The 72,089-nt window shown below is 36.1% G+C and overlaps 6 protein-coding genes and 1 pseudogene across 9 annotated transcripts in view; 2 read left to right on the top strand and 5 right to left on the bottom strand.

The window, feature by feature from the left end:
- Positions 1 to 7,953, bottom strand: part of LOC113315132 — a 9,002-nt gene extending 1,049 nt beyond the window's left edge. The window contains exons 1-2 of one of the 4 annotated variants that reach the window (XM_026563441.1): positions 7,587 to 7,951; positions 263 to 515 (exon numbers count right to left, since the gene is read on the bottom strand). In XM_026563441.1, the coding sequence (XP_026419226.1) occupies positions 294 to 515; positions 7,587 to 7,931 (567 nt within the window). In that variant the 5' untranslated portion in view covers positions 7,932 to 7,951 and the 3' untranslated portion in view covers positions 263 to 293. Of the gene's footprint in view, positions 1 to 262; positions 623 to 6,578; positions 6,892 to 7,586 lie in introns of those variants that run through there. The other 3 variants (XM_026563443.1, XM_026563442.1, XM_026563444.1) reach the window with 3 other exon arrangements.
- A 30,279-nt stretch (positions 7,954 to 38,232) lies between these two features.
- Positions 38,233 to 40,009, top strand: LOC113315276. Its single transcript, XM_026563577.1, has 3 exons — positions 38,233 to 38,257; positions 39,021 to 39,317; positions 39,397 to 40,009. Exons 2-3 carry the CDS (start codon positions 39,033 to 39,035, stop codon positions 39,994 to 39,996), a joined length of 885 nt encoding a protein of 294 aa, XP_026419362.1. The 5' UTR covers positions 38,233 to 38,257; positions 39,021 to 39,032; the 3' UTR covers positions 39,997 to 40,009.
- Positions 40,010 to 40,164: 155 nt separating this feature from the next.
- On the bottom strand, positions 40,165 to 41,334 carry LOC113315900. The gene is made up of 2 exons (XM_026564141.1): positions 40,938 to 41,334; positions 40,165 to 40,832 (listed from the first exon to the last, which is right to left on the bottom strand). Exons 1-2 carry the CDS (start codon positions 41,332 to 41,334, stop codon positions 40,165 to 40,167), a joined length of 1,065 nt encoding a protein of 354 aa, XP_026419926.1.
- A 574-nt stretch (positions 41,335 to 41,908) lies between these two features.
- Positions 41,909 to 44,947, bottom strand: LOC113319699 (protein MAINTENANCE OF MERISTEMS-like). Its single transcript, XM_026567940.1, has 5 exons — positions 44,670 to 44,947; positions 43,097 to 44,053; positions 42,760 to 43,017; positions 42,328 to 42,657; positions 41,909 to 42,255 (listed from the first exon to the last, which is right to left on the bottom strand). Exons 2-5 carry the CDS (start codon positions 44,051 to 44,053, stop codon positions 41,914 to 41,916), a joined length of 1,887 nt encoding a protein of 628 aa, XP_026423725.1. The 5' UTR covers positions 44,670 to 44,947; the 3' UTR covers positions 41,909 to 41,913.
- An 883-nt stretch (positions 44,948 to 45,830) lies between these two features.
- LOC113319271 (histone H4) lies at positions 45,831 to 46,331 on the top strand. The gene has a single exon (XM_026567541.1). It carries the CDS (start codon positions 45,865 to 45,867, stop codon positions 46,174 to 46,176), a length of 312 nt encoding a protein of 103 aa, XP_026423326.1. The 5' UTR covers positions 45,831 to 45,864; the 3' UTR covers positions 46,177 to 46,331.
- A 4,069-nt stretch (positions 46,332 to 50,400) lies between these two features.
- On the bottom strand, positions 50,401 to 52,299 carry LOC113315899 (annotated as a pseudogene).
- Positions 52,300 to 53,203: 904 nt separating this feature from the next.
- LOC113315898 lies at positions 53,204 to 56,140 on the bottom strand. The gene is made up of 3 exons (XM_026564140.1): positions 56,040 to 56,140; positions 55,517 to 55,541; positions 53,204 to 53,604 (listed from the first exon to the last, which is right to left on the bottom strand). Exons 1-3 carry the CDS (start codon positions 56,079 to 56,081, stop codon positions 53,204 to 53,206), a joined length of 468 nt encoding a protein of 155 aa, XP_026419925.1. The 5' UTR covers positions 56,082 to 56,140.
- Positions 56,141 to 72,089: the final 15,949 nt, after the last annotated feature.

Below are 72,089 nucleotides of genomic sequence, written 5' to 3'. Positions count from 1 at the left end.
TTGCCTAGCGCCTAGGTGAGACTAATGCGCCCAAGGCGACGAAGAAAAGTTAAAAATAAAAACATTTGCTCACGTTTTTGCGCCTTAGGCGCTTTATTTAGTTAGGCGCCTCCCTGCACGACTTGTGCGCCTAGGTTAGTTATAACAGTGTCTACAAAGGGCACACAAATACTGTGGTCTTTCTCAAATGGTTACAAGAGGCAATTTATTTTTATTATGTTGTTTCTTAATGATTTTACCCAGATTTTCTTTATGGGACAAGATGTAAGTGGATTGTTATTTTTACAGGAGGATCATTTGCTTATATAAGGGTGGAACTGGGTGACTTCTTTGCTTTCATTGCCGCTGGTAACATACTCTTTGAGTATATTGTTGGAGGAGCAAGTGTTGCCCGCACTTGGACATCTTATTTCGCTACCCTTTGCAACCATAATCCAGACGATTTTCGTATATATATTCCAGCTCTTGCTGAAAACTTTAACCATCTTGACCCGCTGGATGTCGTCATCCCAATTCTGATAGGCAAATATCTTGATTTTTCATAAATTTCAGAGATATTTAGTTTCATATGTCATGTTATAAATGAGAGATAGATTAGTCGTGAGATGTTCTTCATATTGCCCTGCAAAGTGGTCAAAAAGAGTAATTTTTATAACTGCGACTTACACATGATATATGAATATGTAACTGCCGATTACATGTAGTACAGTTTGCTTGTGTATGAACTTTTTTCAGCTTTTTTTTAAATCTGTTTTTACTTCTTTTAACTGCTTTAGCATTCAAAATGTCATTTATTTATTTCATGATATTCATTGTTATTATCTACACAAATCAGAGATCTTTTTAGTAGCTTCGTGTAATACAGTGCACTATGACAGCAAAAAATGATTTCTTGTTTGAACGGGTAATTGCTGAATCCCATCATATATTTTGATTGTACTTTTTGGTGTTTGGGGTACTGTAATGTATCTCTTGTGATTATACAGTAATATTTCGAACTATTACGGGTGCATGTGTAACTCACAATTACACATGCCATATGCATATGTAACTCCGAGTTACACATGCCATATGCATGTATAACTCCCAATTACACATGCATTTTGTATAAATACCAGCTGATTACACATGTTTTTTTTTGGAGTGTTTAGACTACGGCATCTTAATATTTTTATGACAATAATTTCTGAATAGTTGTAGCCTTTTTTGGATCAATTGATGTCTATGCAGGTCTCAACGTGTTTTGTGCGCACTGACAAGACACTAGTCTTTTATTGGATCAATTGATGGTTGATTAGATTGGTTTTGTTACTAGGTTGTTGTCTTTGGTGAGGAGAATTATGATGAGGAGCCTGAGGGAGATGATATTGATGCAGAACATACAGTGGTTTCAACAGATGAAATTCTTTCTTTAGCGGGCAGGTAATTAAAGTTTGTGTTATTGTTGTATGCGTAGATTTCAAAACAAAATTATTGTATGATAGGTTGTTTAAACTCCTTGCGACAATATTTCATGGGTTTCCTGCATAACTTCAGTATTATGATAGCTGCATAATATTGACCAATTTGGTTATGCAAATTGATTGCAATTCTAGTTTTTGGTCGACTTGTCTGTTATGAAATCTAGTTTTGATTGACTATATGATATTTCAGTCACCAATCATATGCACGTGTAACTCCTAGTTACACTATTCATATGCATGTGTAACTTTCAGTTACACTATTATGTTACACAAGCCAGATGCATGTGTATCTTTTAATTACACGTTATATGCATGTGTAACTCTCAGTTACACAAGTCAGTTGGTGTGTAACTGCTGAGTACACATCATATTTTATTAGAAGATGCATGTTTAACTCCCAGTTACTCTACACAGAGTATGTGTAACTCCTAACTACACTTGCTTAGATAAGTCATCAAATGTCTTTCTATGATCTTTGTTATTCACCTTGTAATTGTTCTATAATTTTTCTTTTATGGATTTTCTTCATCCAACCTAACTCGTGGATGTTTATTTTGTTGCAGATACGTAAGCATTTTGGAATCGAGGAAGATAAGAAGGGAAGATGACATTTTTATTATAAGATCTCGTAGATTATTTCTAGGATTTCATTTTTCGTGTTTTAGCTCGTTTGTAATTGTGTTCAATAACAATTGATACATTGAGAAATTTTTGTAAATGAAATTATTGTTTCAATTACTGAATATAGGTGTGTAACTTCTAGATACACATTTATTATGGATGTGTAACTTCAAAATACACATGCCATATGCATGTGTAACTTTTCGTTACACATGCCATATGCCCATGTTAACAGTTTCATGACGTATGAATGCGTAAATTTTCCGTACACATGCCATACATATATGTAACTTCACGTTACATATGCCATACAGATGTGTAACTTCACGTTACATATGCCATACAGATGTGTTGGGTGGGGGCGGCGGCGGTGGGCGGCGGCGGCTGGTGGTGAGAGGCAGAGGTAGTGGTGGGGACATCATTTTACTATATTTTAATATTTGGGCCTAAATTTGAATTTTCTTTAATTAGGGGCTTGACAATATACATGAGGGTATGAACGTCTTTTAATAATTCGGGGCCTAGATTTAAACTTGTTTTAATTAGGGGCCTCATATTATGGGCAACCCATGGGTGGGGCCTTAGCCTAATTTTCCCATTGTGGAATCACAAACGATGAGACGAAGGTGTTTGTGACTACTTTTCTATCTTGCCTATCGGAGATATAAATCTCAAGCCAATCTTACGATTGCACTCAATCACGAAAGAAACAGCAAGATCAGACCACGCAACTACTGAGAAAATAGTTGGGTCTGGCTTCACAATCCCAATGAATTCTTTAAGTCGTTAACCTACACGGTTTCGTGAAAAACCTAAGGTTAAAGGATAATCGACTCTAGCTTATACAACTAGTATCACACATGAGGTGTGGGGATTAGGTTTCCCAGTTGCTAGAGTTCTCCTTTATATAGTCTTCAAATCAGGGTTTGCAGTCTAAGTTACCTTGGTAACAAATCATACAATACTCACCGTTAGATGAAAACCTGATTAGATTCAAGGTAATTAATATCTTTCAACCGTTAGATCGAACTTAGCTTTTTATACTCAAATGAAATGCACCTTCATTTAGGTTTGAGTAACCGTACCTAAACGTGTACACTTAGTTGGTTCAACAATAGTTAACCAATGGTTAGCCATATGAGCACTTTCATATCAACCTTATTCATCTTCACCATAACTAGTTCAAATGACTCAAATGAACTAGTTAGAGAGTTGTTCAATTGCTTAAATCTCATAGAAGATACAAGACACAATTGAAGCAAAATCGGTTTTGATTCACTCAAATCGATTCATGAACATTATAGCCACGGTTTGCAAAGATTGCATTCCTTATTATATACTCCCTTTGTTTCAAAAAGACAGTCTTCTTTGACTTTGTCAAGATATTAAGGAGACCATAGTAGTTTACATGCCTACCCTTAATTACTTGCCTAATTTATTTCAATAAAACTGTTAGTAATAAAAACTACCAAAAATTGTTATGGGATTGTAAATAGGAAATACAAAAAGGAATGAAGGATATATTTGTTTCCTGAATTACGCAAATTTCATTAATATTTTAGATTGGGTCCCATTAAAAAGATTTTATAAATATAAAAACTTAAAGGTATATTAGAGAGTTTATTGGAAAAATATGACTATAAACAGAAGCTGAACATAATTTTGAAACAGACCAAAATGGAATAGAGGACAGTCTTTTTGAAACAGAGAGAATAAATGTTTTAGTTCATGAAAAAACCGAGAAAGTAACCTACCTAAGTATGCAAACGGGTACGCGTACTTAAGTAACCGGATTGAGTTTGTTTTTCACTTTCAAACTCCAGCAGAAATTCACGGACGTAAACTTTCCACCAGTATGCGTACGGGTACGCATACTCACCCGGATTTCCAACAACCTCCAGTGTGCGTAGGGGTACGCATACTTTGGGTTCCCGGTTTTGGACTTACACAAAGGTGAGAACACACTATGTTTATATTCAAAGATGGTTACATGTTCTAAACTCTCATTTCAATCATTGAAACTTTCTTAGAGGATGTTATATAGTTGTTATTTACAAAATATTTTTCATCAAAGCGATTTTCAAGTTATTGAAATAATCAACATGACTTTCGTGAAGAGTAAAGATGAACTTGTCCAAAGCGAAAGCTTACCAACACATATTTCGAGAAATAGATAAGCGAGATAAACTCGGCTCGAAATAGCAAATGTGTATAAATGAAGTCTATATAGCTATACGAATTTTGTCTCAAAATAGGAGATAGAATGGATAGACTTTTGAGTGATAGATAAGTTCAAGTCTCCGCATACCTTTTGTTAATAAAGTTCCACAATTTCCCTTGAACAGTTATTCATCTTCAATCGATGAACGTCGTGGAGTCTAGAGCTCAACTACACTTACTATCCTAGTCCGAGACCTGGCTATAAGTAGACTAGAAATCAAGACTTATAGTTTTGGTAACTAAACTTGACAAAGAAGCTTGAGATAACAACGTTTGCGAGTTCGACCGAGCAGTACTCTAACAGATGTCATTATCCGTATTTGGGATGAAGGCTAGTCCAGACTTATCCAGGTTAGTGGATTGTCCAGAATTTACTAAAATTCTTGATAATGTTATCCAATTTTTTAACATCTTTGAATGTGGCTTTGGCAAAGATGAAACACTCATATGCGAAAAAACAGATGACTGGTTGGTGCACAAGTTTTTATAACCTTAATTCCCTGAATCACACTGTCATTTTCACCCTTAGTAAGCATTATAAAAAGACATTCCATACAAATTATAATCAAACAGGGAGATAAAGGCTCTCCCTGTCTAATACCCCTTGTAGGAAAGAATTGTTTACCTGGAGCACCATTTAGTAAAACAGAAGACGAGACAGTTGAAATACATTCATGTATCATGCTACACCACTCTTCGTGGAAGCCTAATTTCCTAAAGATAACAATTAGAAACTTTCATTCTATAATATCAAAGGATTTTGACATATCAAGTTTTATAGCCATTAGCCATTTTTTGGTTCTAGTTTTCCTCATAATATCGACTAACTCATGAGCAATGATTACATTATCGGTTATTTGTCTAGACGAAATAAAAGCACCTTGAAATGGGTTAACAGATTTATCCATTACCAATTTAAGTCTACTAGCTAGAAGCTTACTAATGATCTTATAAACTACATTACTAAGACTTGTCGGACTGAAGCCAGAAGCCTTTTTAGGAGAGGCATTCTTAGGAATCAAAGATACAAAATTATGGTTCATTTTGCTTCAAAAGATGCTTAGAATGGAAAAAAATCTTGCACCATTTTAATAGTGTACAGTAAAACATCTATAAAATAATAGGCTTGGGACCACCCAAATCCTATTATTTTAAAGAGATATTACTTAACCGATAAAATAATAACTTATTATTTTATACATATAATAATAATATAATAATTTAAAGAATAATTTTTAATTTATAAAATTTCTTTGGAAAAAGCGAGAATTTCTATATTCAAAAAGTAAAAATAAAGTATCTTAGGATGCATACCGAAATAGAAAATATAAAAAAAGATAAAAAAAAACATTAACGCAAATATTTATTAATTTCCATGAAAAAAGATTTTTATACAAAATTTTTTTGTATTTAACATACTATTTACAATTCAATTTAGTCATAAACAATACAAGCTTCTAAATCGCTAGGATGTCTTCTCATCTCAAAGGTGCATGAAAATTATTTTTTATTTTCTAATAAAATTATTATTTTATATTATATTTGGGACCTATTAATGTTTAAGGGAAATTTTTGAAAAGTATTATATTATGATTTTATCGAATTTATTATTTTAGCACTAAGGGCCCGAGTCGGGACTAGAAAATTTTATTATTTTAGAGAGACTATTATATTATCGAGTATTATTTTAAAAAAAGTTTTACTGTAATTTTCCACTACATCCGACATCTTTTGGTAAAATCCAGGAGGGTAACCATCTGGACCGGGGGATGTCCATGGTTGCACTTGAAAAACAACATTCCTTACTTCTTTAGATGTGACAGTTCTAATTAATTATATGTAACTCTCAGCATCAGTAATACAAGGTAACAAGTCACAAACAAATTCACTAGGGTGGGGAGGATTGGAAGACTTACTAATCTCATAAAAATGCGTATTGAGTTCATTAGCAATACATGTTTTATCAGTCAACCACACACCTATGTCAGGTTGAATGGATTCAAACTGAGTTCGTCTTTTCTTTCTATTTAACTTTATCATGCAAATACTTAGTGTTTCTATCGTCAAAAGTCAGAACATTCTCTTTGGTTCTCTGCATGTAAAACTCATGTTGCACATCATACCAAAAATTTAATTTACTTTCAAGCTCCCCAAGTATGCTCATATAGTTGCTAGAATTACTATTCTGTGACAAAGAAGAATTTTAGGCTTGTGTGTCTTTGGTTTGGGTCTGGAAGTTACCAACTTATATTCCAATATCTAAGGACAAATTTGACGTTATAAAGAGATTTAGCAAATTTAAAAACATAATACCCATTTATATCCACATTTTAACTATGTCTTACTAGATTAACACAAGCCAAATCAAGAAACCAACACTTATTGAATCTATAAGGTTTCATAGATTAACTAGACTCTCTATCGCTAACTAACAAGATAGGATAATGGTCACTGACATAAGGAATCAGATGGTAAATTGTGTTGTTTGTGAAGTTATCAAACCACCTACCATTGCCAAGTGCTCTAACTAGTCTTTCCAAAACCGGACTAGTAGTCGACCTTCTATTGGACCAAGTATACGGATTCCCTACAGAAGGCACATCGCTTAAGTTAAGATTTTCTAACTGATCATTAACCATATCAAAATCTGTCGAGATAGTGCATTACCTCATAATTTTTCTTCCTTGATAGTAATAAAGTTTAAATCTGCTATTACTACCTAAGAGCAATTAAAGGTCCTAGCTAGACCATACAGAAAGTCCCACTGACTCCTAACCTCATTTGTTTTCAAGGCACCATACAGATAATGAGAGTCCCGTCACTTTTAGGATTAATAGTATCACGACGAGTTATGAAATTCCTATTGGCATCAAAAATATCAAGTTGTATTCCATCCTTCAAGAGTAAGAAGATCCCACCATAATCTCCAACATGATTCACATAAAAATAATTCATAAAACATATGTTCTGGGTGGATCTAAGCATTTTTTTTATCCTGATTTTTAGTCTCAGAAATAAAACACCAAATCAGGGCCATTTGAATCAACCAGATCAGTAAGATGGTATCTAGTACTTGTTCCCAAATCCTTGGATATACCATGGCAGTATCTTCATGTTATAAATTGGATTTTCAGTGTAAGTTACTATACTTTAAAGATTTCAGATTAACAATATTTTTTGTTTCTAAGAAACCCAAATCCATAGAGACTGAGATAAGACAGATTTGCATAAACAAATAGTTAAAATTAAAATTAGGTTTAAAAATTGTGTTGTGAGAAAAACCTTTGTTTGATTAGCAGATGCTTCATGTTGATTCGCGACAATCAACTTTCCAGTTTGTGCTTCCATGTTATCAATAATTGCCTTTGTTTCCCTCTCGACATCATGATTTTGTTGGTATCTTGGCCCATTTTCAGCAAGATGATCAACACCTCCGACCGAACAAATATCCTCTAACATATTCTCATCCATATTGAAAATAAGATTATTACGGGTGTTGATAGGGGTATGATTTCTGTAACTACCATGAGAATCAGAACTTTCCTCCCTAGATCTCTTAGTATTCCTCATATCTTCTTCATCTAATTCAATTTGTTTCTCATCATCTACATCCTTGTCGACTATCATTAAAGCGGAATTGCTATCAACACCCTCATTAGTTATATAGGCATCCAGGAAGGCATGCCCTTCTTCAGTTTGACTATATGCGAGATATGTTTGCTCATCCATTTCTTCGACCTTCAACTCTTGTGCAATCCTCTTACATTTTAAGTCGACATGCTCAACCACCCAACAATCTTTGCAGATATTGTAGGGCTGCATTTAAAAGTGATAGATTACTCAAACTCGATCTCCTGCTGCAGTACCAAGCTTTCCCTTCTTAATATGGTTCATTGAGATTGATTTCCACATAGATTTTGTTTGTGACATGGCCTCTTGGAAGTCTTTTTTTCCTTTTTTGTTCTTTCCAATAAATTTACAGATATCATTCACCAGTTGCTCAACTTGACATACCAAGTTTGTTTGGTAAACTCCTGCTCCAAGATTGATATGTTTGGGATATATTTTTGAATGCAGAACAAGCATCCTAAAATAGACCAACGGGTTTTATGAAACACATTTTCATGGGACTCTTCAGTTCGAAACTTGATGACAAAAAGATTTTTTCCTTTAGATATGATCTCTAGTCTTCAAAGTTTCCCCAACGGAAAATTTTCTCTTTCTTAACATCATCGTGATCAAGTGATGGTTTGAATATGATTTTTTCAACCAAAATTCGAAACCATTATTTCGTCCATTCATTCATAACTCCATCACTTTTAACTGCTCTCCTTATTGGTCTAGATGAGCTAGATCCCTAACTGATTGATTTTATTTTTTATGATAGCTTTTCAACCTGATTTCCTTGTCCATCAGCCATCTTCCAACTAATTTTTCTAGACAAATTGTAAGACTCACAGTAAGGATTGAGGATTAAGGTTTCAATAATTTAGAGAATATCGTATGGGATTATAAAAGTGAAAAAGCGGGGGTACAACAACTACACCCAATAATTCGTTCGGAAATCTGTATGGAGTAAACTCCAATATATTTCCGAGAGCTCCAAGTTAACAGCGAGCTCTATCAAGAGATATATCAAATAGCTTTATCTCGATTTCTCAATGCAATCCACAAATCGAGAGGATAGAAATCCGTGAGCCTGATTGTTATGAGAAATAACTTGGACGGTACCAAAAACCAACGTCCAAGTGTCAATCAAGTTATATCTAACAAACAAGGTCGGATTTATCAACTGATTAAACTATGCACAACCTGTATATTTCAATTATATTAACAGATATAATGCGAAAAAGAAATAACACAGACACCATAAATTTTGTTAATGAGGAAACCGAAAATGCAGAAAAACCCTGGGACCTAGTATGGATTTGAATACCATACTGTATTAAGCCGCCGCAGACACTAGCCTACTACAAGTTAACTTCAGACTGGAATGTAGTTGAGATCTAACCAAGTCTCACACTGATTAAGGTACAATCGTGTTTCTTACGCCTCTAGAACCAAGCTGGATTCTGCGCACTTGATTCCCTTAGATAATCTCATCCATAACTAAAATTTGTTACGACCCAAATTCGAAGACTTATAAATAAATATGTCTCACACGGATAAGTTTATTCTGATAGATAAATATGTCTCCCACAGAAGTACCTATGAATTTTTGTTTCGTCTTATGATAAATCAGGTGAACAAGAACCAATTGACAATCTGATATTATACTCCCGAAGAGCATCCTAGAAATATCAATCACCTCACAATAACTTAACTATATGGTGGTAGAAGAAGTAACCGCGGAATCACAAAGTCTGAGACGAAGAACTTTGTGACTACTTTTTATATCTTATCTATCGAAGATATATCTCGAGAAAATCTTAGAGAAGATAGTACTCAACACGGTAGAAAAAGTAAGGTTAGAATACACAACTACAGAGAAAATAGTTGGATCTGGCTTCACGAATCCCAAATGAAGTCTTCAAGTCGTTAACTTAATATGGTTTTGGAAAAACCTAGGTTAAAGGAGAATCGAATCTAGTTTGCAACTAGGACACAGGAAAGTGTCGGGATTAGGTTTTCTAGTTGCTAGAGTTCTCCGTTATATAGTCTTTCAAATCAGGGTTGCTTACAATCAAAGCTAAGATAACTTAGTAACAAAGCATTCAATATTTACCGCTAAATGAAATCCTGATTTAAGATTCAAGCTAAGTCTGCTTAGAAATAAAGCAATTAATCTCCATCGTTAGATGGTCTTAGCTTGTTACACACAAATGAAATATAGAAATGGGTAACCGTACCTAAACGTGTATATTGAGTTGGCTCAATAAAAGTTAACCAAAGTTAGCCATGTGAACACTTTTGTCTTAACCATATTCATCAAACACTTCTAGATCAAATACGATGATCAATCAAACATGAAAGATAATCAAATGAATCTAATTGTGTTTCACATAGAGTTGTTTAATTATTCTCTATCTCATAGAAATATATATGAACAAATTGAAACAAAGTCGGATTGATTCGTAATCGACAAAGTACTTATATAAGAATCAATTCATGAACATTAAGCCACGGTTCGCAAAGATTGTATTCCTTAATTCATAAATGTTTTAGTTCAGGAGTATGAGAATCATACCTAACCGATTTTAGAACTTAACCTTTGTGTTCGCAAACCAGGTACGCGAACAGCAGCTCCGGACCTTGGCATGTCCAGCCGTTCGCAAATCAGGTACACGAACATATCACGGACGTTATATTCTGGGGTGCTTTGCTGCCGCCCCACGTCCGGCTTTTTCTTTCTGTTATCCTCTGATTTTTATCGCACATATCACACAGTTGTGTTTTTATTAATGAAAATTTATGTGTTCAATTTCTAAAAGGCGTAGTCATTGGTAGCGTGGGTGATAACGGTGTAGTTTTTTGGTATTAAATTGACTTCATTTTAGTCTTAAATTGTTTTCATTTCAAAAAACACATGTTACTGCCATCGTCATTCACAGCAAATGAAAGATTAGTACGAAGTTTCATTAAAACTTCAAATGATCAATCAAATTTTGATCTGCAATTGATCGAATCATTTTCTCATAGTGGAATTCAAGGTTGGATTTTTTATTTTTTTTGTTGTTATGGAGATAATCAAGTAAAGGGTAGAAAACAGTCAAGTTCAAGTTTTTGATGTGAGCAATATTGATTTGGGTGACACTTCAAGTTGATTATATTAAGTCAATATTGATTTTGGTATCTATTTAATGATAGTCTATGCTATGATTTTGTTTCTTCTATTTTTGAATGTGAGTTAATCAATGAAACCATAGTTTTCTCACACCCTGTTTGTGAAATCGGATGTATAATTTATTTGCATGTTGATTTTATTTTTGTGAAATCAGTTAATGGGTACCATTGACGATTTGCACCTGTAACTTAGCATTCTCTAAAAGTTTGATTTCTTCTTTATGTTTTGTTTACATAAAAAAAAACTTGAAAAGGGCGTAGGTGCTGGGCCTGGCGCCTCAATACAACATTACAGAGAAACTACATACTGAGTCTCAATCCATTGACGTTCTGCTTGAAACTACATTTAGAACTCAATGAAAAGAAAACGATTATTCCCCCACCAAGCTTTGCCTTGATTTCTTAGATTTGATAAAGAGGGATAAGTGATAGTACAGATACAAACCGACATAAGCTCAACTCCTTCTCTAAATGACCTGATAGGACAACATGATATATGAACACATAACTCTTAAAAAGCCCCTATGGGAATTTTTTTACAACATCTTTCAAAACAGACAGAAGCTCAAAAACATTCTTCTTACTCATGTGATCGTCAGTGATCATCAGATTGCATAGAAAACTAAAAAAAAGAGAGGTATTATCATATCTTTGCACGCGGCTAAACAGAGCACCCATGAATGAATATATCCTTCTATGGCATGATGAAGCTTGAACACAGTTGTTGCTGCTCCATTACTTGTAGGGTACTTGAATATGAGAATCTCCCATAATGGTATACTCTTGTTCAGTTCCAACCTGCAAAATAATTTGCAGCTGTATTTTGAGTTTTTAATTAGATTATGGTACATCACATAAAAATGATAGAGTACAGGTGAGAGGTCGTTCCACCTGTTAAAGCTACATTAAGTTCCTGGATATGTTTAATGTAAAAATCCATTCTCACAACATAAATGTTGAACTGAATGTATGTCATACATCACATAATAATTTGCAGTTGGAAGAGTTGTTAATTGGATTATGGTACATCACATAAAAAATGATTGAAGTACTGTACAGGTAAGAGGTCTTTCCTTACCTGTTAAAGCTAGTTTAACGTAAAAATCCATTCCCACAACACAAATGCCGAGCTGGATGTATGTCATACTTTTCTGGCTTTGCCAAAAATATGAAAAAATTTACTGCAGTTAATAGAGCAAACTGTGGATAAATTAGTTGTACATATATTATGGAAGCCCTGCAATAACTTCTCTCTATCACATTTAACTGAGCTTAGAATTTTTTTCACTTTATAATAACTTACCAAAACAGATCACAACGGAACCCATTAAACGAATCTCTTCCCTAATTTGCATGGGTTTGTTTAAGGTTGTCAAGAATTCAATACTTTACACACACCTTAAAACTCTTGGGGGCTATCGAACTGATGACCATGTAAGTGGATACACACACCTATATACACATTTTCAGTGCCAACTAAGTTACAAAGACCATTCAGTAACAAAAATAGCATGAAAGGGAACCAAAAGATAACCAAGAAGCAGGTCCATAAAGTTTGTTGAAACACCATTCCAACCTGATTCTGCCATTACGAATTCACTGCTGGTAGTTTGAACCACAAAACCTTATCCGCATACTCCAGGATTACCTATTGATGCCAATCACAACAAATCAAATTAGCTAGGCTGTCTAAAATAGCATTCTAACACTCTGACATATTTCACCTTCTTGCCAGAAGCAAGCTATGCTAAAGTCTTTTAAAATGTGTAAATTATAGACTGAATTGTGCATAACCACTTTTAATCTTCCTTCACAGTCATGAGTGACAGACAACACTCTTTGTATGGCTCTAGTACTGTCAGGCCATAGTCATCAAAGCACAATTTGTTTCTGGTGATCCATAAAAGCAGCAATAGTTCAAAGTATTCATAGATCATATAACTTTTATGCTTACCAAGAGATAGTAATTTATCAAAAGAAGTATGGTATCTCCTAAGTCCCAGCCATTTCCATAGTATTTGACAATAGTCACAATGCCAAGCTGATCTATCGAGATTCGCAAAATACATCTTCCTACTTCTGCTTCCATGAGCCTGAAAATATATGAAAACAAATTATTATGAATTTTCTTTCGAACTTCTGAATATCATCAGCATATATATTTTACTTGATTTTTCATGCAAAAATGATAACTGTTTTTTCCACGAAATTGAATCTATATATTTAACAAATAAAAATTAAGATCAAACTGTGATAGATGTGTAGAATTTCGACTCCATCATGCAATCAAGGAACCAAAAGCAAAAGAAACTACCATCATGCATCAGAATCCCCAAACCAAGAACCGCAACATCTGAGCATAAAGGTCATTCAACCTCGTTCTGATATAATGGTTTCTTCTTTTGGCTCACCAAACATCCTGGAAACATGATTATCTACTCCGATTTATATTATAGAAAAGAAATAAAAAAGAAAAACACAACTAAATTAGCGAAAACCTTAGAAACCAAAATCAAAAAATGTAATCAGAAGAAAACCAATCTTGCAGACTTGGATATTTATAAGCATCCTGAATAATATCTTGAGAGACAGCAAACCAAACTTCATGCGCAAAAGGACAATGTAACAGCAAATGATCCTTAGTTTCTAACTGTTAGATTTTGTAAAACACATATATCAAAATAGTTTCGTGTTTTATTCCTTCATTCAATCTGCCTCTTATACAAGATATACAACCCTAGAGTTCGACCTTACAATGGACTGTCCATAACAGTTGAATCATTGGACTGTCCATCACAGTGGAATCATTGGACTGTCCATAACAGTGGTGATAACTGTGAACTAAGACTATGAAGATGGGTCTCAATCCAAGAGTCTCGAGCCCATAAATATAACTCTCCTAATACCCTCCCTCAAGACGGAGCATGGAGGTCACACATGCCCATCTTGGACATAAGAAACTGAAACTGAGCTTTCCCTAAAGATTTAGTAAAAATGTCCGCCAATTGCACTGTTGTAGGAGTGTAAGAAGGCGTAATAAGCTTCTGCACGATAGCATCTCTAACCAGATGACAATCAACTTCAATATGCTTTGTTCGTTCATGAAAAACTGGATTCTGAGCAATATACAAAGCCGATTGACTATCACAGAGAAGACGCATTCCATGTGGATGATGAACTCCCAAATCACCCAGTAATTTTTTCAACCATTTTAATTCACACGTCGCCGCTGCCATAGATCTATATTCCGCTTCAGCTGACGAACGAGAAACAATATGTTGCTTCTTAGTTTTCTAGGATATTGGAGAATACCCAAGAAGAACAAACCAACCCGTCAACGAGCGTATAGTTAAGGGACAACCAGCCCAATCAGATTCACACCATCCTTTCAAATTAAGACCACTATCAGAGCGCAATAGAATTCCTTGCCCAGGATTCTTCTTCAAATATCGAACCACACGAAGAGCCGCTTCCCAATGTGCTATTCTCGGCAGTTGCATGAATTGAGACAAAATATGAACAGAATATGCTAGGTATGGCCGAGTCACGGACAAATAGATTAAACGCCCAATCAATCTTCGATATTTTTCCACATCCGTGAACAAATCTCCTTTGTCCAAAGAAAGACGGTGACTAGTTTCCATTGGAAATTCTGCAGGTTTTGCACCTAATAAACCTTCTTCCATGATGATATCCAACGCATATTTGCGTTGACACATATAAAAACCTTGTGCACTCCGTGCCACCTCCAAACCCAGAAAATACTTCAACTTTCCCAAATCTTTCATCTTGAAGCATTGTCCCAAGTAACGTTTGAATTGATCAAGCGCAACCAAATCATTACCCGCAACAATCAAATCATCCACATAGACCAAAACATTAAGTTGGGTTTTTCCCTTAGTCATGATAAAAAGAGAATAATCAGAATATGATTGCCGAAACCCATAATTCTTCAAAGCTGCAGACAATTTTGCAAACCAACACCGAGGAGCCTGCTTTAAACCATATAAAGATTTTTTCATCCTACACACCATATTAGACTTACCTTGAGAGAATCCAGGTGGTATTTTCATATACACTTCTTCTTCCAAGTCTCCATGAAGAAATGCATTATGTACATCCATCTGATGTACTTCCCAATTCTTAATTGCTGCCACAGCTAGGAAAGTCCGCACTGTCGTCATTTTCGCCACTGGTGCAAATGTCTCATTGTAATCCAACCCTTCTACTTGATGATTCCCAAAGATCACCAGTCTAGCTTTGAGCCGCACCAACTGTCCATTCTCATCATACTTCTCTGTGTAAATCCATTTACTACCAAGAGCTTTCTTTCCCGGCGGTAATTCTTCTAATTCCCATGTTCCTTGTTCTTCCAAAGCTCGTATTTCTTCTGCCATTTCCTTACGCCATCCTGGATACTTCATGGCTTCTTTGAAATTTTTAGGCGCAGACCCAGCAGTAATTGCTGCAAGAAACTTTTTATGAACTGTAGAGAATTTATCACAACTAACATAATATGTCAAAGGATACGGCGTACCTGAGGATGACGATTGTGGAGAGTGAGCATGAGATGGACTATTTTGTCGTAAAGTGTGCGTTACAAAACCTTTGAGCCTACTAGACGGAATCTTCTGTCTCCTTCCTTTACCCATACTAGCGTCCGTCACTTCCTTCGAGACCACAGGGTTCTCAGTAATATATTCTGGGTTCTCAGTATTATCTTCAGGGTTCTCAGTAATGTCTTACGGGTTCTCAGTAATGTTTTCTGGGTTCGCAGTAATACCTTCCTGGTTCCCAGTAATATATTTTGGGTTCGCAGTATTGTCTTCTGGGTTCTCAGTAATGTATATTGGGTTCTCAGTAATATCTTCTGGGTTCTCTTGCTGCACTATTGATTCATCATCACTCCAACACACGTCATTATTAGCCTGAACTGTCTCAGTTGGCTGATCAGGTACCCTAGATATGTAAGGAAATTGATGTTCATGAAACTCTACATCCCTTGAAACTAAAAATTGTCTCTTGTCTAAGTCATATAATTGACATGCCTTCTTCCCAAAAGGATTACCCAGAAAGACGCACCTTCTTCCTCGACTTGCAAACTTATCCCCTTTACTACTTTGATCATGTGCATAACACAAGCAACCAAATACTTTCAACTGACTATATGGTGCCGGTTTCCCAAATAGAACTTCATATGGAGTTTTGTTATTTAGAACCGGTGTAGGCGTACGATTAATCAAATACGCTGCTGTCAAAGCACATTCTCCCAAAATCTGATCGGTAAATTTGCTTGAAACCTCAAAGCTCTTGCCACATTCATTATGTGCTGATGTTTTCTCTCAACTCTTCCATTTTTTGAGGTGTTCCTACACAGGATGTCTCAAAAACTATTCCATTAGTCTTAAAGTAGCCACGCAATGCATTAAATTCGGTTCCATTATCACTTCTAACAATTTTGATTTCTTTACCAAATTGACGTTTCACAAGCGCAATAAAGTTAAGAAATATTGTTGCAACCTCAGTTTTGCTTTGAATTAAATAAATCCACACACCTCTTGAAAAATCATCTACTATTGTCAAAAAATATTGTGCTCCAGAAGACGAGCACGTCTTATAAGGACCCCATAAATCTATATGAACCAAATCAAAACTACAACTGGATTTGCTCAAACTACTAGCAAAACTACTTCTACGATGTTTTGCACGTGGACAAATATCACACGCATCATTATTTTTCTTCAATAATCTACCCAGACCTGGTAACCGTTGTAACACTTTCTCTGATGGATGTCCCAATCGCTGATGCCACAGCTCATACGTATCTTCACTCACCGTAAGCACTTTAACTGGAGGCACACCACAGAACATATATAGTCCACCTCGTCGCTCACCCACTCCAATCACCTTCCTCGTCAACCGGTCCTGTATAAGACATAAAGTGTTAGTACATTGAACATTACATACTACCTCATCAATGAGTTGTGTAACCGAAATCAAGTTACAAGTTATCTGTGGCACATAAAGCACATTGTCCAATCTCAAACCACCAGGAAGAATAATTGTTCCTATTTTCTCAGAGTGAGCATATTTTCCGTCCGGCAGTCCCACTGAACATGCTCTAATATCTTTCACATTTATCATATCATCTCTTTTACACGTGACATGATTTGTAGCTCCTGTATATATAATCCAGGATGTTTGATTTGTCTTACCTTGGAGTTGGGAACTGATTTTTCTTGAATTTAAATATTCAAGAACCTGCTGAACTTGACTTGCAGTCACGCCTGTCAGTCCTGATGCATCTCCTGAAGATCCAGTGGCAGGATGAGATGATGATGTTGTCCCCGAGATGTTCAAATTATGCGCACGTATATTGTCTTGTCCTCTACCTCCTCTGTTGTTCACAAAACCGGCACCAGCACGTCCTCTACCACCAGCTCTACCACCAGTTCGGCCTCCTCGACCATATCCTCTTCCACCTCTTTGTTTGTCACCCCACCATTCCGGGTATCCAATCAGCTGAAAACACCCTTCCTGTGAGTTCCCTTCTCGGCTACAATGCTTGCAAAATTTGTTAGGATCATACATATTATTGTATGGACGCTGATCTGACTGAACCTTGAACGCCATAATATTTTCCTGTGTCTGAGACGACACAACTCCTTCCCCCAATTTTAGACGTTCCGAATTAACCACAGCTTGATAAGACACATCTATAGATGGCAGTGGTTCTATTGCCAGTAATTGTTCACGCAGGGAGCTATACATGGTATCCAAACCAATCAAAAAATAGTGTAAGAAATCTTCTTCTCTCAACGTACTAACCTGTGTTGCAATGTTACATGTGCACTGGCCACAGCTACACTTTGGTATCTTCATGTACGTCACCATCTCATCCCATATCTTGTTCAATCTCCCATAGTACACTGCAACCTCCTCAGTTTTCTTCTGTTTGCATTCACTTAAGGCAGCTTTCAACTGGCAGATCCGAGTTCCACTTACAACACAAAATCTCCTCTTCAAGTGCGTCCATAACATGCTCGCATCATCATAATCCCCCAACGTTGATCTAATATTTGTCTCCAATGTATTGCTGATCCAAGAGACCAGCATCGAATGCACTGCAATCCACTCCTCTAACTCCTCAGGTTCTGTTGGTTCTTTGACGGTTCCATCAACAAAACCAAATTTTCGTTTGGCTATCAATGATCTTCTCACTGCTCTAGCCTATTCATCATAGTTTTCTCCCTTTAATACAATAGGTGTGATGATAATCCCCGGTCCATCACTTGATCCCAGATGATATTCTGGTTTCTTCTTTTGCATGTTGTTTTCTACCTCTTTTCCTCTTTTAGATGATTCTGTATCATCCGCCATGTTTACTGTTCTAGGGTTTATTCGTGTTAATCAACTCTGGCTCTTGATGCCATGTTAGATTTTGTAAAACACATATATCAAAATAGTTTCGTGTTTTATTCCTTCATTCAATCTGCCTCTTATACAAGATATATAACCCTAGAGTTCGACCTTACAATGGACTGTCCATAACAGTTGAATCATTGGACTGTCCATCACAGTGGAATCATTGGACTGTCCATGACAGTGGTGATAACTGTGAACTGAGACTGTGAAGATGGGTCTCAATCCAAGAGTCTCGAGCCCATAAATATAACTCTCCTAATACTAACTGATTATCATACATCACACAATTACTGTTATTCACTCTAGCTAGTTCTTGAACCCTCGCAGCAACTGGCAGAATGTCTCTAGTGAAAAAAATTGTTGATCGATAGAACTAAACATAAGTGAAAACCCAAATGCAAAATGGGAAAACTGCTTCTGTTCATCAACAAAAGAATAAATCGAGAGGTACCAGCCTTTGATAGAAAATGTAAACGGGAGGAGGAGAGAAGGCAAAACTTACATGTCGAACTGGTGAGACTGATGCTGTTCTGTGATTTTCGGAGACAATTTATAGAGGCAACAGTCAATCGAATCCATGGCGTGCTTTTTTCCGGTGTAATTTCACTAATAAATCAATCTGAGCGAAAATCTCATCATTAGGGAAAACCTAGAACCGTTACTGATTTAAGAAATTATGAAATTGAATGGGAATTTGGAGCGACAACGAAATCATAATGAAAAGTTGGAAGTACTGGGTAACGAATGGAAGGATTGAATCTGATAAGCATTGATAGGGGTTTTATTTGGGCGTTACAAAATAGAGCGAATGGAGGTTCTTTAATCAGTCCCAGGGTTCGTGCCTCGTGGTACCTATATTTACTACTGACAACCATCAGTCACTGGATGAAACCAATCTAGAATGAGCTGGGAGGAGGGGTGAGATCACAGCCGCCAGTTGATCTCAATGGATGTATCATGGTCGTCCCATGACTCACCAAACACTACTGCAGTATAAAGATTGATGTTTTGAACTTCGTAATTGCGACATAGACATGCTTGTTACTAGATTTCCTAGTGAACTTAGGTTTGATTTCATACCTAGAAAACTATGTTTAAGTATATGATTTTAAGGAAGTAGACTTGTGAACTTGTTTTGTAGTCGAAAGAAATCAATATGATTGATGGTCCGATTTTTATTGAAGATCTAAGGTTGGATCGATTCTAACCTATATAGGGAATCAAGGCAGAACCCATCCTTAGTTATGTTGCGAGTTAAGGTAGAACCGATCCCTACCTATATTGGGAGTCAAGGTGAAAATGATCCCTGCCTACATTTGGAGTCATGGTGGAACTGATCCAATATGCAAAACCGATTTCTATAATCATGAATACTTTAAGGTTTGTGTGATTTTGGAAATTGAGTTTGCTAAATAGGAAATATCAAGATGTCGACATAAAGAGTAATTTGAATATGTGCATAAGTCTTATATTTTATTGTTTAAAGAAATTCCTTGATACTAAACCGAAATATTTGAGAATCTTTTTGAAATTTTCGAATTTATATGTGTTGTTTTACCAGAAAGCAAAACATATCTCTGGAAAGATATATTAGTTAGTGCTAGATAATATTGAGTTTTCCAAGAGGGATTTCAGTTATAGATTTGAATATTGGTTGGAATTAGACAAAATCAAATTTAGGTGCTTTATTGCATATATTGAGAATATTTTCGATTATGGAAATTCCTTGGTATCCAAATTACCTTGGTCTATAAATAATGAAGTTTGTTCTTCTTACAAACTTATCCTGAGGCAGACACTTCATCTTTGTATTCACTGTTGTAGTCGACTAATAGTATTATTTGTAATACTATCTTAGAGAGGAAAGTAACCTAACTAAGTGAAATTTCTTACGCCCGCTAGTTTAAAGACTTCTTTGGGATCAAGAAGAGTCTAGTACCATTGGCGGGAAACTATAATTGCATTGTTATTTTAGTTTTCGATAATTGATTTGATTGACTAACAATTGTTAACTCTTGATTGCACCTTGTAGGATCAGAATCTCGCAATGATAATGTCTCAGCGAAATTATCAATTACACAACACAACAGCGTCGCAGAATGACGTCAACTAGAATCACGAGAAAGATGTGATAGTTTTGCGAAAATTAGAAAGCTTGTGAAATTAACATTTGTAAGGTTGCGAGAATGTCGCAAACCATACCCGAAAATAAAGGACAGATTAGCTGTCATCCACTATGTATTTCCCTATAAATAGTCGTTCAAGTTGTAAAGAAAGGAGAGAGATCTTTTTTGAGTAAGAAACAAGTAAATAGGAGAGAGAAAGTCTAGAGCAGAAGTCATTCTTGATTCTTTTATCTTTTCTTGTAAGAACATTCAAAGATTGATCAATAAAATTAAGATTGTAAATCTAAAAATGAGTTGAGTAATAATGAAATCATATGAGGGGTGTAGTGTAGGATTTCCTGCAACTACATAATGGCGCTAGAAATAGGGAGGGGAAATATTGAAGATTATTCTAGAAAAAGCTGAAAATTAATATTGAGATTTGTGAAGATTTAGAGTGATTGATTAAGAATTTTCCATAATTTCTTTCAATATTGTTAACATTGAAGAAATGGCTAGAAGAAGAAATACATCCGAACAACCGACTACTGTTAGAAGAAGCAAGAGAATTGTTGGGAGAGAAAGAAGTGAAATGGGAGATCTACTAGAATGAGAAGTAATAGAGAAAATCAAATTCAACCACCAACTCAACAAACACTAGTTCAAGGGAGGAATACAGATTATGATAGGGTGAGTATACACACTTGGCAATCAAATTCGGCAGAAGAAGTAGAAGAAGAGCAACAAAACAGAAACCATAGACAGGAAGAGAGAAATCAAGAAGCAGATGAAGGAATAATTCATGGAGATGAGGAAATTGGAGCGTTAGAAACGTTGAGACGAAGAATACATGAAGAAAGAACAGTTGAGGCAGAAGAACGTGCAAATCTAACAAGGCAGAATCACGAATTAAGGATGGAGAATATAAGACTACAGAACAGAAGATCGAGAAGTATTACAAAATCATATTCAAGATCGACTAGAAGAGAAATGAGGCGAAACTCACCCACAATCAATGCTGGAAACAATATTCAAGAAGAAATATCAAATCCTAATGAAGAATATCTCGAAAATAGAGAAAGAGCTGATGATCGTTACGTTCCACAAAATGGTGAAAATCAAGAGAACGGACAACGTCAGGGACGAAATGACCAAGATGGCGAAGGAAATCGAGAAGAAGGAAGAAGAATTTTACATGAAAGAGAAACTCAAAGAAATCAACAGAAAATTGAAGAAGAAATTGAAAGACATTATGCTGAACAAGCACGTTCAATCTGCGAACGTGAAAGATTGAGAGCGGAAATGGAAGAACAAGAGCTTCAGGAGACAATTCGCCAGAACAATCACGACAATCGAGAAAGAAGGCGTACACAAAATCGGAATAACGGTAATCTCAATGAGGAGTATGATAGAGTACAGAGGATGGCTGAAAGACAACGAATGGAATTGATAAGAAATGAACAAAATCATGGAGGGGAAAATGAAAGGCATCATCATATGCGAATTCAAAATAGAGATGAGGAACAGAATCACATAAGAAGACGAGGTGAGGATAATGAAAAAGAAATGCAAAATTTCGCGAGAGAAGATAGACATGAACGCAGAAGAGGAGAGGCGAAATTAAAAAGACCAATGGATCAAGATTCAGGTGTAAATAAACAAATCTTGAAAGAATTATAAGAAATGAGAGGAATGCTAAATAATAGAGGAGAAGTAGGCAGAAGACAATTGGATGAAGCAATAGAAGAAGCTGCGAAAACTCCATTTACAAGGGAAGTACAATTAGGAGGAATACCACCGAAATGCAATTTTCCCGCATTAACCAGCATTTTTGATGGAACAACTTGTGCAATTCAACACATTAAAGCCTATGTGAGGTGCATGTTACAATGGGAAAATCATGATGCCATATTGTGCAAATATTTCGCATCCAGCTTAACAGGAGAGGCGTTAAAATGGTTTGAAGGTCTACCAAAGAACACAATAACATCCTTCAATCATTTGCAGACTACATTCTTAGGGGCATATATAAGTAATAATTCTTCGCGACCTGGTATAGAAGATTTGTTTGGATTAAAACAGAGGATTGGCGAAAGTTTGAAACACCTGACTAAAATATGGAGAACTATGTGTAGAGAAATGTCTGGCCGGGTAGATGAGAGATATCTTATATTATCATTTATCAATGCTATGTTTGCAACAAACCTATTGTATGTCCAAATTTTTAGAGTCAAGAATACGATCACAATGACTGAATTGCGAGAACTTCAAGAAGAATACATTGCTCTAGAGGAAAGGCAAAATGAAATGGAATCATATCCAGTTGCGAACACCAACTCACAAACAGTGAATGCAAGTTTATTACCCAAGCTAATAAATACAGTAGCGAATACTTCGCAAGTACAACAAGAGAAGGTGACGGGTAACAGTCAACAGAAACTAGTGGCTATGTGGTAGGCTCTTAAAGATGTAGAAAATAAGAGTAAAAGAAAGCCTACTTGTTAAACCGCAAGTGCACAGTGTCGGTTGTAGTTTGTGCAAGAACGGGTCGAATCCACAGGGACTTGTGTGTGTAGTTGAAGTTTCCTAAGCTAAGCAGTGACAGTAAGTGACAGTGGCAGTGAGCCAAAGAAGCAAAGGCAATGAATAACAGTGAGCAATGAGCAGTGAGTTCTCTAAGTAAAACAGTGACAAAGAAGTAAAACACTAAGGTCTTGAATCCATCTTATACCTAGCTAGATAGTAGCAATTCTAGTTCATATTCTTGTCCCTAATGGAAAAAGGGGGAGGTTCATGCCTTCCTTAGTCCAGGGTATGCATTTGTGGAAAGTTAATGAGCTAAGTTACTCAATCACCCCTAATATTGAGTGTCTGTTTAAGGCACACTCAATCACAGGTGATATTACATATTAAGTTCATCACTTCCCTAGGCAACTGATCACTACAAGAATTCCTTCCTAATATTTTACCACCTAACAGGAATTAAATTTCATCTCAACCTTAGCACCAGTGATTTAGAACATAATGAAATAGCACAAGAAAGTTAACTACACATGACAGAACATACTTGAAACTTAAACATTAACAAAACAGTGAACACTAACACAACAGACATTAACAGTGGATAAGAAGAAGATATGCATTGGATTGAAAAATGAGATTAACCCAATTAGGGGGTATCTCGGATGACCCAAGAACAGTTTTTGCATTCTCTACAGCTTCCCTTTTATAGTTTTTCAAAAATACAAAACCCTAATTCGAAACCCTAATTTTTTGGGGAAAATCAAATTCTCTCACCAATTTCCTGAATTGAGCTCGACCCAAGCTTTGGGTATGTCCCCTCTGCTCTTCTGAAGCTTTTCCTGCCCTCAATTTTGTCTTCTCCTCGATGTTGGTGAAACCCTATCTCGAGCTTTCTTGTCAAACCCACACCTAGGGTTCAGAGATGTGAATTTGGAAAGAAGTCTAGGCTAGGGAGAGATGTCGTGGTGTTGTCGGGTGGTTGTGGTGGTGGTGTGGTTCGAGAAGAAGGTGTAGCTGGTGGAGGTGATGGAGTTGCAGAACTGTGGAGTTTTTGGGGAAGATGAGAAGAAGAACCCGATGGAGAAGAAGGGTCTGTTTGGTTGGGTAATAGGGTTCGGTGACTAGGGTTTTAGACGGAGTATCAAAGGTTGATGCTCAGCGAAGCGAAAGCGTAGGATGAAAAGATGATGGAATGATCCAACGGCGCGATAGGAACGACCGTTGGATGATGAGATACAACAAAACTGACGGCTTCAGATGGAGTTAGGTACTATAGTGTTTGACAGGAGCTTCGGATTTTGATGCACAATGATGAGGCGACCGTTGGATGACAAGATGGATCCAATCTGACGGCTCTCATGGAAATGGGTATGGATAATGGAAATGGATTTGGGTAAGGGTTTTGGGTCTTGGGTATGCCAAGCCCATATCTTCTTTAAGAACAATTCTTCCTCTTCAAGCCCACTTCTAGTTGATCCGGCTCTTGCAAACATCATTCTTCGCTTCCTCCTAGCGAGAGTCTTTGCCGTTCATTTGCTCTTTTCGCTCCGTGAGATAACCAGGCTTTATTTAGTACCTAAAAATGCAAAATTAATTAAGAAAAGTATTTATTCTTGAAAACAACGAAAACACAGAATATGGGATAAAATGTAGAATTAATGCACAAAAGATGAGTTAAATGCCAAGAAAAATATATAGAAATATGCACTTTTTAGCACTCATCACTATGGGAAGCCGAGATCAAGAGGAGTATGAAAGAGAAAGAAATTTCTACAATCGTGGTGGATTTAACAAGATTCAAAGACTCGATCAACCACAAGAAACTTATGGAGGTCAAAGACAAAACTATAATAGAGGACAAGGAGGTCACAAGGTAGTATGGGAAGAAATAAAGATGCCACCTCTAAATGCAAGTGTGGAGAAAATATGGGAAGCTATAATTTTGATGGAGAATATACCAACACCATGGAACATGGGAACGGAACCACCTCCAAACCACAGAATCCATGAGTTTTGTTCTTATCATCATTTTCATGGACATACAACAAATGATTGCAGAAATGTAAAAAGAATTATTTTGAGAATGATAGATCAAGGAAAACTAAACCACTTTTTGGTAGGTCATCCATAATCTCAACCACTACCGCCACCACCAGAGCATCACAAAGTGAACACGATAAAAAAGAAGGAAACATTCTTCATAGAAGTTGGTGCAAAAGCAAAAAATCTATTCTGTCACTCTATCGTACATTCATATAAGACAATTGAATATTTTCATGATAATGTTTTGAGTAGAGTGTTCGCAAGAGATAACGATGGAAGAGAAATTATGAATATTGCGAAAATCTCGCCACTAGAAGAATGACAGAAACAAATTATTTCTTTTACCGCAGAAGAGATTCCCGAAGGTGAAGAGGTGCATGATAATCCATTGGTGGTAAAATTATAAATTAATCCAAAACCAAATGAAGATGAGGATGATGAAGTTGAAGATTCATGGGCAATTAATAGAATTCTAATCGATACTGGAAGCTCTGTGAACATCTTATTTTATCATACTTATAAAACTATGGGAGGAAGAGATGATGATCTTATACCATCAACATATAGGATATATTGTTTTAATGGTACTTCTAATAAGCCTAAAGTGGAGGTTACTATGCGAATTCCATTGAAGGGAATATCTTTCGAAATCTTATTATGTGTCGTTGATTTAGAATCACCCTACAATGCGTTAATTGGTCGACCTTGGCTACATGAGATTCTAGGTGTAGCTTCAACTTTCCACCAGTGCATCAAATTCCCTCACCCCCAGTGGTGTAGGAATCATAAAGGAGAAGAAAAGTGAGAAGAGGTGTTACGAAACTGAGATAAAATCTTGCGAAGGAAGAGCAAACAAGAAGGAAAATTGGCGACACAAAATCAAAGATACACGGAGAAGTGGGAGGTTGATGGTGGATGCAATCGAAAGAAAAGGAGAAGAGATGTTGCGAAACTAATGCTAGCTCAGAATAAAAATGATGAACATACCACTACCAAGGAAGCAATAGCAGAAAATAATAAAGAAGCAGAGGATGGCAAAGGTAATAGAAACAAGAAATGTATGAATGATTAAGTTGTTGCGACACTCTCGCAATAAGTAAAATTTTCAAAAATACATTTGATTGAATGACAAAATTGATATTGCGAAATCCAAATACAATATGGTGATGTGTGAGACTCTCACAGAGATAATAAATTTTACATAAATAATCAGAGAAAAATTACAAAAGAGAAAGAGGCGAACCTTTATGGCGTACACCCTAGTTCGCGAATACAATTTCGCAAGAGGCAAATGTAAGACCTAAAGTACGTCATATAAGGGGGTACCTGTTGCATGGCTCAGGGAAAGGCTACACCTCCACCGGAACCTGAGTCATGGAGATTTGGGGTCAATAAAGCCCATCCGGGAGAGGCACCTTGGATTCTCAGCTTAAGCATATGACTTAAGTTGGGCGACTAAGGTAATAAGGACTCTCCCAAGGAGTGCAGATCTGATCAAGGCGCCGAGGTACACGGTTGAGTCAAGAGTGCCAGGGACGGTTGAAGCGTACTTTGACATTCTTGACAAGTCTTGGCTTATACTACACTCGGCCTGAAGAAAACCCCACTTAGGGTGCAGTCTCATAACCATAAGCCCTATAGGTAAAAGGGATAAGAGGCTGCGAAAACAACTGGTTGTTGTTAAGACTGGATGGGAGGATCTAACCTTGTATGGTATAAGTACGCCTCCTTGAAGGGGCAACCAGGGGGGAGATAAGGGCGGCACCCTCCATTAGGGAGATGATAAGTGTCTTAAGACGCAAATGTCATGAGGATTTTTATTCGCAAGGATATTAAGGCTTGTCATATTTGTGCAACAATCCTGAAGATGCAATAATACAAAAGAAAAAGATAAGACGAGATCAATGGATTTTCGCATGAAAGTGCGAAGACGTCCTGCGATTTCGTCGCAAGACGGCAATGTCATGGGGCTTTATTTTCGCAAGAATATCTAGACCTGTCATATTGTCGCAACATTCCTGAAGAGGCCATAATACAAAAGAAAAAAGTTAAGGCAAGATCAATGGGTTTTTGCATGAAAGTGCAAAGACGTCCTGCGATTTTGTCGCAATGGCAAGAGGTGGCATAATAAGACCTTTAATTAGGAAGGCAAAATAAGACCACACAGGAATGAGATTTTGAAAAGAATCAAAATTCACTTCGCATAAGATAGCGAAATTATACATTATAAACTGCGAAATTGAGGCATAAAATAAGAAAAATTTATAAAATCTCTCATTTGGATACAAATAACAGAGGCAAGTATGGGAATGTATGAAATTAGAAAATGTTATTTGTCTCCATATGATATATTGATTCAAAAATTAATGATTATATTGATTAACTATATTGCAAGGAAGAATTGTTTTAATGAATGCAGGTCAAAATGAAAGAAACACAAATATACAGAAAGAAGGAATAAATGTACAAGTATTACAAAGAATCAAAGAAAGAAATAAAGACTACTTCTTAGTTGATCCTTCATTATCTTCATCAGACTTGTTCCCTTCTTCGTCTGTGTCAGAATCTTCATCACCATCAGAACCTTCATCATCATCAGATTCTTCATCATCAGCTTCGCTATCAGAGATAATCAAATTGGGAGTATTCTGTTGGATTTCTTCCAAGAGACAAGGATAATCAGAATGTGGGATATTATGATCGTCACAAACCATTTGGATAGTTTGATTGCGAAAATGCATAACATCATTCTTAAAATTCGCAACAGTGATCTTGATTTGATTCTTTAATCTTGAATACTTGTCGTTGCGAGAAGAAAGATTCTTTGCGAGTTCATCATTTTCAGCTTCGAGTTCCTCAATCTTTTCACGATATCTACTTTCAGAATCTGCGAGAAAAAGATAATCAATTATTAACTTGATGAAAATTCATAAGAAGCAAAAGATTAGTAAAGAAGAGCAGTTAGTAACCTTCTCTGTCAGAAATCATATCTCTAATCAAGGCTGTATGCTCAACTTGGAGACTAACATTTACACCTAAATCTTTTCTGGAATCATCTAAGATTTCGCAGCCCAAACAAATTCATCCTCGTTACTTATAAGAAGACGAGAACGAATTTGATTTTCTCTTTCGCAGAGTTCGATGTTCTTGCGGTTAGCTTCATCTCGCTCAAGTTGAACTTCAAGAAGAGTCTCTTGGAATTTCACCAAAGCTTTAGCACCTTGATCAGAGATGCGATCCTTATCATCTATGAGACCACTAATTTTGGTTCTTAACTCATTGGTTTTCTCTTTAGAATCAAGAAAGAGACGCTTAAATCGGTTGGCTAAGCCTAAACTAGATATGGGGTCAATTTCTAAGAGACGAAATTTAGATCTAAGATCATTTAGAGAAAGAGATGAAATTCTATCATTTGAGAAGCTATTTAAGGAATTGTTAAGACGCTCAATAAGGGTGTCATTATCCAAGGCATTAGGAAATGAACGAAGAAGGGTAGCTTCATCAGAAAGACCATAAATGTCTGCAAAAAGGATCATTTAAATAAGATAAAACAATAGGATGAATGAATGAAGGGAAAAGAGAAAAGTAACATACCGTAAAACTGATTATTAGCTTGCTGAAGACTAGAGATTTTGTTCTTATACGAAGAAGAATCAATTTCTAGTTGTCTATTTTTCTCGCGAAGACATTTAACTTCAGCTTCCAATTCTTCATTCTTTGTGCGAAATTGAAGATTTTTCTTTTCAAGATTTTCGCGTCTCCTCTCTAGATCCGAGGCAACAACGAAAGAAGCTTTTCCAGCCTGCGAGAAAATATAAAAAATATTAATATAGAAAGAAATTTTGAGTTATGACAATGAAGAAATAAAAAGATAAAAATATACCAGACATTGAGGGAATGCAAGAAGTCGGGAGTCACTGATCTAGAAACTCCACGAAGAGAACTATCACCATCCATCAAAGGGATATCGCAAAGTGTAGCGAGAGCCTTACAGGTGTTGGCGAATTGGCTATCTCCCATTCCTTGCAGAGAATCAGAAAAGAGGCCAGAGAGCTTAGCCATAGAAGATTCGGGTGGAAAATCTTCACTTGCGACAAGATCATCATTATCCTCATCATCTTTGTCACTTTCGGAATTTTCTTGAGGAGGAATATTTTAAGGAGAAGAAGAACGGACTTTCCTTTTATTTGAAGGATGAGCAGTTGATTTTTCTCTGCGAAAAACACCTTTACCTTTATCACCAATCTTCGCAACATCAGCAGGCTCTTCTATTTCAGCAATAATCTTCACACACAGATAGAAATAAGAAATGGAAGCAACAATATACAGTTTAAAATCATAAGGAATTTTTTTTTTTACTTCATCTGTGTATGAACAAAGAGCTAACAGAGTGCTAGCTTTCCCAGTCACGTTATAACTATCTTTCAGTTTTTGGATCTGCAGAATGTCACAAGAGTTAGCGAACAAAATAATAAAGACAAATAAAGAAATGTAAAGTGAACTAAATGGGAAGAAACATACTTCTTTCTCCTTCTCGGGCCAAGAGAAAACCCAAGGTTGATAAGCAGCGATATTCGCAGGAAGAACATTTGACCCAACAATATAAGGTCCTTTTAGCATTAAAGGAAAAACACACCATTTATCGTCTTTGGATTGGCGAGGAGTTGTGTTTTTACCATATTGCCAGTCAATATCTTGCATGAGAATTTTAGCTCAATCAATGTTATCTTTCTTTTTTAAGCGAATACCCCAGCGAGTATTCTCTTTCTTCATGGAGATAAGTTCATAGTTCTCAAAGAAACTCGTTACTATGTATTTCTCAGCGATTATCTCTAGGTCTGCGAATTTAGGATCCCTAAGTTCTTTGGAGTACAAAGATCCTTTACCAGCACCACTGTTAGCGAACTCTAGCATCAAACGAATGCAATCTCAGTTGGAAGATAGCTCGCGAAAATCCTGGGTGAGCGAGAATTTCATAGAATAAAGGAAGATCTGGGTCATAAAGAGGAATAGGGAGACCTGCGAGAATCTGACCTAGCGAAATTATGATTGATTGATCATCACAGTACTGATCAGAAAAAAGTTTGACAAAAAGAACTGATTTGGCATTTTCACCAGGAATGGTAGAGAGTGTGAAACCTTTATCAGCAAGATCTTTTTAGACATCTGTTACATTCTTCTCATGTCTATGACCACTTGGAGCCATATTTGAATATAGAGTATGGGAATGAATAAAAAGTAAGAACATTGAAGGGGAGAAATTACAGTAATAGAACTTGCAGAAGAATAACAGAGTTGCAGAGATGAGAGAATAAAAAGAGAAGAGAAAGTAAAAAGAAAGTGGAAAGAAGAGTATATAAAGGAGAGTTTTTTACTCGAATAAATAAACATCATTAAGACGAAAATATGTGAGCGGTTGAAAAGCAGCGGTTACATAAGACGTGTCAAGAAACAGATGGAAGAAAGAATACGTGTGATAAATGCAGAATATGAAGAGATGAACAACTGCGACATTTCTCACATCATTCTCTACTTTGCAAAGAAGATATGAGAAGAGGCAAGATGTAGGATCAGAATCTCGCAATGATAATGTCTCAGCGAAATTATCAATTACACAACACAACAGCGTCGCAGAACGACGTCAGCTAGAATCACGAGAAAGATGTGATAGTTTTGCAAAAATTAGAAAGTTTGCGAAATTAACATTTGTAAGGTTGCGAGAATGTCGCAAACCATACCCGAAAATAAAGGACAGATTAACTGTCATCCACTATGTATTTCCCTATAAATAGTCGTTCAAGTTGTAAAGAAAGGAGAGAGATCTTTTTTGAGTAAGAAACAAGTAAATAGGAGAGAGAAAGTCTAGAGCATAAGTCATTATTGATTCTTTTATCTTTTCTTGTAAGAACATTCAAAGATTGATCAATAAAATTAAGAGTGTAAATCTAAAAATGAGTTGAGTAATAATGAAATCATACGAGGGGTGTAGTGTAGGATTTCCTGCAACTACACACCTAGTTTGATTATTTTTGAAAGCCTTATCTTCCTACATAAGGCCACTCAAACTAGATCAAGATATTAATGATAGTTTAGATCTGTCTTTATATCTGACATTGACTTGTAATCATCCATTGTTAACAGACTTCGTTCTGCGCGTGATCGATCATAAGTTGTAATCAAGTTTGGTTGTGCAAGTACATAAGAATATTGAACATTTCTTATTAATAAGTTAATAACTTCGGTAACATAATAATTTTTCATACTTAGGCCAATGTGCTAAATTAAAAAAAAATGTAATTTGGCAATAGGGCCCAAACTAGTACATAAACCAATAATTAATCAATATAATAACACTAAATTATGATACTTAATTAAAAAAAATCCAAAGTTATGTGTTTTTTATCCATATTCATATAACACTGGACTTTGTCTCTAATCTTTTGTAGTTGCTCAAAAAGTCTTTGAGTGATTTTATTATGTCTTCCGTCTTATTGTTTTAATTTTAAATATTAAAGTATATACTTCTACACAAATAAGACATTTTCTTTCTGAAACTTAAACTTAAATATGGTACTGATAAAATTTAGCAATCCTAAAGATATAAAATTATCGAAGTTTCACTATATTAGCTCGAAGGAAAAAATTAAGTTAGGAAACCCAATGAGAAGGGTAGCAAGAGCATACCTTGCTCTACACCCAATAAACCCCTGCAGTAAGGCCTATTCTTTTGCACATGCCAAACACTGATATTTGGCATATATGCACCAACTGTTGGTATGCCAAACTGCCAAACTCATATGCTTATATGCCAGGAATAACATATAGGCATACACGACAGAGTTTCCAGCGAGCGATAGAGTGTCCATCGCTCGATGGTCAATTCAATGCTCGCTGGTCTTTAACTCGCCAGCGCTAGTCAAGCTACCGCTCGCCTCTCTGATCATCGATTATCAGATCTTCATCCAACTGCTACTATTTTCCCCCTCTATAAATACCTAACTTCAATCTCATTTCAACTCACACTAGAATTTCTAAACCTCTCTATAATTTCTCAATCTCCAATTCTTTTGATCACTCTTCCAATTCCTCAGATAGTATGGATGATAATATGAACATTGTTGAGTTCGTCGAGTTCGTAAAAAACCAAAGTGATGACGCAAATCGAAGAGTTGTTGATCGTGCCAATGTGGATAGTGAAATTAGGAGAAGTCAAATTAGATTCAGAAATCAAAATAGGAGAAATTGAAAAAGCGGGGGTACAACAACCACACCCAATATTTCGCTTAGCAATCTGTATGGACTAACTCCAATATAATTTTAAGAGAATCAACTATACAGTCAGACTCAATCTTAATAAAAGTATATCAAAGAGTTATATCTCATTTTCTCGATTCAATACTTACTCAAGCAAATAGAAATTATGCGAGTCTAATTGAATACAAGAGAAATCACTTGAACGGTACGAAAGACCAATGTTCAAGGATCAATCAATTTCAATCAACAACCAATGGTTGGATTTCCCAATTGATCGATTCAACGCACAACCTGTGATATTTCAATTATATAACAAAATATAATGCGGAAAAGAAATAACACAAACACCAGAAGTTTTGTTAACGAGGAAACCGCAAATGCAGAAAACCCCCGAGACCTAGTACAGATTGAACACACACTGTATTAAGCCGCTACAGACACTATCCTACTACAAACTAACTTCGGTCTGGACTGTAGTTGAACCCCAATCAATCTCACACTGATCCAAGGTACAGTTGCGCTCCTTACGTCTCTGATCCCAGCAGGATACTACACACTTGATTCCCTTAGTTGATCTCACCCACAACTAAAAGTTGATATGACTCAAAGTCGAAAACTTTAATAAACAAATATGTATCACACAGAAAAGTCTACGGTAATAGATAAATCTGTCTCCCACAGAAATACCTACAAGTTTTTGTTTCGTCTTTTGATAAATCAAGGTGAACAGGAACCAATTGATAACCCGAACTTATATTCCCGAAGAACAGCCTAGAATTATCAATCACTCACAAAAACCTTAATCGACTAGCGAAAGAAGATATTGCGGAATCACAAACGATGAGATGAAGATGTTTGTGACTTCTTTTATATCTTGCCTATCGGAGAAATCAATCTCAATCCAATCTTACGATTGTACTTAGTACGATAGAAACAACAAGATCAGATCACGCAACTACAAAGAAAATAGTTGGATCTGGCTTCACAATCCCAATGAAGTTTTCAAGTCGTTAACCTACAGGGTCTCGTTAGAAACCTAAGGTTAAAGGAGAATCGACTCTAGCTTATACAACTATCATCACACATGAGGTATGGGGATTAGCTTTCCCAGTTGCTAGAGTTCTCCTTTATATAGTCTTTCAAATCAGGGTTTGTAATCTAAGTTACCTTGGTAACAAAGCGTTCAATATTCACCGTTAGATGAAAACCTGATTAGATTCAAGCTAATATCTTTCAACCGTTCGATCGAAACTTAGCTTGTTACACACAAATGAAATGCACGTTTATTTAGGTTTGTGTAACCGTACCCAAACATGTACACTTAGTTGGTTCAACAATAGTTAACCAAATGGTTAGCCATATGAGCACTTTCATATCAACCATATTTTTGTTTACCATAACTAGTTCAAATGACTCAAATGAACTAGTTAGAGAGTTGTTCATTTGCTTGGATCTTATAGAAGTATACAAGACACAATCGAAGCAAAAATGATTTGTTTCACTCGAATCGATTCATGAACTTTATAGCCACGCTTTGCAAATATGCATTCCTTAGTTTATATAAGTTTAAGTTCACGAATAATCGTTTTTAGAAAATAACCAACCTAAGTATGCGGACTGGTACGCGGACTTAAGTACCCGGAATAATTTGTTTTCAGTTCACAAACTCGAGCAGATTTTCACGGGACGTGAACTTCCGATGGTGCGCGTACTGGTACGCGGACTTTAGTTCCGGTTTTCCTGATCAGCAAAGTACGCATACTTTGGTTCAAGGAATAAAGACTTACACACGTATTAGTTATCACACAATGTTTATATCCAACAATGGTTATATATTTTAAACTCTCATTTCAATCATTGAAACATTCTTAGAGGACGTTATATAGTTGTTATTCACAGACCATTTTTCGTCAAAACAATTTTCAAGTAATTGAAACTTAATATGACTTTCGTCACTATTAAAGATGAACTTGGCCAAAGTGAAAGCTTACGAACACATATTTCGAGAAATAGATAAGCGAGATAAACTCGTCTCGAAATAGCAAATGTGTATAATCAAAGTCTATATAGCAATACGACTTTTTTCTCAAGGAGGAGATAGAGTAGATAGACTTTTGAGTGATAGATAAGTTCAAGTATCCACATACCTTTTAGTCGATGAAGTTCCACCAGTTCCTTGAGTAGTTCTCCGTCTTTGTATGATGATCGCCATGGAGTCTAGAGCTTAACTGCACTTTCTATCCTAGTCCGAGACTTAGCTATAAGTAGACTAGAAATCAAGACTTATAGTTTTGATCACTAACATTGACAAACATGCTTGAGAAAGCAACGCATGCGAGTTCGACCGAGCAGTGCTCTAACAATATCCCCCTTTGTCAATTTTAGTGACAAAACTATAAATACATATGAAATACAAAAATAAATATAAACTTTTTTAGCTTCTCTTCCACATGCCTGATCTTCTTGGTTCTTCAACATTATTCGAAATCTTCGTCACTTCCAAGTACTCCAATGATCCCAAAGGTTGTAAGTTTAGTATCATCGTTGTTGAAAATTCGTATCCATAACAATGAGAAAACAAGAATTCTCAATCATTGTTACAAAGTGTCATAGTATTATTACACAACATCAAAGTTCAATTGTATCACAACTTCGACAACAATACTACGATTATATGTAGCACTCCCCATTAGTCAATACTCCATCTCACATGGAAACCACTCCCCTTTACATAATGATCCGAAAACCATATGTATTTGTAGTGTGAACTACACATTAATTCTCCCCATTTTTGTCAATAAAATTGGCAAAGGTACGAAAACTAGTGGGATCCTAATGAAATTTCCATAGAGACATTTCATGACCAAAAACAAGCACATATCAACTTTTTAGATGCAATCATATAGCCAAAGCTAAATGCTTTCATCAAGGAGTTTATAAAGATACAAGATAACTCCTGTAATATTCCACAACCGCACTCCCCACAAAGATTTGGCAATTAAGCACAAGTTCAATTAAGAACTCTTTACCATAAAATGTCATTCCCGAATGAACAACAAGAACGACCTTATTTTCACAAGAAAAGAAGGATTTCTTTGGACATAACAAATCACATACGAATACGAATTTGAATCCAAAAATACTAAATCAAATTAACCACAAGAAAACCCATGATTAATTTAATCGGAAATGCTCAACATAAGAGAACTTACGGAGCCGCACAGTATATACATAAGAATATGGATCAGGGAAGATCAATACTTCGGAATAAACAAGGATTCATTCTATTTTCCATCACTATTTGCACAATGACATACAATAGACATAATCCTCGTAAACAAAAGTTTTATCCTTTCTTCCATCAAATAATGACATAGGAGGTTTTAACTTTTGTAATGTCAAAAGTGCATTCATTCTTTTATCAATACATGCATATTGACATATGAAAGACTTAACTTTTGACAAGATATACTTTTAGCATGAAGAAAAAAAACATTCAAAGCTAAATAAAAAGTTATTACAACCCTTAAAGTATCACATAGCAAAAGAAGTTTAACAACATAAAAAGAAGGAACTAAGCTTGATTGCGATTATACTTCTCAGCAATATTACACACATGTTCAGTTAATTCAGGATGAATTCCCAACACGTAGCTCAGTTGTTCCCGTAGGCACTCGATTCTTTCATTAAGAAGATTGTCTTCAGAATTGACTGGCTTCTTCATCTTGTTGATGTTTGTCTGGGAAAGAGGAGAAGCATAACTAGTACAGGTGCCAATAAGTTTAACCTTAAATTAACTGCAGATTCTACTGATAGGACATTTTTTTTTGCTAAGAAACAACACCATGGCATTAACTGAAAAGAAAATTACAAACATCCGATAGAGGTTCTTTGCTCAACAAAGAGTTCAAAAAGGGAGGAATAGAAACCCATGAAGTTTTCAACTTAAACTTTCTAGCCCGACGTGCAAGCCGATCCGCTACCTTATTTTTAAGTCTCTTAATATGTACAACCTTAAACCTAGCACTATTTGAAAGGAAAATCCGACAATCTTCTAAAAGATCACTGCAAAGCCAGTCTACAGCACCCTTGCCTTCATGAATAATGTTCACCAGCTGAAGACAGTCACTGACAAATAAAACTTTGGACAAATTCATCTCTTCTGCCCATGAGATAGCCAAAATTAGGACTGTTGCCTCAGCACCAACAACACCTGTAATCAGTCCAAAGTCTGCTCTTGACTGAATTACTCTTCCTGCATTATCACAAAAAACAATTCCAATACCCATATTAAGATCTTTATAAGAACCATCCAGAAAGAAAACATAGTCAACATCCTGCCGAGGAGTTTTAACAATCACTGTACTCAAAGTAGTAAAAGAAGGAGAAGGAGGAGCAATAAAGGTGTTGATCAGCCTTCTAGTATCCAAAATAACCTTGTCCAGCCTGATAGTGGAGTTTTTAAATATCACATCACATCTAAATTTCCATATAGACCACATTACTATAGCGCCAATGCTAGGCCAATCAGCAGCAAAGGGAGAAGTACCCATACTACCATTAAACCAGTTCAAAAATATATCATCCACCCAATCAAAATTCCCAGCAACCAAATGCTGCAAGGAGAGAGCAAACCAAATACGTACAACCATGAGACATTTAAAGAACAGACGCATCACAGTTTCAAACTCATTCTTACAAAGAGGGCAACTGTCATCAACCGCAGGATTATACAACATAAGGAGAGAGTTAACAGGCAGCATATAAGCAAAAAATTTCCACGTGAAAAATTTAATCTTAAGAAGGCAATCTAAAGACCAAACTTTCTTCCAAAAAGAAGCATCTTCAGGGGTTATAGATTCATTCATATACACTTTATAAGCAGATTTAATAATGAAAATTCCATTTCTAGTGTGAGCCCACATGACAGTGTCTTGTTTACTAGTATTTATTCTAAGCGCAAGTATTTTGTTGACTACATCCTGAGAAAACAGCGATGTAATAAGACTAATATTCCAGGAGTTATTCTGTACATCAATAAGATCACTAACAAATCTGTAATCCACAAAATTAGGGTTAATCGAAGTCGGAGGAGAATCACTGAGAGGTAACCAATTAGAAGACCAAATACTTGTAGCCTTACCATCATTAATTTTATAAACAATATTAGACTTAATGAAAATCAAAACTTTTACTATGCCCTTCCAAGTCCGCAGAATCAACAGCTTTGTCGATCTCTAGCAGATTTCGATTTGGGTAATACTTATCCTTGAAGAATTTAGATACTAAATGATCCGGATTCTTATACAATCTCTAACCAATTTTTGCAATAAACACTTTGTTAGTAGCAAAAGAATTTTTAATTCCAAGACCACCATTCAATTTGGATTTACCAATATCATCCCAAGAACGATAGTAGGCAGCTCTTATAGGGTCTTTCTTTGACCACCAAAAAGTTCTCTGAATAGAATCGATCTTAGCAGTAATCTTTTTAGGGAAAGGAAAACTAGACATATGATATACATCTAGGCTAGAAAGGACATGTTTAGTGACCACCGTTCTACCAATAACATTCAAGTTAGTTTTCTTGCGATTATTTAATCTGCTATATAATTTATCAACGAGGAATTGAAAAGTTTTAGTCTTATCTCTATTAACAAATAAAGGGGTACCAAGATACTTTTGAGAAGTACTAAATACTGATAACACATGTAAACCCAAGATTCTTTTTTTTGCCGTACCCATAAGAATAAGAGCAACCACAGGCATGACCAAATTTGGGGACTATACCCAAATTTGGTCCCAAATTCAGCCGCAGTGGTACTGACTAAAACCATATTTAGTCCAGTTAATTAGGGTTTGCGACCAAATGTGGTCGCCAACCCAGACTAAAATGATTAATAGTGGGACGGAAGTATAGTGGGCGTATGATTTCAGACGGAAGTATAGTGGACGCTCCACATCGGGCGTACGTATAAATAACGTATGATAATGGGGCGGATGTATATAGAGCGTTTGAGTTAGGCGTTATTATAAACACCACCGGGCCATACGTAGATAAAACCTACGCCCCATAGCAGACGCAGTTATTAAAAACGCCTGGTTTGGACGCAGTTACTAAAAGCGCCTGGTCCGGGCGCATGTATTATGACCGTATGCGGGAGACGGACGTATTAATAACGTCTGTGTGAGACGCATGTTTTATGGGCGTATGAGTGAGACGCATGTTTTATGGGCGTATGAGTGAGGCGCATATATTACGACCGTATGGAGTGGGCGCATGTTTTAGAAGCGTCTGGGATGGGCGCATATATTAGGACCGTCTGGAGTGGGCGCATGTTTTACGAGCGTCTGGGACGGACGCTCGTATTATGAGCGTTTGTTCGGAGCGCATGTATTACGAGCGTCTGTTACCAGGCGCATGTATTACGTGCGCCAACGGTTATATTTTGGAATTCTGATTTTGGTTTTCTGATTTTCCGACCGTTTGATAGATTGCAACGGCTCTTTCGTATATCTCTATATATAGCATTTGACAAACTTATTTCTGCATAATCTTATCATTTATAATTTCTATTTCAAGAAATATAGAAATATGGCACCACGAGGTCCCAATTTTACAACAGAAGAAGATACAATGATATGTAGAATCCATTTAGCCATATCTCAAGATTCTGCTACCGGAACCGATCAACCAGAAAGAGTATTATGGAGTCGGATCAAAGATAAGTTGGAAGAAGCCCTGCCTTGTAAACCAAAACGTACTTGGACTTCTATCCAGAGTCGATTTCAGGGAATAAGTAGACAGGTTTCACTTTATTCTGCAAAAGTGTTGGAAGTTGATGGTGAATATCATAGCGGATGGAATGAAGTCTTGAGGGTAAGTAATCGTCAATTTTTGCACCCTTAATAATTATATACATGTAATTGGAACTGATGAGTATTGAAAATAATAACAGGTTGAAGAGATAAGAAAGCGATTCAAAGAAAGTAATGGTAACAAAAAATTTAAGCACGAAGAGTGCTACGAAATTCTAAAAGATAGTATCAAATATTCAGGACGGTCGACGTTTGTGTTTGATTCAGGCCAAGAAATGGAAGATTCTCAGAGTGGTGAGGAAAACGCTGATATTGAGGAAACAATTCCAGGCGAGTCCAGTGATGATCTAGATATTGGAGATATAGAGAACACACGTAAGCGTCAGTTGGGGAAGAAAGCATCGAAACAACTAAAGAAAACAGGGAGAGCAAAATCCAATGCCCAGGAGGAAATGCTAGAGGATATAATTAAGGAGCAGCAAAGTTTCAATGAACATTACAAAGCACAATCACTAATGAAGATGGGACAGAGACAAGCTGAGTTTGAAGCAATACAAGCTAAGTCTGCGGCAAAGTTTGCGGCGAAACAAGCTAGGCAAGAAAAACTCGATTTAAAGAAAGAAGCGGACGATGACTTGGCCATAATGTTGAAGGATGTCTCTACATTGGACACTGTAACAAGAGAGTACTTCGAACTTCGAAAGATGGAAATACTACAACGCAAAAGAAACCAATCTTAAAGCATGACCGAATTAGTTGAACCTTAATATTTATCATTAAAAAAAAATTAGTGAGTTTTAGTCAATTTTAGTGAATTTTAATTTTATATGATAAATAGTACATTAGTAAGCAACGTTACAACATATTTTCCGATGAAGAAATACGATACAACATATTTCCATCCCAACTTAATAATTATCTCCAAAATTTGACCATATGTGTTCGATTAAATCTTGACGCAAGCGAAAATGTGTTTCTTTATTGTGTATAGCATGACGCCGATGTGCAGCTCTCATTCTGGAAAGTTCCTCAGTACCTACCCTCGATATATTCACCGGTGCCGACCTGCTACGTGAGTCATATTCATGTGGCCAATCACCGGGAAGACGCTCATCCTCCACTATCATATTATGTAAAATAATAACCGTTTTCATTATATAGGCAAGCACATCCGGGTTCCACATTCGTGCAGGTTGTTTGACAATGGCAAATTGTTGTTGCAGTACACCAAATCCACGCTCTACATCTTTCCGTGCTCCCTCTTGCATCGATGAAAATTTATATTTTTTCGGTGTATCTGGTTGTTTAATGGCCATCACAATAGTAGCAATCTGTGGATAAATGCCATCACCGAGATAATATCCCATATCATATGCATGCCCGTTTACTTCAAAGTTCACCGGTGGTGTTTTCCCGTTGATAAGTTTTCGAAAAATATAAGAACGATTCATTACATTAATATCATTGCAGGAGCCGGGCATACCAAAAAACGCATGCCAAAACCAGAGATCATGTGACACCACTGCCTCTAGCACAATACTTTCACTCCCTTTATACGCGGTGTATACTCCTGATTCTGCTGACGGACATCTATCCCATTTCCAATGCATACAATCCACGCTCCCCAGCATCCCAGGAAATCCCCTGTCTTTGTTTTCTTTCAGCAACAGTTCAACATCACCCGCAGTTGGTGAGCGTAAATATTCTTTCCCATATAATACCACAATCGTCTTGCAAAACCGACGGGTTGCTTCTAAAACGGTGGTTTCTCCAATGCGTAAATACTCATCTATTGCATCTGCTGCACATCCATAAGCTAACATTCGGATTGCTGCAGTTACTTTCTGATGAGGGGATAATCCAAGAATGCCACAAGCATCTCTTTTTTGAGCAAAATAAGGATTTCTAGACACCACATCTGCCAATATTCGGTTGAACAATTCTCGCCGCATTCTGAATCTCCTACGAAATATGTTAGCTGGGTAGGTGGGGTTGTCAGAAAAGTAGTCATTCCAGAGAAGTATATCTCCGGCTTCACGATTTCTTGGTATTTTTATACGAGTATGAGACCATGTCATACTTGTAATGGCAGTTCCCAAACTAACTGCTAGATTATTTCGGCTCAATGCAACCGCATCTTCATCTGATGAGTAAAAGCTGTTATCAGAGATCGCAGAAGAAGAAGTAGAAGAAAATTCGGAGTCCGAAGAAGAAGAAGATTCAGCGTTATTGTCACAGTATTCCATTGGAATGTATAGTTTGAGAAGTGATTGGGAGAGTTCGAAGAAGAAGAATATTTGCAGTGTTGGTTTGTATTCACCGAGATATGTAGTATTGGTTTTATAGACACATGATAGACACTTATGGCATTGCAGATTGAAAATGCGAGTGAAAAGAATTGACACTGCAAAGACTAAGACTATAGCTAAAAAGAAGCGACACTGACCGATTGAAAATGAAGGCTTAAAAAGAAATAACACTAATAAACTACAAGTACCGAAACGGAGGCTGAAAAGAAATCAACATGTCAGAATGAAAATGGAGTCTGAAAATGGAGGCTAAAAAGTAACCCTATATAGAGATAAGATAGGATATTGTAGACTTACTGAAAACGGAGGTTATAAAGTACGTATCCAAAGTGGAGGCTAAAAAGTTACTTATTCATCAGTAGGAGTATGCGATGGTGTTTGCCGTGGTGGGATAAACGTCATTCTCGGATGGGGGTTAACAGACGACATTGTTGATGCTTGACTCACTGGAGCCCACACCGCTGGTGGGATAGTTTCAGAAAAACTGCCGAATCCAATAGGGGGACGCGGCGTTTGTTGCATACGGAATTGCATCTGATCCTCCAGGTAATTGTTACGAGCTGCAAGGCCTCGTATTACTTCATCTTTTGCCTTTAAACGTATCATCCTGTCTTCCGTTTCATATAATACAAACTCGCGAAACGCACGATTAAAATCGGCATGTTCTTGAACTAGATTATAAGCTTCAGGCTGTCGTTTAAAAAAAAATAATTAAGAAATGAGATTACCATATATTTTAATATAATGACGGGATGTACTTACGTATGATAATTGTTGTGGTGGTGGAATAGGTACATGCTGAGCAGGTCGTTGAATAAGGTGTTTAACACGGTCACCATCAACCCCGTGTAATTCAACTACCCAATCGACTTTGGTCACGAATTGATGGAAGTTAGTTACATGTCGCCAATATCGCAGATACATATTATATGAAACAGCTTTCACAAACATATTTGCATCTACCCATCCAGCTTCTTTCACAAGTTTTGCTTTCTCATGACTGACCTCGCCAATTTTAAATGGTGGATTTCTAGGAATTCCAAAAGTAGGATGATTTTGCCTCCAAGATCGTTCTCCTAGGTACCACATATTCTGTCAAATTACCAGTAATCAGAGAAAATAAGTTCTTCAACTTAGGATAAAATGATAACTTTGAAGTAATAATGTTCATATAAAAACAAAGTACTAACTGACCTTGCCAATCCAAGTAAATATAACCCTTTTGTTTGAAAGCTCCACAGCCCTGCGACCAACATCAGAGTCAAGAACACCAATGGCGGATTCCCACGGTCTCCATGTCACGATGTCTGCAGTCAACTGATTAAGCGCATTCCTACAGTGAACAATATCGATAGTCTTTTTCTTCGCTTTCCACCGGGAAGTTCTTGGCCATTTTTCTTCACTAGTTGGGTCGCACGGTCTACATATGCCCAGATATTCATATCCCCAAAACTACTCCATCATAACCAACCAAATAAATCAACTGCCAAAAATATACATTTAAATGAAATAAAAATAAATAATAATTTACCTCTAATATTTGGAACGGCCCAGTTAATGACTTATGTCCCCTACCAGATGCGTTGAGTGCCACATACAATTTTGCAAAAGCAGGACCACCCCAGTCATACATATCAACTGCATTTAGATCCTCAAAAGCAGCTAACCAAGCCGCATCAATGTAGTTCTTTGCATTGGAAAAGAAAAAATTTCCCAAAACATACATAAAAAAGGCCCTCGCCACTTTTTCTGCAAGTTTGTCATCCAAATTAGCTGCAACCAAGATATCTTCTTTGAAATACGTAGTCAAAAATTTAATTGTGATTGCATCTGAAATCCACTGTGCCGGGGGGCGTTTTTTTCCAGAGATTGGGGGATCTTCATAATCTAAGGGTTCTTCTATTTCTGGAAAAACATGCTCACGGACATAATCAAATTTGTACTTGACTGGGTTATACGGAACATCATCCCCAATTCCAATACTCAATCCTGTCAACACTACCCAATCAAGCGGCGTGAATCCCATTTCACCAAAAGGGAAGTGAAAAGTATGCGTTGTATCCCACCAACGTTCAACAAGATAATCAATCACTGGGTGTGATGCTTCTCCTATTTCCATGGCTAATAAACGTCCCCATCCTGCCTTGTCGATAATGTATTTAATTTTTGGACTATGTTTTGTTATCTCCTTATAATAAACAATGACCGAAAAGAGTGAACCACGATGTTGGTACCTGAATTTTGGATCGCTTGAATATGTAATATCTGTAGAAGCGTGTTTGTCACTATCTTCCAGGCAATTGTAGTTATCTAGGGATACCACGGACGGTGTTGTTTCATCTTCGCTATCTTCATCGAACCCGGTATCTGGAACTTCCAAATCTCCAACATTAGGGTCTATTTCAGGCTCCATTGGACCTTTACCTTTGCGTTTCTTATTATTCATCTTTTTTCCTTGTGCAAATCTCGACGTTATTCTGCTCAACATCTGAGCACGATATAAATACAAGTTAGTAATTGTTTTTTCTGAGTTTACAGCATCCATAAGAAGTTCTATTCTATATTATAGAAGATCAAAATTTACAGTATAGAAGATCAAAAAAATTTACAGTAAAGATTATTTTTTATTTACTTACAGTGTAGAAGATCAAAATTTTTTAAAGTAAATAAATACGAAAATTACATTAAACGAGTTTGAATCTCACTACATACACCGTCTATATCACAGAACTGTTTAAAATTTTGTATCTCCCCTTGTGTGAGCAACAACAATACATGTTTAATGGATTTGAGTGAACTACTACAGGTGATAAATTAGAATTATTGTATTCTATCAATCATGTTACAGTGTGTTATTTCGCTATTAGATGATGATGCGGAAGTATATAACTAATCAAACAAACAAACTAATCAAACAAACAGTAATCAAACAAACAGTAATCAAATAAACAGTACATAATCAAACAAACAGTAACCTCACGGTATGCTTAATGAAATCAACATGCAATCCACCGATTCCACCCAAACACAGCCTAATTAATCGTAACTTTAATCTTTAATCAAATTATCCAACCAAAAACAGATTACCCCAAAACAAACCATACCTTTAATCTTCAATCAAATTTGCCCGCACCCGATTAACGAATAAGATTAGTCGTTTCTTTCACAAGAACTCGTTTCTCCGCACCCAATCAAATGGCCGTCACATGAGATTTAGGTATTGCCCTAGATTTTTACTTAGGTTTCGTCGTTTTTTTTTTCTTCTGTAAAAAACGTAGGTTATGTAAAAAGAGGAGGAGAAGAGGATAAAAGAAGTATATATTCAGACGCTCTTTCTAAAAGCGCCCCACACAAACGCTATTTCTGTGCACGCCCCATCGAAACGCACTTATTAACAACGTCCCAACTAGACGCACTTATTAACAACGTCCTAACCAGACGCACTTATTAAAAACGTCCCAACCAGACGCCTCTTTAATGCACGCCCCACACAGACGCTTCTTCAATGCACGCCCCATTCAGACGCTCCTTCTATAAACGCCCCAATCAAACGCATCTTGTATAAACGTCTCACCCAGACGCATAAGCCATTAACGCCCGAAACATACGCACTTTATATCTCCGTATGAATGGGACACACTTTTAATCCCCGTCCCTGTAGACGCACTTTCCATCCCCGTCCCATATCCGGCGTTAATTATACCTACGCCTCAATCAAACGCGCATTATACCTACGTTTCACTCAAACGCATAATATAAAGCCGCCTAATCAACAAACGTGAATATAATTTCCGTCTGACATCGGGCGTGTGTATAAGTTACGCTTCACCAAATTTGGTGTTCTACCACTGCGCTTGAACACCCAGAATACCAAATTTTTTTGGTTTTTAGTCTTACTTTTGGTATTTGGTCCGTCTCATGGCTGTGGTTGCTCTAAGCCTAACTATTTTTCAGCAATCTGCCAAAAAGCATAGTGGACGTTCTCATACAAAACCATTTCTTAATCCAACGAACCAACTCCAGGCAAAACATAAGGCACGGATCGAGTATCAATCTAATGGTCAACAGTCTTCTACTTTCTCATATTTTTTTTCTCAATCCGAACAACATCATCTCAACCAATCAGGCTTGAGTGTTTCTAATCTAACGACCAAAAAAGAAAACACAACCTTCATACGGATCGGACTCCAATCTAACAGACATAATCAAACCAAGCAAATTATAAATTCTCTAGTAAACAAATACCCACTCAAAATCGAAAACATTTACTAGCAAAGAAATTTCTTTGAGAGAGAGAAAATGTCAGGAAGAGGAAAAGGAGGAAAGGGTTTGGGAAAGGGAGGAGCAAAGAGGCACAGGAAGGTGTTGAGAGATAACATCCAGGGTATCACTAAACCAGCCATCAGAAGATTAGCAAGAAGAGGTGGAGTCAAACGTATCAGTGGTTTGATTTATGAAGAGACTCGTGGTGTTCTTAAGATCTTCTTGGAGAATGTGATTCGTGATGCTGTTACTTACACTGAACATGCCCGAAGAAAGACTGTCACTGCTATGGATGTTGTCTATGCTCTCAAGAGACAGGGAAGAACCCTCTACGGATTTGGGGGTTAGGGTTTGCGTTTTTCTATTTTGTAAAGAATGTTGAGACTAGGGTTTCAATTTGCTGTTCTTTTTTATTTCACATGTACCTGGAAATCAACTTGATTGATGGATGCGAAATGTTTTTAATATCAATGAAATTCAGCAATCTACTTGTTTCTGTTTCATTTCTTTGTCAAATTAAATTTTAGTTTTCTTACTGATTCAATTAAAATTAAACTTTGCATCAATTTGGGTATTTCATTCAGGTACTTAATACATATATATGTCTAATTTCACAATTTATGATTTGTGAGTAAACATTGAGTTTATTTGGTTTATTTGTCATCTCTAGATTGCAGTTGGCCCCAAAGTGTGCTTCTCCTCAGTAGCAGATTGCAAATAGTGAGGTACCTACCCTATCTTTCTCTCTTTGCAAACTTTCTGCAGTTGATTCTCAAACACCTTCAATTGTAATCAGCCAATCTGCACCTCCACCTCAATTATTCCCTTGCCTGTTGCATTAACTGTCTAAAACCCAAACGCAGACAAACTCGGAATTGTTACATTGGCAGCCTGCTAATAAGTTTTATTTGGTGATAGTTTACTTTTATAAGCCACCACAAAAATCATGTTGGGTGTCAATATAAACTTTTATAATCACAAATTTTTGGTTACATGCCGAGTTAGATCTGTGATAATGTTTTGTTGAAGGCATAATCCTGCTTTTAACTTCTTTGTTGTGTATGTTGTATCATGTCAGTTTGAGTTACAGTTTCTGGTGAAGCAAAGTAGCGATTGATGAACTTCAACTGATTTGGGCAGCACTGAAAGTGGCCAGTGCAAGATTGCATTAATAAAGAGGTATGTTTGTCCACATGACTCGTGACTGCATCTATTCTTCATTTTATCTATCAGGATTCAAATTGAAGACATTCAAGTTTAATTACAGATTGTCGAATTGTCTTTTCCTTTCATGATGATATATTAGAAACAGCACCTTGCCCGAATTGCCATTGGAGAGTCATATGTTAACTGTTTTTTCAAGAATGCAAAACATTGATGCATATCTGGGCAGTTTACGTCCTCTCAAGCAACACATATAGGTAGCCCATAACACTTGTTATTGAAACTGTGCAACAAGTCGACAACTATTGAGCTCAGAAGGAACTAGAGTGACTATACAGTGTTGTTTTTCACCTCAGAACAAATGTTTTGGCATTAGGATCTTGTTGTGCTATAATGGTTTGATAACACGTGTGCTATAATGGTTTGGCATTGTAAAAAATTCATCTCTTTCCTCCCATTCAGATCGTCTTGTTCCAGAGTTTACATGTGATCGGACCACAACTGTTCTTTAAGTCAGTTCTTGCAAGGCTTTGTTTCTCGACCTTTTGTTGCTTCATTTTATTTTTGTTAGGGTCCTTGATTGTTTATTGCAGGCTTGCAGCAGATTGTTTATTCTCCAACTTATTACGCCACGTTTTTCTGGGTGCTAATGTCTTTGGAGAAATTATTCTTTCTTGCAGGCTTGCAGCAGATTGTTTATTCTCTTATTACACTAAGTTTTACATGATGCTAGTTTCTTTGGAGAATTTATTAAGTCACCAAAATCCGGTGCTAGAATATAGCACAAAGTATCATTCAGAGCTATGCTATTTATTTTTGGTCTTAATTTGGTCCTGTGATAAATGCTTGACTTTTTGAGGAAATGATAGTTTGCCACCACCGAAGCTTTAGCATGTTAAATGTTTTTGTATTTAATCGGATCATCATTCATCACTCACATCTAGTCTTGAAAAGAATATATTTTTGCTACCTGAATTATCATTTAAGGAAGGAATTGAACCCTAGAAGAAAGTATTGTATCACTTTCGGAGGGGTTTTCGGGATGGGCATCATTGGCTTCTGCTTACAGTCCGATGGAGAAAAGAGCATTAGGAATAGCAGATGACATGTAACACTCTCATGTATATTTATACTATCAAACAAAGTGTTTCATCCTTCAAGTTTCACATCTTACTTAAGGTTCTGCCTCCCTATTTTGTTGCTTTCTATAAATCAGCAATGGAGTAGGTCTTTTTTTTTGCGTACTTGGCTTTTATTATATTCTGCGGAACAGCCTTTCCTTGCAAGTAAGCTGATGAGAGATCTCCAGGACTTGATTCTGTTATGTTTATGTGCATTTCTCTTCAGGAAAATGCTTCTTTTATCTTCCAATATTGATTGTGTATATCACCTTCATTGATTAAGATTTCGCTTGCAGAGGCTTCTTGAAAGCACACTTATATCGTGTCTATGGTCATGCTATAAGCTCAATTTTTGGCCCCACCAATATCTCTTTTGAGGGATGTGGGGAGCTTGAGGTGACAGCAGAACATTGGTTTAGACATTTACAAGTGTTGATAACAATTTATAATACGAAGTCCTCTCTTCGTCATCATTTTTTCATTCATCTGGTTTTCAGGTACTGTCTTGCAGAGACCGCCTGTTAGAAGCTGTGAAGTTTCTTGATCTAGATAGTGGTTCTGGTTGGCAATTACTTCAGGTCATACTATAACTTCGCAAATTTATTACAATCTCTAAATTTTTTTTTTTTGCTAGGTCCATAACTATAATAAATTACAAAGACTAGAGGTTTATGAGATTGGAAACTAAATACATAACATCAAAACTAAAACCGCTGCAAACTCAAAAATATCACTTAAAAGTTAGAACTTTTAGTTGAAGCCTTAGGAATTAAGAATCCTTTCTCCAATGCATTCTCGGTAGAAGAAGCCTTAGCTTCATCTATTTTCTTCTTCTTAGCCAGACTCTTGGCTAAATTCTGTTTTTTTTCTTCTTCTTCCTCTTTGTCCATTTGATCAGCCCAACTCATATAAATAGTGATAAATTCATACTAGCTGCTAAGAGAGATTATGAGTCCCCAATTTTCTGAGCTGTGTAAATCCTGGTTGTAAACGAAAGATTCCTTTATTTCTGTTTCAACTCTAAAAGTCAATTTATTTTTCTTTTTTATTTTTGAACATTATCAAGCTATTTTTTCTATGTGCTTTTTACTTGGTTCACCACTCGTGACAAGTCACTTACTAGAAGGTTTTGCCGCCTTTGTAAAACTCTGCACGTAGACCATCACAGCATCATGTATTCTCCAGTCGGTCGGAATTGGTTATGTACGATATTAACGTTTTGATACCATAAATGTACAATTCATAGGCAAAAAAGAAGAAACTGGTTGAGACTGAATGAATTGAATGGTCTGAGATGATGACTATGCATGCCTTACTTTTTATGCCTAAGCCAAAAACCCATATGAACTAGTATCAACTACTTAGGGCATGGATACATAAATATCTTGATACTGACAAAATTAACTTTTAGTTTTAGATATTTCCAAACTTCATCCGGCTGAGTGTTGTTTGCAACCCTTGGGTCCGTAGTGTTGGGAGCTTTGTTTAACAATCTTTCGGCACAAGTAGCAATAATGCTTTTCGCAAGACCGGCAACATATGTGATTGTTATTCTGTACCTGTTTCATTTGCAACAAAATAATAATATCAGTGTAGCGCTTATCCAGGAATATCATACTACCTTTCATAACGAATTCCAGCTTACAAGTACATTACTAACTGGATTTTCTTATATATCAATCATTTTATTTGCAAAATGCAAAAAATTTCATTTCCCTCACCTTTGCATTTATTTGATGGCAAATTGGACACGAGTGAGCATGATTTTCTGGATCTTCAACTAGTCTCCGATGTAGTATCTGCTGCTCCTTAAGCAACATAACTGCCTGTTGTCTCATCCGGGCTTCCCGTTGATGCTCCTGGCGCAATTTTTCATCCTGGCGCGACTGTTCAGCTTGGCGCTTCTGATGGTCATAGTCGAAAAGGGGACAATTATTGATGCAGAGAGAATCAGGACCTCTTAAATATTTCCCGCCACATTTGTAACAGAAATGCTGCCAACATTTCGTGCAACGCATGTGGTTACAACCTTCACTGCGCGCGATTGGTGCAGAGCATTTAGGGCATGGCTTAGTAATACGATCTATTTCGTCCGCATTAAGAAGCTGATTTATCATGTCAAGCTCTTTACGTTGTTGCTTAGTCATTTTTGGAGTTTCCGCTACCGGCCGAGTCATTTGTTGAGTTTTCGTTACTGGTTGAGTCTTTTGTTGGGTTTTCATTACGAGCTGACGATTCTGCACAGATAATAGTAGAACATATGAGATCTTTTCATAACTTCGGAAAATCAAGCAAACTTCGAAATAGACATACAGTATTCTGAATTAAGATATATGTTACCTGCAAGATCTTGAGCTATTGTCATGCATTGAACTCCAATATGAAGTCGATCTCTACAAAGACCACAGAAGGTAAAGAAGCACGTGGGACATTGCGCAAGGTGGTCCTCATCCTCTAAACAAGCCATTTCACATCTAGGGCAATAGACTAGATCAGACATTGAATCAAGTGTCTTATGAAACAATAGCGACTCCCATTGTTCAAATTTTTCATCCCCAAGCAAGCTTTTAACCAAACCAGGTGGAACTAGTTCCTCGCATTTTATCTGCGGACACAGTATTGCCATGCTTTCCTTTGCGTGCATGGTTGAATATGTTTCCATGCAATTGCGACAGAAGAAATGCTTACACGGCAATCTTACAAACTTGGTGCCTGTTAAAAGGAGATGCATCACATCAATTCAGTGCAACACAAAATTCTGGATTATACAGTCAAATAGTGAAGCTGTGCATAAGAAAGCTAGAATATGGAGTACAAATTTGAGATACCTGCACATTCACTTAAACAAATGCAGCTTTCATGTAGGCTTTGGCAGAATTTCTCATTGCATTTGTCGTTATTATAGTTCAATAGTGAAGGTATGTCTGGAGAGACACTTCCTGAAATGGCACGTCTATCTCCAACATTATCCGCCTTTTCAGATGAAGCCAGCGGTAATCTATTATCAAACTCTAGTAGGAGAGAGATGAATTTTGTAGCCAATCCACCCATGGATAAACAATTTCATACCCTGGTTGACCCGTCCAAATCGTATCTAACATTTTACACAAGCTAGATATCCTCAAAACATCCAGCCACTGAACATAAATTGTAAAAGGAGCACAATGACTAGGGTATGCCTTGGGTAGTAAACATGTTAATACAATTGGGGGAAGATACTGAATTTCGAAGGAGTAAAAGAATCCGTTCGAATTATCAGCTATTGTTGTTTCACTACCACTTCCGCCATATTCGACTCCTCCACAGAATGAGTCAATTTTGGTCGTAGACACTACAAATTTATGGGGAACTTCAATATGTATATTTATCTGTAGAAAAAAACTTCAATCATTTAGGAAATTAGACTGTTTAATGAGTTTATCACAATGCTGATTAAACGGGGTACTTGCAAAACCTAGAAAGATCGTAAGCCGTCTTCTCTCTCAAGTACAATGACATCTTCACCATATATAGCCTCCAGTGCCAGTATCTGCATGCAAAGAGAAAACTTGTTTTACAGAATTAATAGATGGAAGTAGTAAAGCATAGTTTGGAATGCACCGGCAAGGAACTGTTCTTCAACTTGTTCCGAACTTTTTAGTTTTGGTTATTGAAAAGGAAAGCTAGCCAAAGATGAGCATAATACACACACATATTACCGGCCGAACGAAGGATTGTGATACGAAAGTTGGAAGTAAGTTTTGGAGTTGTAAATATTTACCTCCTCTTCCTGCAACCTATCATTAACTCTGAGTCGTTCTTCTAATGTAGGTTCTTGCGCGACCAATTTAATATCTTCTAACCGACTAAGAATATCATTAACTTCGTCTTTAGATTTCTCACTTTCTCGCACTTCATCCTCTCCGACCTGCTTTTCTTTGTCAAAAACGGATAACCTCACTTCGGAATCTGTTTTTTCGATAACATGGGGTTGTTGATTTGGATCGCACCCATTAGACTTGGGAGCTGATTCTAGAGAATGTTGGATGAATTCTGATTTGGGTATGGTTGTAAAATCAAGTTGTTGCGGCGGGGGGAGATTTTGGTCCTTGTCTTCATTGTAAGGTTTAACAACCCGCTTCTTCTCTTCAATTCTAATACCTTGTTTGGGATTTCGTTGCTGGCTCCTCCTCCTACCCTTATTCATGGTGAATTCAGCAAGTCAAAAAGAAACTGTTCGAATACTTAATAAGGGCATGGCACCGGGAGGAATCCCGTGACAGCAACTAGCAAGGTAGTCCCGTGTAAATTTGGAATTCCCGGAAAATACTTCCTTTTTTTCTTTTCTTTTCTTTGGACTATTGCATTCGCTTCTGCTCTGCTTGCCATAACATATTAGGGACCTCGTATCAACTACGATCTCCAGGGGAGAATAAAAACAACTCATCAATATGATTGGGAGGCAGTGTCTTTACTGTATACTAGTCATTATGCCCGTGCTCTGCACGGGCCTAGATATCTTGCACAGAAAAACATGAAATAATGCAAAATAGGGAATTCAAATAGCAAAAAATGCTAAAATTGACTATTCTACATAGAATTTTAAATAATCAGAACTAACATCAAAAGAATAATGAAATCTAAAAATAGAAATTTTATTTCTCTTAATGCCTCTCGGAGAATCTCCTACGGAAGGTGTAAAAAATCCTACGTGGATTTTTTATTTAGTCCTTTTATTTATGGGGTCTACACATAGAGTAAATATAACACCTCAAATCTAAAAAACCATCTTCAACAGTGAGAATTTTAACTCTTAAAATTAAAAGAAAATTGGTTAAAAACATGACGTGGAGGTGCAACCGGAAGTGTAGATAACACTTTCTTGAACACCTTCATATTTAGTAATTGGTCCCTTCTAACTTGTAGGACCCTACTGTTGGAGATGGATTTATGCCAAACAGGGGTCTAAAATCCTATGTGTCACTAAAACTAAATAGATCCACCCTCTCTTGGAGATGCTCTCATAGTTTCCACACATAATGATCTATGATTTTTTATTTTATTTTTATTTTCGATTTTTGATTTTTTTGAAACTAAAGAGATGAAATTAATTAAGAATGGGTTGATACAATGTTTGCTTCTTCCTGCACTTTGGCAGAGATCTCTTGCGGTGGTTTTAGCAACCATACACCACTCACACATTCTATTCTAGCAAGTTTGGATAAAGAATCTGCTACCTTATTACATTCTTTGTGCACATGAACATAATGCCAAGACTTAAACCTACTAAAAAAGACTTTAATATCAAGAATTAAATTACGAAGTCTCCAATCAATGTTGAAGCTTTTATTATTAACTGCATCCACCACAATCTTAGAATCCATCTCGAACACTGCTTGTTGCATATTCCTTTCCTTTGCCCATTTTGTTGCTTCCCATAGTGCTATGCTTTCAGCGTGTTCCGCACTTGATAAACTCCTTAGATAGATGCATTTTGAGCCCCTGTGTGTACCTATAAAATCGCGAATTATTAGTCCAATTCCACCTGAATGATTAGAATGCAAATAAGAGCCGTCAACATTAATTTTAAAGATTTCTCCTTGAGGGGGAGACCAATGCAGATTTCTTCTTGGTTGTACAGTAGGAACGTTACTTAAAGGAACTGCTGCCGAGGTATCATATTCTGCAATCTCTTTCTTACATCTATGAATCACAGATTCTGGAGTAACTTGAGAATTATTGAAAGCCTTCACACATCTGGAAGACCAGATACACCAAGCAGTAATACAGATTCTACAAATTAGTTTCTCATCAAGCTGGTGAATAACAAGTTTATCAAAGCAGTCACATATCCAATTCTTTGTGCACATGAATTTTTATGTCTCTTTATGATTTCAATCTTCATCAAAAATGTAACTTTCACGCATGAGGACTTCGACAAATTTATACCGGTATCAAGTCATCCCTCATGCACAGTTATCTGCAGTGCATTCAGCGATATTGATTCAATGGGTATCCCATTTCTGATTAGGAAGTGATAATTACATTGTACTTAAAACTTCATAGACGGCATACATATTATCTCCGGGTTGGTCACAATCCATAATTCTGGAACATCACTTTCTCATTGGCTGTGGGTTCATACACTAAGAAGTACAACCCCTGGATCTCAGCTGGCAGCCAGTTTACATCATCCTTTAATAATGTCAACCATGTTTGTTCAATTTGTTTAGTTTAATTTCCACCAGGGAAATCCACCTACGAATGCTTGCAGGTGGCGATGACCCATGATAACCTTTTTTTTAAGCCTTGGTCAGTATCTTCCTAGATGGAAAATGAAATTGTTGATCATCCCTGCGACAAAAATAAAATAAAAAAATAAATCACCAATACTCTATATTGACACGCCTAAGATTGCTGCAACGGATACTTTTGATTACCAATCAAATTTTTCCCAAATACCTGAATTTTTACAATTTTTCTCTACAGTCAAAAGCCCAAGCACTGCAGCAGGTCTTAGAAAATGATCTAGATATCAAATTAGTATCCATTATCTAAGATGCAACCTGCAACATCTATGAACAAAGCTAGTGTCTCACCTTACTGAAGATAAGGCTAAGTATAACCAAGATTAACATTGAAGTATGCCATTGCTGCATGAAAACAAAATTTAACTTCCTTTGTTGATGAATTTACCTACCTCCGTTGCAGTACGTATCACAACACTAACCTATGACATGGCATATTGGTACTTTAAAACCTCAGCAAGCTTCATACAAATTTGGAATATATGTCAAGTAGCAGGAAGGGTCTCTTACATATCAGTATCTCATACAAATATAAAGACACCTTTCAAACGCTTTCATGGAATTTTTTTTCTCTAAGGAAACCTTTTTATTTTAGTTTAAGTTGCAAAAACTCAATAATCAAGTTTCAAAATACATTTTAAGGGAATACGTATACACGCAAGTCCCAGAAATTCCCTTAATTCAGGTGTAAGTAATCAAAATAAAAACTTGTTTCTATCTTCAAATGTATATGGATCATATATAGTCAAAAAAACTAATATGCAATACCAAATCCATTCGGGCATTTCCATCTTCAAGGTACGATAGAAGTAGTTTTACATTTTTGCTCATATATTCCTAGGATCGTGTAACCATCACCGGTGGGTCATTAAGACTTCACATCTGGCACATACTTGTGCCTTTTTGCAAAGAAATTAACAATGAATCAGAAATCAACTCTCTTAAAGAAATTTCTCTAATCAAGCACTAATTAATGAGCAAAATTAATTAATAATACAAATCAAAATCAACTATTAAACTTAATTTATTGATCAATAACCCCCAGTCGGTCTGTATCACAGTAAACAATATTCAAACAAACAAAAAACAAACAGAAAATCGAAAGCAAATTCGTACCTGGCGGAGAGTTCTCGTTTGGCACCTGTTAACAAATCAATATACAGTGAATCGACATCACAAATAAGTATGACAGCGAAGCATCATTAAACTATATCAACAACAGTGAATTCAAACCCTAATTTCAGTTTCTTGGTTTAGTTTTATGATTCAGTTTATCGGAACATGATGTCATGATCTAAAAGCCACGATTCCATATCAAAGCATATGACCAACGTCATAAAAAAATATATATATACGCAAAAAACACAGAGTAGAAGAGAAGAAGGGAAGAAGGAAGCGGCGGAAAGATTTAGGTTTTCCTCCCAATATTCAGTAAGTAATAGATACGTAAAAAGAAAACAACCCGGGTGGTGTAAAATAACCAAAAAAGTGGTGGCCAAAAACCAAAGATTCCTATTGGTCAAAATAGCATTGGTGGGGCCAGAAGCTCTAAGAAGAAAGCTTGATTCAGCTTTTAACCACAACAAAGGAAAATCACCTGAAATCATATTATTAATTGGGAGGGAGTGAAAAGTGGCACCTTAAATCCGCTTACGAATGCTTGCAGGTGGTCATGACCCATGATAACCTTTTTTTTAAGCCTTGGTCAGTATATTCCTAGATGGAAAATGAAATTGTTGATCATCCCTGAGACAAAAATAAAATAAAAAAAATAAATCACCAATACTCCATATTGACATGCCTAAGATTGCTGCAACGGATACTTTTGATTACCGTTCAAATTTTCCCAAATACCTGAATTTTTACATTTTTCTCTACAATCAAAAGCCCGAGCACTGCAGCAGGTCATATAAAATGATTTAGATATCGGATTAGTATCCATATCTAAGATGCAACCTGAAGCATCTATGAACAAAGCTAGTGTCTCACCTTACTGAAGATAAAACTAAGTATAACCAAGACTAACATTGCAGTATGCCATTGCTGCATGAAAACAAAATTTAACTTCCTTTGTTGATGAATTTACCTACCTCCGTTGCAGTACGTATCACAACACTAACCTATGACATGGCATATTGGTACTTTAAAACCTCAGCAAGCTTCATACAAATTTGGAATATATGTCAAGTAGCAGGAAGGGTCTCTTACATATCAACATCTCATACAAATATAAAGACACCTTTCAAATGCTTTCATGGAATTTTTTTCTCTAAGGCAACCTTTTTATTTTAGTTTAAGTTGCAAAAACTCAATAATCAAGTTTCAAAATCCATTTTAAGGGAATACGTATACACGCAAGTCCCAGAAATTCCCTTAATTCAGGTGTAAGTAATCAAAATAAAAACTTGTTTCTATCTTCAAATGTATCTGAATCATATATAGTCAAAAAAACTAATATGCAATACCAAATCCATTCGGGCATTTCCATCATCAAGGTAAGATAGAAGTAGTTTTACATTTTTGCTCATATATTCCTAGGATCGGGTAACCATCACCGGTGGGTCACTAAGACTTCACATCTGGCACATACTTGTGCCTTTTTGCAAAGAGATTAACAATGAATCAGAAATCAACTCTCTTAAAGAAATTTCTCTAATCAAGCACTAATTAATGAGCAAAATTAATTAATAATACAAATCAAAATCAACTATTGAACTTAATTTATTGATCAATAACCCCCAGTCGGTCTGTAGCACAATATACAATATTCAAACAAACAAAAAACAAACAGAAAATCGAAAGCAAATTCGTACCTGGCGGAGAGTTATCGTTTGGAACCTGTTAACAAATCAATATACAGTGAATCGACATCACAAATAAGTATGACAGCGAAGCATCATTAAACTATGTACACAACAGTGAATTCAAACCCTAATTTCAGTTTCTTGGTTTAGTTTTATGATTCCGTTTATCGGAACATGATGTCATGATCTAAAAGCCACGATTCCATATCAAAGCATATGACCAGCGGCATAAAAACAAAAATAGATCAGCGCAAAAAACACAGAGTAGAAGAGAAGAGGGGAAGAAGGAAGCGTCGGAAATATTTAGGCTTTCCTCCCAATATTCAACAAGTAATAGATATGTAAAAAGAAAATAACCCGGGTGGTGTAAAATAACCAAAAAAGTGGTGGCCGAAAACCAAAGATTCTTATTGGTCAAAATAGCATTGGTGGGGCCAGAAGCTCTAAGAAGAGAGCTTGATTCATCTTTTAATTACAACAAAGAAAAATCACCTGAAATCATATTATTAATTGGGAGGGTGAAAAGTGGCACCTTAAATCCGCCTACAATGTTTGCTGGTGGCGATGACCCATGATAACCTTTTTTTTAAGCCTTGGTCAGTATCTTCCTAGATGGAAAATGAAATTGTTGATCATCCTTGCGACAAAAATAAAATAAAAACATAAATCACCAATACTCCATATTGACACGCCTAAGATTGCTGCAACGGATACTTTTGATTACCATTCAAATTTTTCCCAAATACATGAATTTTTACATTTTTCTCTACAGTCAAAAGCCCGAGCACTGCAACAAGTCTTAGAAAATGATCTAGATATCGGATTAGTATCCATTATCTAAGATGCAACCTGCAACATCTATGAACAAATCTAGTGTCTCACCTTACTGAAGATAAAACTAAGTATAACCAAGACTAACATTGCAATATGCCATTGCTGCATGAAAACAAAATTTAACTTCCTTTGTTGATGAATTTACCTACCTCCGTTGCAGTACGTATCACAACACTAACCTATGACATGGCATATTGGTACTTTAAAACCTCAGCAAGCTTCATACAAATTTGGAATTTATGTCAAGTAGTAGGAAGGGTCTCTTACATATCAGTATCTCATACAAATATAAAGACACCTTTCAAATGCTTTCATGGAATTTTTTTCTCTAAGGCAACCTTTTTATTTTAGTTTAAGTTGCAAAAACTCAATAATCAAGTTTCAAAATCCATTTTAAGGGATATACACGCAAGTCCCAGAAATTCCCTTAATTCAAGTGTAAGTAATCAAAATAAAAACTTGTTTCTATCTTCAAATGTATCTGAATCATATATAGTAAAAAAAAACTAATATGCAATACCAAATCCATTCGGGCATTTCCATGTTCAAGGTACGATAGAAGTAGTTTCACATTTTTGCTCATATATTCCTAGCGTCGTGTAACCATCACCGGTAGGTCATTAAGACTTCACATCTGGCACATACTTGTGCCATTTTGTAAAGAAATTAACAATGAATCAGAAATCAACTCTCTTAAGGAAATTTCTCTAATCAAGCACTAATTAATGAGAAAAACTAATTAATAATACAAATCAAAATCAACTATTGAACTTAATTTATTGATAAATAACCCCCAGTCGGTCTGTAGCACAGTATACAGTATTCAAACAAACAAAAAACAAACAGGAAATCGAAAGCAAATTCGTACCTGGCGGAGAGTTCTTGTTCGGCACCTGTTAACAAATCAATATACAGTGAATCAACATCACAAATAAGTATGACAGCGAAGCATCATTAAACTATATCAACAACAGTGAATTCAAACCCTAATTTCAGTTTCTTGGTTTAGTTTTATGATTCAGTTTATCGGAACATGATGTCATGATCTAAAAGCCACGATTCCATATCAAAGCATATGACCAGCGACATAAAAACAAAAATAGATCAGCGCAAAAAACACAGAGTAGAAGAGAAGAGGGGAAGAAGGAAGCGGCGGAAAGATTTAGGTTTTCCTCCCAATATTCAACAAGTAATAGATACGTAAAAAGAAAACAACCCGGGTGGTGTAAAATAACCAAAAAAGTGGTGGCCCAAAACCAAAGATTCTTATTGGTCAAAATAGCATTGGTGGGGCCAGAAGCTCTAAGAAGAGATCTTGATTCATCTTTTAACCACAACAAAGGAAAATCACCTGAAATCATATTATTAACTGGGAGGGAGTGAAAAGTGGCACCTTAAATCCGCCTACGAATGCTTGCAGGTGGCGATGACCCATGATAACCTTTTTTTTTAAGCCTTGGTGAGTATCTTCCTAGATGGAAAATGAAATTGTTGATCATCCCTGCGACAAAAATAAAATAAAAACATAAATCACCAATACTCCATATTGACACGCCTAAGATTGCTGCAACGGATACTTTTGATTACCGTTCAAATTTTCCCAAATACCTGAATTTTTACATTTTTCTCTACAATCAAAAGCCCGAGCACTGCAGCAGGTCATATAAAATGATCTAGATATCGGATTAGTATCCATATCTAAGATGCAACCTGAAGCATATATGAACAAAGCTAGTGTCTCACCTTACTGAAGATAAAACTAAGTATAACCAAGACTAACATTGCAGTATGCCATTGCTGCATGAAAACAAAATTTAACTTCCTTTGTTGATGAATTTACCTACCTCCGTTGCAGTACGTATCACAACACTAACCTATGACATGGCATATTGATACTTTAAAACCTCAGCAAGCTTCATACAAATTTGGAATATATGTCAAGTAGCAGGAAGGGTCTCTTACATATCAGTATCTCATACAAATATAAAGACACCTTTCAAATGCTTTCATGGAATTTTTTTCTCTAAGGCAACCTTTTTATTTTAGTTTAAGTTTCAAAAACTCAATAATCAAGTTTTAAAATCCATTTTAAGGGAATACGTATACACGCAAGTCCCAGAAATTCCCTTAATTCAGGTGTAACTAATCAAAATAAAAACTTGTTTCTATCTTCAAATGTATCTGAATCATATATAGTCAAAAAAACTAATATGCAATACCAAATCCATTCGGGCATTTCCATCTTCAAGGTACGATAGAAGTAGTTTTACATTTTTGCTCATATATTCCTAGGATCGTGTAACCATCACCGGTGGGTCACTAAGACTTCATATCTGGAACATACTTGTGCTTTTTTGCAAAGAAATTAACAATGAATCAGAAATCAACTCTCTTAAAGAAATTTCTCTAATCAAGCACTAATTAATGAGCAAAATTAATTAATAATACAAATCAAAATCTACTATTGAACTTAATTTATTGATCAATAACCCCCAGTCGGTCTGTAGCACAGTATACAATATTCAAACAAAAAAAAAAACAAACAGAAAATCGAAAGAAAATTCGTACCTGGCGGAGAGTTATCCTTTGGCACCTGTTAACAAATCAATATACAGTGAATCGACATCAGAAATAAGTATGACAGCGAAGCATCATTAAACTATATCAACAACAGTGAACTCAAACCCTAATTTCAGTTTCTTGGTTTAGTTTTATGATTCAGTTTATCGGAACATGATGTCATGATATAAAAGCTACGATTCCATATCAAAGCATATGACCAGCGGCATAAAAACAAAAATAGATCAGCGCAAAAAACACAGAGTAGAAGAGAAGAGGGGAAGAAGGAAGCGTCGGAAAGATTTAGGCTTTCCTCCCAATATTCAGCAAGTAATAAATATGTAAAAAGAAAACAACCCTGGTGGTGTAAAATAACCAAAAAAGTGGTGGCCGAAAACCAAATATTCTTATTGGTCAAAATAGCATTGGTGGGGCCAGAAGCTCTAAGAAGAGAGCTTGATTCAGCTTTTAATTACAACAAAGAAAAATCACCTGAAATCATATTATTAATTGGGAGGGAGTGAAAAGTGGCACCTTAAATCCGCCTACGAATGTTTGCTGGTGGCGATGACCCATGATAAGCTTTTTTTTAAGCCTTGGTCAGTATCTTCCTAGATGGAAAATGAAATTGTTGATCATCCTTGCGACAAAAATAAAATAAAAACATAAATCACCAATACTCCATATTGACACGCCTAAGATTGCTGCAACGGATACTTTTGATTACCATTCAAATTTTTCCCAAATACATGAATTTTTACATTTTTCTCTACAGTCAAAAACCCGAGCACTGCAACAGGTCTTAGAAAATGATCTAGATATCGAATTAGTATCCATTATCTAAGATGCAACCTGCAACATCTATGAATAAATCTAGTGTCTCACCTTACTGAAGATAAAACTAAGTATAACCAAGACTAACATTGCAGTATGCCATTGCTGCATGAAAACAAAATTTAACTTCCTTTGTTGATGAATTTACCTACCTCCGTTGCAGTACGTATCACAACACTAACCTATGACATCGCATATTGGTACTTTAAAACCTCAGCAAGCTTCATACAAATTTGGAATATATGTCAAGTAGCAGGAAGGGTCTCTTACATATCAACATCTCATACAAATATAAAGACACCTTTCAAATGCTTTCATGGAATTTTTTTCTCTAAGGCAACCTTTTTATTTTAGTTTAAGTTGCAAAAACTCAATAATCAAGTTTCAAAATCCATTTTAAGGGAATACGTATACACGCAAGTCCCAGAAATTCCCTTAATTCAGGTGTAAGTAATCAAAATAAAAACTTGTTTCTATCTTCAAATGTATCTGAATCATATATAGTCAAAAAAACTAATATGCAATACCAAATCCATTGGGGCATTTCCACCTTCAAGGTAAGATGGAAGTAGTTTCACATTTTTGCTCATATATTTATAGGATCGCGTAACCATCACCGGTGGGTCATTAAGACTTCACATTTGGCACATACTTGTGCCTTTTTGTAAAGAAATTAACAATGAATCAGAAATCAACTCTCTTAAGGAAATTTCTCTAATCAAACATTAATTAATGAGCAAAATTAATTAATAATACAAATCAAAATCAACTATTAAACTTAATTTATTGATCAATAACCCCCAGTCGGTCTGTAGCACAACAGTATTCAAACAAACAAAAAACAAACAGAAAATCGAAAGCAAATTCGTACCTGGCGGAGAGTTCTCTTTTGGCACCTATTAACAAATCAATATACAGTGAATCAACATCACAAATAAGTATGACAGCGAAGCATCATTAAACTATATCAACAACAGTGAATTCAAACCCTAATTTCAGTTTCTTGGTTTAGTTTTTATGATTCAGTTTATCGAAACATGATGTCATGATCTAAAAGCCACGATTCCATATCAAAGCATATGACCATCGGCATAAAAACAAAAGTAGATCATCGCAAAAAACACAGAGTAGAAGAGAAGAGGGGAAGAAGGAAGCGGCGGAAAGATTTAGGTTTTCCTCCCAATATTCAACAAGTAATAGATACGTAAAAAGAAAACAACCCGGGTGGTGTAAAATAACCAAAAAAGTGGTGGCCCAAAACCAAAGATTCCTATTGGTCAAAATAGCATTGGTGGGGCCAGAAGTTCTAAGAAGAGAGCTCGATTCAGCTTTTAACCACAACAAAGGAAAATCACCTGAAATCATATTATTAATTGGGAGGGAGTGAAAAGTGACACCTTAAATCCACGTACAAATGCTTGCAGGTGGCGATGACCCATGATAACCTTTTTTTAAGCCTTGGTTAGTATCTTCCTAGATGGAAAATGAAATTTTTGATCATCCCTGCGACAAAAATAAAATAAAAAAATAAATCACCAATACTCCATATTGACACGCCTAAGATTGCTGCAACGAAGACTTTTGATTACCATTCAAATTTTTCCCAAATACCTGAATTTTTTCATTTTTCTCTACAGTCAAAAGCCCGTGCACTGTAGCAGGTCTTAGAAAATGATCTAGATATCGGATACGTATCCATTATCTAAGATGCAACCTGCAGCATATATGAACAAATCTAGTGTCTCACCTTACTGAAGATAAAGCTAAGTATAACCAAGACTAACATTGCAGTATGCCATTGCTGCATGAAAACAAAATTTAACTTCCTTTGTTGATGAATTTACCTACCTCCGTTGCAGTACGTATCACAACACTAACCTATGACATGGCATATTGGTACTTTAAAACCTCAGCAAGGTTCATACAAATTTGGAATATATGTCAAGTAGCAGGAAGGGTCTCTTACATATCAGTATCTCATACAAATATAAAGACACCTTTCAAATTCTTTCATGGAATTTTTTCTCTCTAAGGCAACCTTTTATTTTAGTTTAAGTTGCAAAAACTCAATAATCAAGTTTCAAAATCCATTTTAAGGGAATACGTATACACGCAAGTCCCATAAATTCCCTTAATTCAGGGGTAAGTAATCAAAATAAAAACTTGTTTCTATCTTCAAATGTATCTGAATCATATATAGTCAAAAAAAAAACTAATATGCATACCAAATCCATTCGGGCATTTCCATCTTCAAGGTACGATAGAAGTAGTTTCACATTTTTGCTCATATATTCCTAGGATCGTGTAACCATCACCGGTGGGTTATTAAGACTTCACATCTGGCACATACCTGTGGCTTTTTGCAAAGAAATTAACAATGAATCAGAAATCAACTCTCTTAAGGAAATTAACCTAATGAAGCATTAATTAATGAGCAAAATTAATTAATAATACAAATCAAAATCAACTATGGAACTTAATTTATTGATTAATAACCCCCAGTCGGTCAGTAGCATATTATACAGTATTCAAACAAATAAAAAAAAGAAACAGAAAATCGAAAGCAAATTCGTACCTGGCGGAGAGTTCTCGTTTGGCACCTGTTAACAAATCAATATACAGTGAATCAACATCACAAATAAGTATGAAAACGAAGCATCATTAAACTATATCAACAACAGTGAATTCAAACCCTAATTTCAGTTTCTTGGTTTAGTTTTATGATTCAGTTTATCGGAACATGATGTCATGATCTAAAATCCACGATTCCATATCAAAGCATATGACCAGCGGCATAAAAACAAAAATAGATCAGCGCAACAAACACATAGTAGAAGAGAAGAGGGGAAGAAGGAAGCGGGGGAAAGATTTAGGTTTTCCTCCCAATATTCAGTAAGTAATAGACACGTAAAAAGAAAACAACCCGAGTGGTGTAAAATAACCAATAAAGTGGTGGCCGAAAAACAAAGATTCCTATTGGCCAAAATAGCATTGGTGGGGCCAGAAACTCTAAGAAGAGGGCTTGATTCAGCTTTTAACCACAACAAAGAAAAATCACCTGAAATCATATTATTAATTGGGAGGGAGTGAAAAGTGGCACCTTAAATCCGCCTACGAATGCTTGCAGGTGGCGATGACCCATGATAACCTTTTTTTTTAAGCCTTGGTCAGTATCTTCCTAGATGAAAAAGGAAATCGTTGATCATCCCGGCGACAAAAATAAAATAAAAAAATAAATCACCAATACTCCATATTGACACGCCTAAGATTGCTGCAACGGATACTGTTGATTACCATTCAAAAATTTCCCAAATACCTGAATTTTTACATTTTTCTCTACAGTCAAAACCCGAGCACTGCAGCAGGTCTTAGAAAATTATCTAGATATCGGATTAGTATCCATTATCTAAGATGCAACCTGCAGCATCTATGAACAAAGCTAGTGTCTCACCTTACTGAAGATAAGGCTAAGTACAACCAAGACTAACATTGCAGTATGCCATTGCTGCATGAAAACAAAATTTAACTTCCTTTGTTGATGAATTTTACCTACCTCCGTTGCAGTACGTATCACAACACTAACCTATGACATGGCATATTGATACTTTAAAACCTCAGCAAGCTTCATACAAATTTGGAATATATGTCAAGTAGGAGGAAGGGTCTCTTACATATCAGTATCTCATACAAATATAAAGACACCTTTCAAATGCTTTCATGGAATTTTTTTCTCTAAGGTAACTTTTATTTTAGTTTAAGTTGCAAAAACTCAATAATCAAGTTTCAAAATCCATTTTAAGGGAACACGTATACACGCAAGTCCCATAAATTCCCTTAATTCAGGGGTAAGTAATCAAAATAAAAACTTGCTTCTATCTTCAAATGTATCTGAATCATATATAGTCAAAAAAAACTAATATGCATACCAAATCCATTCGGGCATTTCCATCTTCAAGGTACGATAGAAGTAGTTTCACATTTTTGCTCATATATTCCTAGGATCGTGTAACCATCACCGGTGGGTTATTAAGACTTCACATCTGGCACATACTTGTGGCTTTTTGCAAAGAAATTAACAATGAATCAGAAATCAACTCTCTTAAGGAAATTAACCTAATCAAGCATTAATTAATGAGTAAAATTAATTAATAATACAAATCAAAATCAACTATGGAACTTAATTTATTGATTAATAACCCCCAGTCGGTCTGTAGCATAGTATACAGTATTCAAACAAATTAAAAAATAAAACAGAAAATCGAAAGCAAATTCGTACCTGACACCTGTTAACAAATCAATATACAGTGAATTCAAACCCTAAGTATGAAAACGAAGCATCATTAAACTATATCAACAACGGTGAATTCAAACCCTAATTTCAGTTTCTTGGTTTAGTTTTATGATTCAGTTTATGGGAACATGATGTCATGATCTAAAAGCCACGATTCCATATCAAAGCATATGACCAGCGGCATAAAAACAAAAATAGATCATCCAAAAAACATAGAGTAGAAGAGAAGAGGGGAAGAAGGAAGCGTCGGAAAGATTTAGGTTTTCCTCCCAATATTCGGCAAGTAATAGATACGTAAAAAGAAAACAACCCGGGTGGTATAAAATAACCAAAAAAGTGGTAGCCGAAAACCAATGATTCCCATTGGTCAAAATAGCATTGGTGGGGCCAGAAGCTCTAAGAAGAGAGCTTGATTCAGCTTTTAACCACCGAAAAGGAAAATCACCTGAAATCATATTATTAATTGGGAGGGAGTGAAAAGTGGCACCGTAAATCTGCCTACGAATGCTTGCAGGTGGCGATGACCCATGATAACCTTTTTTTTTAAGCCTTGGTCAGTATCATCCTAGATGGAAAATGAAATTGTTGATCATCCCTGCGGCAAAAATAAAATATAAAAAATAAATCACCAATACTCCATATTGACACGCCTAAGATTGTTGCAACAGATACTTTTGATTACCATTCAAATTTTTCCCAAATATCTGAATTTTTACATTTTTCTCTACAGTCAAAAGCCCGAGCACTGCAGCAGGTCTTAAAAAATGATCTAGATATCGGATTAGTATCCATTATCTAAGATGCAACCTGCAGCATCTATGAACAAGGCTAGTGTCTCACCTTACTAAAGATAAGGCTAAGTATAACCAAGACTAACATTGCAGTATGCCATTGCTGCATGAAATCAAAATTTAACTTCCTTTGTTAATGAATTTACCTACCTCCGTTGCAGTACGTATCACAACACTAACCTATGACATGGCATATTGGTACTTTAAAACCTCATCAAGCTTCATACAAATTTGGAATATATGTCAAGTAGGAGGAAGGGTCTCTTACATATCAGTATCTCATACAAAATATAAAGACACCTTTCAAAGGCTTTCATGGAATTTTTTTTCTCTAAGGCAACCTTTTTATTTTAGTTTAAGTTGCAAAAACTCAATAATCAAGTTTCAAGGTAATACGTATGCACGCAAGTCCCAGAAATTCCCTTAATTCTGGTGTAAGTAATCAAAATAAAAACTTGTTTCTATCTTCAAATGTATCTGAATCATATATAGTCAAAAAAACTAATATGCAATACCAAAACTATTCGGGTATTTCCATCTTCAAGGTACGATAGAAGTAGTTTCACATTTTTGCTCATATATTCCTAGGATCGTGTAACCATCACCGGTGGGTCATTAAGACTTCACATCTGGCACATGTTTGTGCCTTTTTGCAAAGAAATTAACAATGAATCAGAAATCAACTCTCTTAAGGAAATTTCTCTAATCAAGCACTAATTAATGAGCAAAATTAATTAATAATACAAATCAAAATCAACTGTTGAACTTAATTTATTGATCAATAACCCCCAGTCGGTCTGTAGCACAGTATACATTATTCAAACAAACAAAAAACAAACAGAAAATCGAAAGCAAATTCGTACCTGGCGGAGAGTTCTTGTTTGGCACCTGTTAACAAATCAATATACAGTGAATCAACATCACAAATAAGTATGACGGCGAAGCATCATTAAACTATATCAACAACAGTGAATTCAAACTCTAATTTCAGTTTCTTGGTTTAGTTTTATGATTCAGTTTATCGGAATATGATGTCATGATCTAAAAGCCACGAATCCATATCAAAGCATATGACCAGAGGCATAAAAACAAAAATAGATCAGCGCAAAAAACACAGAGTAGAAGAGAAGAGGGGAAGAAGGAAGCGACAGAAAGATTTAGGTTTTCCTCCCAATATTCGGCAAGTAATAGATACGTAAAAAGAAAACAACCCGGGTGGTGTAAAATAATCAAAAAAGTGGTGGCCGAAAACCAAAGATTTCTATTGGTCAAAATAGCATTGGTGGGGCCAGAAACTCTAAGAAGAGAGCTTGATTCAGCTTTTAACCACAACAAAGAAAAATCACCTGAAATTATATTATTAATTAATTGGGAGGGAGCAAAAAGTGTCCCCTTGACCTGGGTAAAATTAAGTCATGTGGGTGTGTTTAGTTGTCGACCAATGGGATAACTAAAAATTTGACCTGGCCAATTTATTTATTTTGTGACAATTACCGTAGGCAAAATAAAATTGTTACACGCTGAGCCACCCCCACTTCCGTCCTGACAGCAGTAGTGTCAGCGCTTGTGTTGTTTGTACGGAGGATTTATTTTAAATTTTTAATGTTGGAACAATGATTATATACATCCTGTGCTCTCATTTCTGTCATGAAGACCCGTCTTGTACCCAGCTCGGTTGCAATTATCTTATTACTATAAGCAAAATCTAAAGACAATGTATTAGCATTATGGAGAGTTTTAAAGAGCAGCTAACCAATGCCCACGTTCTTGAAAGAAAATCCCATACTTGTAGCAGTTTTTTTACTTTATAAAGTAAATTATAGTGTACATTGAATGTTTCTTCTTCGTTCTCAATTTTCAGTATTGTCTTTCAAAATATCGTGGTGGTTAGGCGATCCTCAATGGGATTGGTCAGGCGAGGTTGACTTGGTCAACCTATAAAAGTTCTTACTCGTTGTTCTAATTTTTGATTTTAATTGATGTTCATCTGATTTCATAGTAGTAGTACAGTCTTTGATTGTTTTCTTTCTTCGATTACTTGACCTTTTTAATCGTATTTATTCTCTTTTAACCTAATTTTAAAATTGCCCTAATTTATAATTCTTCTAATGATCTTTTTTTAATTGAAATCTTTTCTCTTGCTTGCAGATCTAACACCTCTTTTCTTCTTCTTATATAAAAAAAAAACCCTCTTTTCTTTGAGGAAAAAATTTGCGTCACCTCCCCTGACTAAGATCATAATTTACGTTACTTCCCTACAGAAATAAAATTAGTGAAATTTCCCGTCGTTACATTTTCCGTCCATTCCATGTTAGCTGATTTGGCATCATTATACACGTGGCACTCTCAGTACCCTAAATGTCCTCCTACACTTATTTGATCTAACAGTGGTAGCTAAAGTCAGATAATCAATGGCTGAGATTTCAAATCACATAACACCAGTCTTTTGTTCTCCCTGTATCTTCTCTTGTTCTTCTTATCCATTAACAGGAGTCAAGACAGAACCAGAAGACCAATTGACAAACCTTTTTGTTTCTCGTACTACATAAGTGGGGATGTTCCCGTTAAGAAATTATCATCGAAGGAAAACATATTGCAACAGCTAAAAATCCACATAATTACCAAAGTTGGAAGCTAATTGAATTCGGTCATTGCTTTTTATTTGAGTATCAGACCAGAAATCCATTGTCACAGATTCAACGATACTTGTTACTTGAACATTATAACCGCATGAATTTCCCATGTGTACAACCACACATGCTTTATTTATTTGGGCTTGATTGTAGATTTCTTATGTTTTCACAGATACCACTACTTGGGATCGAAATTGGATTTTCAATAGCCATGAGTATCCAAACCGATTTGATATGAACTTAATACATCGAAAGAGAAAATTACTGAGAATCGAAGATTTTATTTGCGAATTGAACATTGAGATTTAGATGGAGAAGGTTAAGTGATTATGCTGGTGGTGATTGAACGGAAGAAGGCAAATAGTGAAGAGTATTATGAGTAGGGTACAATGAAGAAGACGGGGGTATTTTTGGTAGTTCGTAGGATTTTATTTTATTTTTTTGGATTAATTTTTTTTTCCTGCCACCTGTATATAGTTGGTGACTCATCTAACTGATCTTGGACGGAAAATGTAATAAGGGGAGGTTTCACTAATTTTATCTCTGTAGGAAAGGTAACGTAAATTATGATTTTGGCCAGGGGAGGTAGCACAAATTACCCCTTTCTTTTATCATGTTTGTTATTATTCACTGATTTAATTGAAGTTTGGATTGAAAACTTATTCGCCTAGCTAATATATTGTTTAGTCTCTCTCTTTCCCTTTTTTTCAAATTAGGTTATGGGTTGAAGGAGGTTGCGGACATAGGGATTTAGAGACATCATCGTGAGATTTGATTTCAGCGAAGCAACAAAGTGATTATGGACTTTTAATATCTTCTCTTGTGGGTACGGTTATGGATTTCTTCAAAACTATTCATAAATCTGTTTTTGGGTCCGTGTTAAAATGAAAAGTTTAGCATTAGATATGCTTTTGGCATTATGAGATCCTACTTTGAGTAGGGATTTGTTTCAGCAGATTGGTTGTTTTGGGGGTTATTGGTAATCATGATATTGGTATCAGTGAAATAAATTTTCTCTGGTTACTTTTCATATTGGAGGATTCTTAAATATTTTTTTTTTTTTTTTTTTTTAAAAGCACATATATTAAACCCGACTAGGAGGGAGAGAAAATCCCACTTAGCATTACAAACCGCAAGATTGTTGTTTCCAGGCATAACATCTTCCCACAGATCTCCCATTGAAGGGGAGTTGAGAAAATCTTTTGCCTTATCATATATGTCTGGCCTTAGTGGCCTCTTAGATAGATTATATTTTAGATAATTAAAATAGTAAAACAAGTTTTTGGCTGAATTAAAAAAGAGATTATCATTAGCTTCATCTCCCTTTGCACTTTCTTGTTAAGTTGTCTTCTAACTTTGTTGTCTGCCACTTCCGGCGTTATCTCCTTCCAGCTTTTCTTTTGTGCTATCAGAAGAGCCGCTATAACGCCTATTGAGATGGATTCACTTGAAACTCATGTTCTTCAATATACTTATGTTGACCTGTAAGAACATTGTTTTCATCAGTAAATAATAAGACCATAGCCGCCTTTTCTTCCTCCTGATTTAAAGCAGAGTGGATGCTGATCGTAAACATTCTTTTTTGAGTTTCCAGCTGAAGTTCATTTCTCTGGTTTAAAGTTGGTTTTATCATGATATTTTAATGTTTTTGGTTTTTTTCTGGGCCATTAGTTGGTTTCTGATCATTTCTAATGTGAAATTTGGGTTTGGTTTATGACCTTGGAAAGTGTTTAAGCATCTTGTTTTCCATATACCCCGGCAGGTAGTAGCAGAAACCTTCGGGAATTCTATGTCTATAAAAGAGATTTGCGAGGTACTCTGAAACCAAGAGAGGAACCATCCTTCAACAGACCCTAAATTTCTTTGGCCTGAAGATTGGTATATGACCATCCCGAACCAAACCGCTCTGCTAAAACTGCATTCTAGGAGAAGGTGCAGAGTTGTTTCATCACCATTCTTGCACATAGAGCTTATGGGAGAGATATATCTAACTTTGAGATTTAGATTGTGGTTTACTGGAAGGATGTTGTGCATCATCTTCCACATGAAGAATTGGATTCTAGGGACCCTGTCCAGATTCCAGATCTTTTTCCAGGTGCGAGGATCAATGGTTCCCCTCCGCTGATCAATTTGGGATCTGACGAGAAAGTTGTAGACCTTTTTAACAGATAATCCTCCCTTGCTGTTAGTCAGCCACACTAATTTATCACTTTCTCTTTCCTCCCTAGGGATTAAGATATGTTTTACATTTTCTGCAACTCTGGGTTGAAAGATTTGGTCAATAAAATCAACATTCCACTCTCTAGAGTTTGGTAGGAAGAGTTGATTCATAGTGTTTCGGATCAGAGGTGCTATATCTTCCTTAGTGATAGAGTTTGGCAATATGTGGGAATCCAATTATGCTTCCAGATATGGATAGATTCACCATTTCCTATTCTCCAGACAACATTTTCCTGTATAACTTTGAGGCCCTTCCAAAGGCATTTCCACATCGAGGAACTATTTGCTTTTGGTTTTTTATCATAAAGGAGCATGGGGGAACAAGATTTGTAGTACTTACATTTCATTATTTTCCCCCAAAGGAAATCATGACCGTGAATCATACGCCAGACCAACTTAATGATCATGGCCAGATTGAATTCGGTATATTTTTTGAAACCTAGCCCCCCTAATTCTTTGGACAAGCATAGGGCAGACAGTTTCTTGGGACACATACCATTAACTTTTCTCTCCTGGTGCCCCAAAAAAAGAATGCGTGCGAATGGGGATATAAAAAACAATCGGGGATATAGATTACTTCCCCAACCAGTAGTGTTTGTTAAGGGATGATTTTTGGGTATGAAAATACTAAAATACCCTTCCCTCAAAATAAAATTCTAAAAACTTAAAATCAAAAAACAAAATCATATCCCCATTTCCATCTTCACTTCTTATTAATCTCTT

This window comes from Papaver somniferum, chromosome 10, assembly GCF_003573695.1.
Source record: "Papaver somniferum cultivar HN1 chromosome 10, ASM357369v1, whole genome shotgun sequence".
NCBI classification, from domain to species: Eukaryota; Viridiplantae; Streptophyta; class Magnoliopsida; order Ranunculales; family Papaveraceae; genus Papaver; species Papaver somniferum.
The sequence above is the reverse complement of the archived record's forward strand: the minus strand, read 5'-3'. Positions and strand labels throughout refer to the sequence as shown.

Excerpts from the sequence above, each read along its gene's own strand:
- LOC113315898 (XM_026564140.1), bottom strand. The coding sequence starts at position 56,081 with ATGGGTCATGACCACCTGCAAGCATTCGTAAGCGGATTTAAG. Across the intron at positions 55,542-56,039 it reads CATTCGTAAGCGGATTTAAG|GTGCCAAACGAGAACTCTCC; the intron begins GTGCCACTTTTC and ends ATTTGTTAACAG. Across the intron at positions 53,605-55,516 it reads AAACGAGAACTCTCCGCCAG|GTACACACAGGGGCTCAAAA; the intron begins GTACGAATTTGC and ends GCGATTTTATAG.
- LOC113315900 (XM_026564141.1), bottom strand. The coding sequence starts at position 41,334 with ATGACATGGTCTCATACTCGTATAAAAATACCAAGAAATCGTGAAGCC. Across the intron at positions 40,833-40,937 it reads TTTACGCTCACCAACTGCGG|AATCAGGAGTATACACCGCG; the intron begins GTGATGTTGAAC and ends GTCCGTCAGCAG.
- LOC113319271 (XM_026567541.1), top strand. The coding sequence starts at position 45,865 with ATGTCAGGAAGAGGAAAAGGAGGAAAGGGTTTGGGAAAGGGAGGAGCA.
- LOC113315276 (XM_026563577.1), top strand. The coding sequence starts at position 39,033 with ATGGCACCACGAGGTCCCAATTTTACAACAGAAGAAGATACAATGATA. Across the intron at positions 39,318-39,396 it reads GATGGAATGAAGTCTTGAGG|GTTGAAGAGATAAGAAAGCG; the intron begins GTAAGTAATCGT and ends AAATAATAACAG.
- LOC113319699 (XM_026567940.1), bottom strand. The coding sequence starts at position 44,053 with ATGTTGAGCAGAATAACGTCGAGATTTGCACAAGGAAAAAAGATGAAT. Across the intron at positions 43,018-43,096 it reads GGCCGTTCCAAATATTAGAG|TTTTGGGGATATGAATATCT; the intron begins GTAAATTATTAT and ends ATGATGGAGTAG. Across the intron at positions 42,256-42,327 it reads CACCACAACAATTATCATAC|CCTGAAGCTTATAATCTAGT; the intron begins GTAAGTACATCC and ends TTTAAACGACAG.